Source organism: Cololabis saira, chromosome 21 (assembly GCF_033807715.1).
Source record: "Cololabis saira isolate AMF1-May2022 chromosome 21, fColSai1.1, whole genome shotgun sequence".
NCBI lineage: Eukaryota > Metazoa > Chordata > Actinopteri > Beloniformes > Belonidae > Cololabis > Cololabis saira.
The window spans coordinates 34,399,773-34,471,861 of NC_084607.1; the positions used below are offsets into that span (position 1 = coordinate 34,399,773).

General features: G+C 44.0%; 2 protein-coding genes across 5 annotated transcripts in view; both read left to right on the forward strand.

Annotated features, from left to right (window-relative positions):
- The first annotated feature begins 19,930 nt into the window (after window positions 1-19,930).
- On the forward strand, window positions 19,931-37,295 carry aoc2 (amine oxidase copper containing 2). The gene is made up of 5 exons (XM_061712325.1): window positions 19,931-21,534; window positions 29,346-29,464; window positions 32,903-33,069; window positions 36,610-36,742; window positions 36,823-37,295. The coding sequence occupies exons 1-5, from the start codon at window positions 19,962-19,964 to the stop codon at window positions 37,105-37,107; spliced, it is 2,277 nt and encodes a 758-aa protein (XP_061568309.1). The 5' UTR covers window positions 19,931-19,961; the 3' UTR covers window positions 37,108-37,295.
- A 24,726-nt stretch (window positions 37,296-62,021) lies between these two features.
- LOC133421863 (potassium voltage-gated channel subfamily C member 1-like) overlaps window positions 62,022-72,089 on the forward strand; it is a 102,419-nt gene continuing 92,351 nt past the window's right edge. For all 4 annotated transcript variants that reach the window (XM_061711652.1, XM_061711650.1, XM_061711651.1 and 1 more), the window contains exon 1: window positions 62,022-62,580. In XM_061711652.1, coding sequence (XP_061567636.1) covers window positions 62,038-62,580 — 543 coding nt within the window. In that variant the 5' untranslated portion in view covers window positions 62,022-62,037. The remainder of the gene's footprint in view (window positions 62,581-72,089) is intronic.

Genomic DNA, 72,089 nt, shown 5'->3' on the forward strand with positions numbered 1-72,089 from the left:
TCTGGTGAGAACCCGGGCAGCAGCGTTCTGGATCAGCTGCAGCTGTCTGATTTACCTTTTAGACAGACATGTGAAGACACTGATGCTGTAATCAATTAAACTAAAGATAAAAGCATGGGTGAGTTCTGCAAAGTCATGCTGAGACATTAGTCCTTTGATCCTGGAGATGTTCTTCAGGTGATAGAAGGCCGACTTTGCAATGGTTTGAATGTCTCTGAAAGTTCAGCTCTGAGTCCACGACTACACCAATTTCAGGCCTTATCAGTGGTTTGTATCTGTAATACCCGAGGCTGTGTGCTGACTCTTAAATGTGCTTCTTTTGGTCCAAAAACAACTACTTCAGTTTTGGTTTTGTTGAACTGAAAAGACGAAGTGACCCCGTCAGGGAACGAAAGGCTGATTTATGGTTCTGCGTTACACCAACGCAGAGCCTACGGCGTAGGGTACGCGTCGATTTAACGCAGAACCGTAAATCAGGCTTTAAGATCCGTTTACACCGTGTAACTGAATGAGAGCGTTGAGCTGCGTGACATCGGACGCTCTGTCCACACTGAAACCGTTAAACTCGCGGCCAGTTTAGTCCAATAGAAAAAAAATAAAGCAATGGAATTTATTTATAAAGAAATTTTTCAAGTGAAAGTGTTTTTTTATTGTCTTTCAAAAATGGTTGGCTAATTTCAAAGGACATGTTAATGTTACCATTATCTAGGCTCAGCTAAACATTAAAATGTAACTGTTCAATCAACTGTGATCTGCGTTGTTTAGCACATGAAGGACAAAAGGCTTGCTGATCCATTTGGAGTTTATTCTGAATAAAACAATACCAGTCAGTACTGATTATCATCAAGACCAGTAACACATCAAGTAAGAAAACTGAAAGAAATGTCCCCATCTTGGCATTTTGGACGTGGAGCGCTTGCACAGAAACTGTAGAGGTTACCTCCTAAATAAAATAGTTACAAGCACCCAGTCAGAGGACTAATCATCAGCCTTCTGTGTGAGAAGCAGTTTGCTAGACCTCATTAGCACACACGGGTAGAAAACCTGCCCAGCACATATTTCACAAGTATACGGGTCAATTATTCCACTGATCCATGACAATGAGGAAAAAAAAGAAATGCATTTAAAAAGAAAACCTACATTCCTATTTAATGTCAAACACACTTCTGCCATTTAAGGCAAAAATTAAACAAAACTAAGAGACCTTGGTTGTAGATCCAGATCCAGTCACCATGCAGCCAGTCATTGTGTGAAAATAAACTCAAAATATCCTACAAAACTTCATAAGACAGCACAAAGTGTATGTTCTAGTTTAAGTGGTTAAAAAACTGTGTTTGCTTCGCAACTAAGGCTCGGACTCCATTGTCCCACAAACTTTTTCCACTTCCCTTTGTTAGCTGGCACCAAACCCACAATTACCATGGGTGTGGCCAAGCTGTCACTCAGTGGCCAAACTGCCAAAACAAATCAATGAACTAGAACCAAAAATATGGGAAGTGGTGAAATCATAAATATTCCTTTAATAAAAACAAACGCTCTTTTGGCTCCTACAATCTCAATTACTCTGGTAACAGGTCACAAGGATCTACAAGCTCTGGACCTAGTAAATGCTCTACTCCCAACCTCTGCTGTCCCCACAGCTGTAACTCTGCATCTGCCAATGTCAGTTTAATCAATTTAATTTGAAAATGTCCTGTTTCAACTATGTCCAGCAGGGAATCAGGTTCTGAAGGACAAGATACCTATCCAGCCACATCAAGCTGTCTCCCATCTCCAGACACATCCAACTGATGAACGTCCTCCAATCTAACCCAGCTGGAAGCTTCTGAAGGTAAAACGGACACCCACACATGAGTTCAGTACTCAGTTGATTCCACCGTGACATCCCAAAGTGTCTCAACCGGTTGCTATTGTTGAACCAGACAGTGATGAAACATCCACCTCACCCATGGGAGATGGCGTCACATGGGTATAGAGGATTCACAGTCATGATCAAGTCGTGATGGACCACTTTCTCCTGGCCAGTACTGCCATGCGACCTCTGGGTTGGTGACCAGAGCCAAATAAAGGCAGCAGGAAGTCTCAGCACCCTACCCAAAATGAGAGTTTTATGGACCGTACAGTTGTACGTCAACGTGAGACATTTCAAAGTGTCAGGGGCATCTACACCTGGCCCTAGGAGGAAGACCACAGATCATGTTGCCTAAAGTTCTGTTCATGGTCTCACAGGAGCCATTGCCCATTGCATGGTAGGGTGTTGTATGTTGTTTTCAGACACCTGCCGCATTCAGCAACCAAAACACTCTCAAAGTTCACCATTCGATCACAGTGCAGCCTTTAGGGAAAACCATTGATGCAAAAATACAAATGTGCCACAGCTGATGAGCCATTGATTCTGCAGATTGATTCAGACGTAAAAAGTGACAACAAGCACGAGATCCACAGAGCTATCAGCTGAGTGCTGTCCAAAAATCAGTGCAAACCAGCTGAAGAGGCTCTAATGTTCTTGTGTTTTCTACGGCAGCCTTGGTTTCAGGCTCTGGGGACTTAATCACGACACGTCTGCAACATCTCACATACTCTGCTCCATCCTTACTACGTCCTATCCAATGAAGCCTCTGTCTGGCAAGGTACAGTACAATGTTCACTATTGACCCTGATGGCCAGAACCATCATGCACACCTCTCAATACCGATGATCTTCTGCGCTGCTTTCACCTCTGGAGCCTTTCCTTGTCCACAGCAGTGCAGCTGCCGTACCAGACTGCCATACAGTACGTCAGCAGGCTCAAGTGCAGCAGCTGCTGAGCCTTTTGGTGATGGCGGTGATGTTCTCAGACCCAGAGATGCTGTCAGAGATGAGGAGGCCAAGAAACCGGAAGGAGTGGACCCTTTCCACTCTCTGGCCGTTGATGTAGAGGGGGGCTGGGTCGGTGTTCTGTTTCCTGAAGTTGACAATGATCTCCTTCGTTTTCCCGGTGTTCAGAGTGAGGTTGTTCTCTGAGCATCAGGCTGTCAACTTCAGGACCTCCTCTCTGTAGGCTCCTCGTCCCCCTTTGAGATGAGTCCGACCACCGTAGTGTAGTCAGCAAACTTCACTATGAGGTTGTTGTTGTGGGTCGGACTGCAGTCATTGGTGTAGAGGTTGTACAGGAGGGGGCTCAGCACACAGCCCTGTGGAGAGCCGGTGCTCAGCATGCGGGTGGAGGACAGGTGGGGGCCGAGTCTCACAGCCTGGGGTTGGTTGGTGAGAACGTTTTTAATCCAGGCACATGTGAGAGGGGGAAGGCCGATGGTGGTCAGTTTTGTGATGAGAATGTCTGGGATTATGGTGTTAAATGCAGAGCTGTATTCCACGAAGAGCATCCGGACGTAGCTCTGCTGTTGCTCCAGGTGGGTCAGAGCAGAGTGTAGAGCTACGGCGATGGCGTCCTCAGTGGATCTATTTGTCCGATAAGCGAACTGGAATGGGTCAAAGTCTGGGGGGAGGTGGTTCTTAATATGGTGAAGAATTAGTCTCTCGAGGCACTTGGTGATTACCGGGGTGAGGGCCACTGGGCGGTAATCGTTCAGGCTGGTGGCGGGAGACTTTTTCGGCACCGGGATTATGGTAGTTGATTTCAGGCAGGACGGGACGACTGCCTGGGCCAGGGAGGCGTTGAAGATCCTGGTGAAGGTGGGGGTGAGCTGGTGGGGGTGTTGAAAGTCCTGGTGAAGGTGGGGGTGAGCTGGTGGGCGCACGCACTGAGCACCTTGACTGGAACTCCGTCTGGGCCGGCAGCTTTCTTGGTGTTCACTGTCAGGAGCACCCGTCTGACATCATGCTCCTGTACAGTGAGTGGAGTGGTGGAGTGATGGAGGAATCCTGGTGGGGGGGTGGGCGGGCTGCTGGAGCAGCTGAGTGCTGCTGTGGTGTCTCAAAGCGAGCAAAGAAGCCATTCAGCTCCTCTGTGCGTGGCGCACTCAGGTCTGCGGTTGACACATCACTGCCTGAAGTTAGTGATGTGTTGTATTCCTCGCCACACCTCCCGGGAGTTGTTACTGGACAGGTGGGACTTTATTCTCATCCTGTGGTCTGCTTTGGCTTTCTTAATTCCTTTGGACAGGTCAGCTTGAGTAGCTCTGTACAGAGCTCTGTCACCTGACCTGAAGGCGGCGTTGCGGGGCCATGAGGAGTGAGCGGACCTGGTTAGTCATCCAGGGTTTCTGGTTCGGAAAAACCCGGATGGTTTTGTCTACAGTCACATTTCCAATGCAGAACTTGATGTAGTCCAGTACCGTGTCTGTGAAAGTATCCAACTCCTGATGTTCAAATAAGTCCCACTCAGTCCGGTCGAAGCAGTCCTGGAGTTCTGGAAGTGCATGGCCAGGCCAGGTTGTGACTGTCTTTGTAGTGGGCCTGGCTCTGCGTCTGAGGGGGGTGTATGCTGGGGACAGCAGGAGGGAAAAATGGTCTGATTGTCCAAGATGGGGTAGGGGTGTGGCTCTGTAAGCACATTTAATGTTGGTATAAACGTGATCCAGAGTGTTCCCTCCCCTGGTGGGGCATTCAACATCTTGGTAAAAATTTGGCAGCACAGTCTTTAGATTGGCCTTGTTAAAGTCTCCTGCAATAATGTGAACACCATCTGGATGGGCCCGCTGATGTTCGTTAATGGTGTTCAACAGGAGAGAGATCGCTGTGTTTACACAGGCATCAGGCGGGATGTAAACAGCCGTGATGATCACTACAGTGATAGTCTGGGGAGCAGTGATTAATGAATGGTTGTCCCGTTGTTGCACCATTCCTCATAGTAAACCTGTCCCGAACCTCTCAATAGTTTGGGAGCCACGCCTGGCTCTTTGACATGTGCTGTCCTCAAGGGGTTTCTTTCCCAAATAGAAGATAACTGTGCTCAAGACTTTGTCACACGGTTGTTTCACTATATGCTGTTCTTGTGACAGTGGCAATCTAAATGCTCAGATGACTGAACAGCTATGGAAAACTGGGCCAACAAAAGTGCATGCAGAGTCACCCCGGAGTCCCGATGGCCATGTGAGAACAGCTGCAACTTCAGACGATGTCAAAGTCCCAGCCATGTGGGACAAGCTAAACCGAGGAGCTTGTCACTCATTGGCGCTGCACCGACCCGGTGAGCAGAGTAACAAAGCGCGTCCTGCGCGCCATGTATGCACACAGCTGCAGAGAGCTTGCAAAGGCAATAGGTCGTGCCATTGGCCCATCAGTCAAGGAGGGTGGAAAGAAGGAGCAGGTTCAGGAGGCCAGGGAGGACCGGGGGGCAGAGTGGATCTACCACTCACTTCTGCTCTGGACCCAAACCACATATAGAGATGGAGCTCTGAAGATCTCTTCATTCTGCCTCCACTTTCCAGTTGTGCATTCACAGTAATCCCAGGGGGGTGGAATACACCCCCCAGTTCGCAAACCATTGCAACAATCCACAATCTGAAGACGTTTTTGAAGAGGGTTTTTTTCATTATACATATTATATAATGATTAAAGTGTTCCAGTATGACATTCATGCGGATGATTACGAACATTATCTGAATGTGTATTTTGCTGCAGGGCAGACTATTAACTTTTCTTCAAACATTCATGGACCTATTTTTGGTTTTCTTCATCTATTTCTTCATCTACTTCCTCTATTCATTCCCACACAGCTCAGTCTTATCTGATCATGATTAACTGATGGTGAATCTGAAAGGAAATATCATTTTAGTAGGTATTTATCAGGGAATGCAGGAGCTAAATTTAAGGAAGCATTATCATATTAGTCTTATAGGATGCTTTTATCCAAAGAGCATTACAAGCAGGTCATGGTAAACGTGGTAAGGTGTAACCTAAGTGCAGTTAAGAGTGTTCACATGTGTGATTCTTGAATATAGAGGGACAGATCAGGGCCCTCCCCACCCACACCTTCCACAAGCTCTGCTGTTGTTGTTTTTTTTCTGTGTACCAACAAAAAGAAAGACCACAATCAAGACTTTACTGGTGGCAACAGCAGCGGCTTCATCTCCATCATGAAGTGGTTCCTTAAACCTCTTCCCTCAGCAGCAGCAGAAAATGTAAAGTCTAAAACTAAAAAGCCCCAGGAATTGAGAGCAGGAAGCCTTTCTGCAGACAATGGCCTCCACTCCACCCCCTCATTTCCTCCGAGATCACCATCATAGTGAATCACGCAAATAAGGTTTGCATTGAATTGACTCCAACGGAATTCAAGCTTTGTAGAAAAGAAAAAGACAAGTTTCCAGGACGGATGAAAGCTTCCTGCTCTGATCTGATCTGGGACCATGGTCTCTGAGGACCGAGCTCTGATGTCTTGGCTGGTTCTTTTGTTTGTTTTAAGTTTTATAAGTGTAGATCCTGGTTCCTAGAGGTAATGGGACACACTGATACAAATATTGTGCTTTATCTACTTAATAAAAAAAAGTCAACTTTTTGCATGAGATTATTATATAGGTCAAGAAAGACTAGTCTTTGTATAAACTACTTAATTTTATGTATGTAAATAATACATTTTGCAAGTACAGTCAACTTAATTGTGTTAAGTTTACTTTATCAAAATTGAGTTGACTTAAAAAGAGAAAAAAGAGAAAAAATTAAGTTGGCTTTACTTGCAAAAAATAACTTTTACATGCAAATTAATTTTGTACATACTGAAAATTAAAGGAGCTTGAGACTCCTTTTAAGAAATGAGACTCTCTAGCGCCACCCTTCACCACGATGGCCGTTGGGGGTACTTCAGCCAACAGTGAAGCCGGCACGGGACAACGGGGAGAACGCTCATGCAGCGTCATGTGACGTCACATCCACAGCCCAGCGCGGGAAATTCGGGACCGAATTGCAGCACATTTTGCAGCACACAGTCTGTTCAAGGCAACGGAGAGATACACTAGAAGGCTCATTCTTTTGGGTTTGGAACGCTTCATCTGACATTATTACTAGAAAACTTAAAACGTATACACATTTTTTTCATAAATCTTGCCACAATCCGGCCTCAAGCTCCTTTAAGTAGTTTATACAAAGACTAATCTTTCTTGATCTACATAAAAATCTCATGCGAAAAAGTTGCCTTGATTTCTTTAGAGTAGATCAAGCCAGATATTTTTTATTGTGGTGTTCTACTTGAACAAATAAAGCATGTTTCATCTAAACGTTGGTCAATCTGCCCAATATATTAAAATTGTTAAAGGAAAAGTAAATACAACAAGATCATTGCTTGTTGTTTGTGTGTAAATGAAACATTGCCTGGGATTACATAAATACTGCTTGTTAAGGAAAAAATGCACAATGTCTTGTTTTTTGAACAAAGGCAGATTAAGTTCAAAACTAGATGTATTCACGTAAAGCAACAAACTTCATGTTTAATTGTTAATATCACAGATTTAAATGTTATATTTACATGCGCTTAGATTAATTTTTTTCAGTGCAAGAACAGTTTTTGTGTGGCCAAAGTATTACCATTTCGCTTATTTACAGACATAGCATGTCAGACTTGGTGCGATCATGTGTTTTTATCCGTCAGAGAACAGCAGTGCAGCGATGCTAAGATGAGAAGAGACTCATCACAACCACACACACTACAACATCCGGCTTAAGTGGACTTCATTCATTTCTGTATCTGTACTCTTGCGGCGTCTTTAGACAAAACAAAGAATATATTAATTGAAGAAAATATCTTTATTGTAAAGAATGAGAGTACAACCTTCAGCAGTCTTAAGTTTTTATGCATCAGAACAAAAACTCATCCATCCATCCATCCATCCATCCATCCATCCATCCATCCATCCATCCATCCATCCATCCATCCATCTGGGCAGCTCTCTGAAAGTCTTTTATCTTTCATCTTTCTGATGCAGATTGCTGACATGTTTGGGATTATTTCTGCCACATGTACCAATGTCAGCAGTCGTTACCCGTCTGAACGTGGATCCATCTGAACTTCAGATGGTTTAAAAATGGGATCTGCTGTGAAATGCACAATTACTGAATGACAAAACCACGACAGTCTAATGTTATATGTGTCTGCTCTAGTAGGTGTTAGTAAAGGAAACCTCCTAATGTTGTAATTTACAGGCTCCAATACAGAGACCTATAGATACATTGGTTTGTTGCTCTTCATCCTCTCCTTCAGCCACATTCATCCTCCTGTTTTCCATTTATGTACTGTTGATAGGAACATTTTATATTTGTGTGGGTTTTTTGTACGATAATAGTTGTATAAACAGCAATTAAACTGTTTTGTTTCATGCACAAACTGATATTTTAACATGAAGTGATTAAACTCAGTTTTTCCTTTGACCCCACATTCCTCCGTCTCCTCGGCACTCCCCAGTACATGTTGCGGAAAAAACACATTTATTTTTCTGTCTTCCTAATGATAGAAATGCAGTGGATACTCGCGGAACCATTTGGCACATTATTTGTGGTTGTATTTCAATGAAAATCACAGTCTACCGTCATAAACTCAGATTTACAACAAAGGATTAGAAAGAGTTTGGACTAAAATAATTCATATAACATTAAAAAAGAACCTCAGAGACTGCAAAACTTTACTTACTTTCACTTATAATCTTCGAAGAACCCAAGATGTCCCATGTTGTCTCATCGCCTTTGTTTCATTTTCTAATATAAACGTCCAACACATCCCCCACAAAGTTAATCCAGTAAAGTTTTAACTTCTTTGTGATGTCGCCATTCCTTCTTATTAACACCTAAAAGGCATGCAAGTGTTGATAACACCAGTCAAAGGTGTTAAGATGTTATTTTCTCCACTTTTTTCTACAAAAGTGTCCCGATGACACAGTAACTACTCCAAAATTAAGATTCAGACACCTTTCCCTCGTCAGATTCAAGCACTTCAAAGTCTATTTTCAAACTTTTCCAGCACTTTTATGGAGCTGTAGTGAAGTGCATGTTGAGAAGAATACGTTCACATGGAAAGCTATTTTCCCTCTTGATCACATTAAGAACAATGAGAAGCAAACGAAAACCAACACAGCGTCTTCTAGCAGCAGAAGCCTCAAATATGAAAGACAACATATTTTGTGTTATGAAATGTGTCATCTGGCTGTAATAAGACTTTATTTGCCATCAAACAGAAATTCTGGCAAACTTGATCCCTCTGAGAGATCCTCAGAAATCCATCTTTTAAGGTTTAAGATGAAGAAGAAGCAGCTTTAACAATTTTTGGTAAAATAATTACTTTGAATTGTTAGTAAAACCAAACAGCTGATAATGATGAGGGTTAGGGTGAACTGGTATGTTTCCCATTCCTAGAATAACTTCTATGATCTTTCATGTAGTTATAATGTTTTTGGACGTTATGAAATAATTTCTATCCCATGTGGTGAAGGATAAGTGGAAAGTAGCAAGTGGTGCACTGCAAAAACTCAAAATCTTACCAAGAATATTTGTCTTCTTTCTAGTTAAAATGTCACATTTTTAGTCAAAAAATCTCATTACACTTAAAACAAGAGTCATTACCAGAAAAATAACTTATTTGACAATTTTCACCTGTTTCAAGTAAATTTTCACTTGAAATAAGTAGAAAAAAAATCTGCCAGTGGAACAAGATTTATCTTCTCATTACAAGCAAAAAAGTCTTGTTCCACTGGCAGATTTTTCTACTTATTTTAAGTGAAAATCTACTTGAAATAGGTGAAAATTGTCAAATAACAAGTTATTTTTCTGGTAATGACTCTTGTTTTAAGTATAATGAGATTTGTTTGACTAAAAATGAGACATTTTAACTAGCAATAAGACAAATATTCTTGTTAAGATTTTGAGTTTTTGCAGTGTAGAGATCATGTCTGTGGTGGTTTGGTGAGATCTTGGCTCAGCTGCAGGGGGAGGTGGACCAGCTGCCATGTGTAGCCTGATAACATCTCCTCCATGTAAACAGTGACACCTGTGACCGGAGGGAGCTTATGACCAGAGCCCTCTACTAACTGTGTTCAGCTCTGAAAAGAGTTGTTTTCCTGAATAAACTGTTTAGGCATTACCGAGCGTTGCTGGAGAGAACCCTTGCTAGCTGTATCTGGCTAGACTTCAGGCTCTGCTGGGTTCCACCATGTGAGAAATGTTGCCGCAACAACTTGGAATTTAAAGGATGATGCATGAGAATAAAAGTTTGGAGTGTGAAGAGAATGTTTCAAAAGTCTGGTAAAAGATTACTTTTATGACCACAAGTGAAGGAGAGTTGGCTGCTTGCAAAAGCAAAAGCAAAATAATGAAATAATGAAATTCTGAATACACAAGTCTGCATATATAGCAATGTCCAACGAAACTAAAGTCAGGACTTCATTCTCTACTGGACCTCAGTGCTGGTTTTGACACTGTAGATAATCATTTTACTGCACAGGTTAGAGCATGTTGTTGGGATTAAAGGGACAGCTCTACTTTGGTTTAAATCATATCTATCTGACAGGTTTCAGTTTGTTCATGTACATGAGGTTTCTTCAGAACAGTCAAGGGTCTGTTATGGTGTTCCGCAGGGTTCAGTGCTAGGGCCAATCTTGTTCAGTTTATACATGCAGCCATTGGGAAGTATAATCCAGAATAACGGCATACACTTTCATTGCTATGCTGATGATACGCAGCTCTATTTGTCTATGAAGCCGGATGAAACAGAACCGTTAAACTTAAGGCATGTATTATTATCAAGGACTGGATGTCCACTAACTTTTTACTTCTAAATTCTGATAATATTGTTATTTGTCCCAAACATTTTAGGAAGGGATTAAATGGTGTTGCCATGGCCTCCAGTGCAACTGTGAGAAACCTTGGAGTTATTTTGATCAGGATTTGTCGTTTAAACCATATAACAATCAGGTTTGTAAAATAGCGTTTTTCCATCTCCGTAATATTGCAAAGATTAGGAAAATCCTCTCGCAGAGTGATGCAGAAAAACTAGTTCATGCGTTTGTATCTTCTAGACTGGATTACAGTAATGTGTTATTAGCAGGATGTCCAAGTAATTTGCTGAATAGACTCCAGCTGATTCAAAATGCAGCAGTGCGAGTGCTGACAGGAATCAACAGGAGAGACTACGTCTCTCCAGTGTTAGCGTCGCTCCATTGGTCCCTGTAAAATTCAGATTCAATCCAATTCAAAATTTTATTACTTGCGTATAAAGCCCAATACGGCTTAGCTCCGCAATATTTGCAAGACCTGATAGTGCCTTATGTTCCTGGCAGAGCTCTCCGCTCCCAGGGTGCAGGTTTACTCGTAGTTCCTAGAGTATCTAAATGTAGATTTGGACGGCGGGCGTTCTGCTATCAGGCACCACTACTATGGAACCAACTTCCAATCTGGGTTAAGGATGCTGACACCACCTCCACCTTTAAAACTAAACTTAAACCTTTCTGTTTAGTAAAGCCTTTAGTTAGTGTTCAGTAAACATCGGCAGGACGAAGAGCTCTCCAGTCTCCCGACGGCTCTGGTTGAACGGCCCGACAAACCATCTCCGATCGCGCTGTTTTCTTTACCAAGATCACAAGAAAAGTAGAGCAGTGATCTCTTCTCCATCCCGTGTTGCTGTCTTGTTTATTTATCTTTATTCCACCCGCTGGTTTATTAAACTACTACGAAATATTGAATCACTTTTCTAAGCGAGCGGACGCGAATGCGGGCTCAAACAACAAGTATACCCGCCCCTTTAATCTGATTGGCGAGTAAATCGACTAAATTGTCCCCCACGTGGGGGTGCGCTATGATTGGCTGAAACAAAGGAAGATATCTGATTGGTTGCAGATCCTTCCGTGTTTAAAAAGACGCATTTGTGGATTGAAGCAGGTCAGGGGAGTCTCAAAAGTCACCCGCAAATGCAGCGAAGCCCACAGACAAAAAAACGTTTGTAAATCAGGTTATATTTGTGTGAGCATCAAAAATACATTTGTGTATCTTGTCCTACGCACGTGTGAATTGTCATTTGTTACTTTGGTCCCAGCTCTCTGCAGGTCATTCACTAGTTCCCCGTGTGGTTCTGGGATTTTTAGTCACTGTTCTTGGGATCATTTTTACCCCACGGGGTGAGATCTTGGTGGAGCCCCAGATGGAGGGAGATTATCAGCGTCTTGTATGTCTTTCATTTTATAATAATTGCTCCCACAGTTGATTTCTTCACTCCAAGCTGCTGAACTATTGCAGATTCAGTCTTCCCAGCTGGTGCAGGTCTACAATTTAATTTCTCGTGTCCTTTGACAGCTCTTTGGTCTTGGCCATAGTGGAGTTTGGAGTGTGACTGTTTGAGGTTGTGGACAGGTGTCTTTTATACTGGTAACCAGTTAAAACAGGTGCATTAATACAGGTAACGAGTGGAAGACAGAGGAGCCTCTTAAAGAAGAAGTTACAGGTCTGTGAAAGCCAGAAATCCTGCTTGTTTGTAGGTGAACAAATACTTATTTTACCATGGAATTTGACAATTCATTCAGTAAACATCCTACAATGTGATTTCCTGGATTCTTTCCCCCCATTTTGTCTCTCATGGTTGAAGTGTACCTAAGATGAAAATTACAGGCCTCTCTCATCTTTTTAAGTGGGATAACCTGTACAATTGACAGCTGACTCAATATTTTTCGCCCAACTGTATATGTATTGTATTGTTGACAAAGGTTTCCATGGTTTAACATGGTTTGTAATGTCCTCTCAAAGATCACAGATGTCCAACTTGAACACTTTACATTAACATATTCCTGCAGAATGCTGGACTGGTTTCAAAGTATTCCGCTCTGTAGGACAAATATGCAAATATTTTTCAATCTTTCTATGAGGGAATTTGTTTTTTAAATTTCAGTGAATTTCTCACTAATTTATAGACAAAGTAGAGATATTTTCTCCATCTTTGTACCTCAAAGCCTTTGGACCATATCATTATAATCTCCTTTTTGAAAAAAAAAACAAAAAAAACAATTAGTTTTCTTTCACCTCCTTATTACTGCTCTTTTTTTCAAAAGTGTTGCTTTTTCTAAAATGTAAAATTGAGGTACATTTACATTTGAAATTCCAGTGGTTAGAAAAACATTTTATATATTGGCTTCATTCTGTCTAAGAAACAGGATTTAAATTAAATCTGTTTTGGTTTTTGCATTTTCCACATCTCCAACCATGTTGCAGTTTGATTTGTGACACTTAAATACTCCCTGCTGTGCATTGCCTTTAAAACTCATATTGTTTCCCAGAATTGTTATTGTGATGGAACAGGAATGAGATGTAAACTGGTGGCCATAAATCAGCTGAGAGCAACATGACTGAAGTGAAGTGGACAAAGACCAGATGCTGCAGCTCATGTCGATAAGGACTGGACGCAGCGGGGGGGGGGGCTTGTGTGGAGCGCTGGAGCTTCTTACAGGGTGGGGGATCAACAGGGTATGTGCTGCAGATAACACCACCTGGCTCGTGTGTTCATGCTCATTGTCATGGCTTGGGGTTTGTTCCTTTTTCACTTTGTTAGTTTATCTTTTCTGTATTTAGCTTCACAAACAGTTCCTGTTTTTCTCCAAGTTCACTTTTCCGTCTTGAATGAATCCAGCATCGCCAGCTTTCCCGCAGAGAGAAAGTTCAGGAAGTCAACTCTGTTAGGAGAGACTTTTACTACAATATGAATGACCTTCTGGCTTAAATTCAAAACTAAGAACGAGGCAAATCTACTGGCCAGCCTGAGAATTATAATCACTTATTTCACAAATGGATGTTTGATATATATACAGTACAGACCAAAGGTTTGGACACACCGTCTCATTCAAACAAATGGGGAAGTGTGTCCAAACTTTTATCCCTGATTTTTTTTTACCACCCCGTGCTCCTACCTAAGTTAGTCCTGGGCATTGCACTGCAAAAACTCAAAATCTTAACAAGAATATTTGTCTTATTTCTTGTTAAAATGCCAAATTTTTTGTCAAAAAAATCTCATCACACTTAAAACAAGACTAATCACTGGAAAAAACAACAATTTTCACCTGTTTCAAGTAGATTTTCACTTAAAATAAGTAGAAAAATCTGCCAGTGGAACAAGATTTTTTTGCTTGTAATAAGAAGATAAATCTTATCCCACTGGTAGATTTTTCTACTTATTTCAAGTGAAAATTTACTTGAAACAGGTGAAAATGGTCAAATAACAAGTTATTTTTCTGGTAATGACTCTTGTTTTAAGTGTAATGAGATTTTTTGACTAAAAATGAGACATTTTAACTAGAAATAAGACAAATATTCCTGGTAAGATTTTGAGTTTTTGCAGTGTGCTCCCCTCTACCAACCCCGGGAGGCCCCGCACTGAGCTCAAGTCTCCTCCTGACTCGAGGAGTGAGCAGGCTGCTTCTTTTCACCAGACAGGGAGATGATATATATATATTTTTAACTTTAACCACAAATCACAGAACCACTCATGTGCGAATGCTGTTCCGAGACTTCAGTTCAGCACTCAGCACCATCATTCAGCAGCATCTGGTAGACAAGCTGGGACCCCTGGGTTTCAGCACCCCCTCGTGCAGCTGGACCTCCTCACTGAAAGACCATAGTCGGTGTGGGTTGGACAAATCATCTCCAGTGTCATCGCCCTACGGGCTCCCCATGAGGGTTGTGTGCTGAGCTCCCTGCTGTTCACACTGATGACACCTGACGGTGTCCCCAGGGCTGCTAGTGGTCGACTTCGTCTGGGATGACAACAACCCGGACTACAGAATAGAGAGAATGTGCATGACGTCACAGATGCGACTTCACAGCGCGTTACGCTCACTGAGTGTCGGAAAGACTGAGTGGCAGAAAGACTGAGTGTCAGAAAGACTGAGTGTCAGAAAGACTGAGTGTCAGAAAGACTGAGTGTCAGAAAGACTGAGTGGCAGAAAGACTGAGTGTCAGAAAGACTGAGTGGCAGCGTAAACTTTCAGTTTGAGCAACTGGAAAATATCTAAAATGGGAAAGAGCTGTTGTGCGATCGACTGTACTCATAGATTTAGCAAGAAATCAGAGTTATCGTTTTACAGACTGCTAAAAAATAAGCTTAAGAGAGACAAATGGATCGCTGCAATTCACAGAAACAACTGGATTCCAGACACCGAAAACGTGGATTTGTGGTTCCCATTTTGTATCAGGTAATGTTGGATTTTTGGGTAGATAACGTTAAACGGTCAAATCATAAAGTTCGGTGTCCTCATCACTTTCATTTCTACAACAAATCCTGCCTTGAAGTCGGACCAAGCATCAAGACTTTTGTAAGCCTTCAAGCTTTGCTTCGTGTATTTCCCCGGTGTAGAAATTAAGTACATATAAATATCAGGAAACTGGATTGGTGGCCAAATATTAATGTCCATGGACCACTGGTTCTTGGGGTAACTGTACCAAATATTAATGTCCATGGACCACTGGTTCTTGATAACTGTACCAAATATTAATGTCCATGGACCACTGGTTCTTGGTAACTGTACCAAATATTAACATCCATGGACCACTGGTTCTTGGGGTAACTGTACCAAATATTAATGTCCATGGACCACTGGTTCTTGGTAACTGTACGGGTCACTGTCAAGTCCAACTGCCTTTAATTTAAGCCCCTAATCAGCTGTTATCCCGTCTTCTCCACTAGTTGCAGCTGTTTTTGCCATTCAGTGCGAATAAAGGGGCGTGGTCCAGTGGGAAAGTGACGTCAATGCAAACCCTCTATAGAGGTGGAGCAGTTGGTGGATTGGTGCCGAGGCAACAACCTGATCCTGCCCCATTAAAACTAAAGAGATGATCGTCGACTTCAGGAGGAAGCAGCGCACCCACGGCCCACTCTTCATTGACAACATGGCTGTGGAGGCGGTCAGTACCCTCCCTGGTCCAGGGAGCACAGCGGCACCTGCACTTCCTGTGTAGGACGAGAGGAGCCCGCCGGCCCCCAACCACCCTCACTGCGGTGTGCAGAGAGCAGCCTCACCAGCCGCAGGCCCTCTGACTGGGAGGACACTGCAAAAACTCAAAATCTTAACAAGAATATTTGTCTTATTTCTAGTTAAAATGTCTCATTTTTAGTAAAAAAAAATCTCATTACACTTAAAACAAGACTCATCACTGGAAAAAACAACAATTTTCACCTGTTTCAAGTAGATTTTCACTTAAAATAAGTAGAAAAATCTGCCAGTGGAACAAGATTTTTTTGCTTGTAATGAGAAGATAAAACTTGTCCCACTGGCAGATTTTTCTACTTATTTCAAGAGAAAATTTCAATTCAATTCAATTCAATTCAATTCATTTTATTTGTTAGACAGGACCTGTACATATTAATAAATAAATAAATAAATAAATTAATGGACACAAGTGTAAATATACGGTTGTAGCCAGAGGCTAATTTCCACCATTTGTCCCCGCTGCAAAGTAACGCCAGACACAGAATCGGACATCAGCAGACAAAGTAGACAAGATATGACATTCATACCAACAAAAACTTTAAAAAATGTACTTGAAACAGGTGAAAATTGTCAAATAACAAGTTATTTTTCTGGTAATGACACTTGTTTTAAGTGTAATGGGATTTTTTTGACTAAAAATGAGACATTTTAATTAGAAATGAGACAAATATTCCTGGTAAGATTTTGCAGTGAATGTGAGGAGGGCGGCAAGGCAGCAGAGAACATCATCCGGACGTCTTTACCTTGTATCCAGGACATTGCACCAAAACGCTGCCTCCCTCCCGCGATCCAGAGACATGATTGGAGGCTCCTCGCAGTCCCACCACGGTCTGTTCTTCCTGCTGGCCTGTGGAGAGGAGTCCAGTAGCACCCGGTGCAGGACAACCAGGTTCTGTACCATCTTTTTCCATCAGGCCATCAGACTGCTGACTAAAATAAATCATGAATTCATGTATTGCACCTTCATGTTGCTATAAAGTCATATTGCTACATATCTACACTGCAAAAACTCAAAATCTTAACAAGAATGTTTGTCTTATTTCCAGTTAAAATGTCTCATTTTTAGTAAAAAAAAATCTCATTACACTTAAAACAAGACTCATCACTGGAAAAAACAACAATTTTCACCTGTTTCAAGTAGATTTTAACTTAAAATAAGTAGAAAAATCCAGTGGAACAAGATTTCTTTGCTTGTATGAGAAGATAAATCTTGAAACAGGTGAAAATTGTCAAATAAAAATTTATTTTTCTGTTTATGACTTGTTTTAAATGTAATGAGATTTTTTGACTAAAACTGAGACATTTTAACTAAAAATAAGACAAATATTCCTGGTAAGATTTTGAGTTTTTGCAGTGTAGACGCTCACACTGTGATTTTCTTTCTTTACCCTATTGCACTCAGAATACATCTGTATTTCCTGTATAATGTAATTTATTTTTAAAAGTATATATAGTTGTAGTTGTATATATATCTTCTGTACCACTGGTAACACTCAGGTCACTTTAACTACTGCACTTTACGGTATAGTTTTATTTAAGTAAAACCATGTTGTTGTTATTATCTTATTCTTCAGTTGTATAGGCGTGCATGTCCTGAGCATAGTTCATTGTAATTTCATTCTGTGTGCAGCAGTGCATTGTGGATGACAATAAAGTAGAAGTGTAAGTGTAAAGCATCAACGGGAGTGTTGCTGCAGTGAGGGTGGGGCGGGGGCCGGGTTCATCTCATGGGGGGAGCCTGGAATCCAAAGAATGGCACTGTTCTGGGTGAGTAAGTGGGGTCATCTTAAATAATATATTACTCACTGCAGAACTCTGCTGGTGGTTGAAATAAAGCAGTGGAGTGTGGAACAGGCAGCTAGTGATGATGTTCAGCCGTCACCAGCTGTCCTCTCGGCTCTGTCTCCGTCTTTAACACACACGGCCACAACATGCAGTACAACAGTAAACATGTTTCTCTAACGGGTGTCAACTCTAAAGTTTAGGACTTGCAGAACACGAACAACAATGAAAAGATTTTCTGCATCAGTCAGTGGAGTTAAACTATGGAACAGAATGGATTCAGAATTAAAACAATGTCCAAACATTAACCATTTTAGCGACCTTTAAGGCCCGATATAAAACTATTGGGTGAATGGGTAGATTAGTTTATATTTATGTACAGAAATGGGTAGCTAATTATAATTATATGTGCATGTGTATATGTATGTATGTATGTATGTATGTATGTATGTATGTATGTATGTATGTATGTATGTATGTATGTATGTATGTATGTATGTATGTATGTATGTGTGTATGTGTGTATGTATGTATGTATGTATGTATGTATGTATGTATGTATGTATGTATGTATGTATGTATGTATGTATGTATGTATGTATGTATGTATGTATGTATGTATGTATGTATGTATGTATGTATGTATGTATGTATGTATGTATGTATGTATGTATGTATGTATGTATGTATGTGTGTATGTATGTATGTATGTATGTATGTATGTATGTATGTATGTATGTGTGTATGTGTGTATGTATGTATGTATGTATGTATGTATGTATGTATGTATGTATGTATGTATGTATGTATGTATGTATGTATGTATGTATGTGTGTATGTGTGTATGTGTGTATGTGTGTATGTGTGTATGGGTATGTTGTATATATATGTGTGTGTGTGTGTGTGTGTGTGTGTGTGTGTGTGTGTGTGTGTGTGTGTGTGTGTGTGTGTGTGTGTGTGTGTGTGTGTGTGTGTGTGTGTGTGTGTGTGTGTGTGTATGTATGGGTGTATGTGTATGTATATGTATATATATGTGTGTGTGTGTGTGTGAATACGTGTATAAATAGATATATACATACAGGACAGGAATATTGTGATACATTTCTTTATTTTCTGTAATGCAATTAAAAAAACTAAAATGTCATACATTCTGATCATGGTTTACAGTTTAAGATTAAGATTCACAGAATATTCTAATTTTTTGAGATAGGATATTTGAGTTTTCTTAAGCTGTAAGCCATGATCAGCAATATTAAAATAATAAAAGGCGTGCAATATTTCAGTTGATTTGTAATGAATCCAGAATGTATGACATTTTTGTTTTTGTAATTGCATTACAGAAAATCACAATGTTCTAATTTTCTGAGACAGTCCTGTAGAGCAGATGGAGTTAATATAGAGATAGTATGGTGTAAATAAGTATATTTATATAAATATTTATATGGGCATGTGTGTACAAATATATAGAAATACTCAACTATGTACAGGTAAGTGTGTGAGTACAGTGTGTGAGTATTTATAAATACGTGTTAATAAAGGATTAGTGAATGGGGGGTAGGATTAAATAAGTTTACACTTCTTCCTACTCCTTTTTACACATGTAAATTAAGATATTAAGTGTTAAAGTATGAAATTCTTTGTTTTGTTTTCTTATCTTCTCTTTAATTGTTGTTTTTTACATGTACAAAAGCAAATCAAATCAAATCAAGAAAATGCTTTCCAGACTGGCGTGCAGAAACATTTCCTCCCCAAAGGTCATCGCTTGTATCGCGTGCTTTAGACATGGTGTTGACACTCGAGTGAATGTTGACCAATCATCCGTACGTTGCCAGAAGAAAAACAGAGAAACAGCCTGACGGAGTGTTTCTCCATCTCCCTCCACAACAACAAAACACAACAACAGAAAAGGTTTCTGCTTCCAGCGGAGGAAGTTCTCATGTTGTAGTGCCGTCTGGTTATTTGTTGGTAAACTTGTCGACAGCTCCAGGTTAGACAGAAGTGGAAACACATGACGTGATTAATCAGAAGCATGCGGATCTGTTTGGGTCCAGGATCCGTAAGACTTCTGGAGCTGAGCCCAGCCGAGCAATTGATAGAAATCTGCAGCTGAACATGCAGCTCTAACGAGTGGAGCCTGCAGAGCGGAGAGAAGGCTGCAGGGGCTGAACCAGACCTCCTCATTCCAGGGGGGAGGGGGTTTCGGCAGGAACAGGGTCTGGGGCGGGATCAGGGTCTGGTGCTGCAGCAGGTTCTGCTTCACACTCACACTTGAGCCTGTCTCTCCAGCGAGGCGTCATGGTGGAGCGCAGCATGAACCCCCTCCTCAAATGGGCCCTGGTCCTCTTCGTGCTCGTCTCTGTTGTCCTCAACATCGTCCTGGTGGCCGTCCACTCCAGCAGGAGGCCCAAATGTTCCGCCCGGCGAGCCTCCCCGCCGCCGAACAAGCACGACCCGCGCAGCCGCGTGTTCGCCGACCTGAGCCGGGACGAGTACCTGCAGGTCCAGCGGTACCTCGTCGGGCAGAAAGACCTGGACATCTCCACCAGGCAGACCACTAGACCAGACCAGAACTTCCTGTTCCTCATTGACCTAGCACTTCCCAAAAAGGCAGAGGCGCTGGCTTTCTTGGATCAGAATGAGGCAGAACCGGAGCGCCAGGCCACGGCCGTGGTCTTCTTTGGAAGCACGGGATTCATCAAGGAGTACCTGGTCTGGCCATTACCGAACCCGTCTAAACACAAAGACGTGACCCAGGAGCGGTACCACATGGACCTGCGCACCAGCAAGCGGACGGTCACCGTCGGGGAGTACGCGCTCATGTTCCACTTCTTCGATACGGAGGTGTTTTCCAAGCTGGGGAAGCTCCTGCGCGAGAGCTTCGGCGTGGTTCCACCCGGAACCCTGAACGCCTTCGAGCAGATGCCGCGCGGGGTCCGCTCCGGGGACCGGAAGACCTGGGTGTCCTTCTTCAGGGACATGAGCGGCATGTACATCCACCCGGTGGGGTTGGAGGTGCTGCTGAACCACGAGAACGCCAACGCGTCCGGCTGGCGCGTGGAGCAGCTGCTCTACAACGGCCAGAACTTCAGCTCCGTGGAGCAACTGCGGCAGGACTACGAGGCCGGCAAGGTGGATAAGATCGTGTACAGCAAGCCCCGGGACTACGGCTCCCTGAAGCCCCGGACCCGGCCCCTCCAGGTGGGCCCGCAGCAGTTCTACATGGAAGGACGGCGCTTCAGCGTGCAGGACAACCACGTGGCCTACCTGGACTGGAGCTTCGCCTTCGGCCTCAGCGCGCTCACCGGCATGCGCGTGTTCGACGTGCGCTTCAGGGGGGAGCGGATCGTGTACGAGCTGAGCGTGCAAGAGGCCATGTCTGTGTACGGCTCCGTCACGCCGGGGATGATCCTCACCAAGTTCCTGGACTCCAGCATCGGCATCGGCCGCTTCGCGCATGAGCTGCTCCGCGGCGTGGACTGCCCGTACCAGGCCACGTACGTGGACACGTATCGCTACATCGACGTGCCGGCTCCGGTCCGCTTCCGGAACTCCATCTGCGTCTTTGAGCACAACATGGGCCAGCCGCTGAGGAGGCACTTCTCCGACTTCTTCCACCACAGTTACGGGGGCATGGCCAACAGCGCCCTGGTGATCCGCTCCATCACCGCCATCGGGAACTACGACTACATGTGGGACTTCATCTTCTACCAGAACGGTGCCGTGGAGGCCAAGGTTCACGCCACCGGCTACATCTCCTCCTCCTACCTGGTCCGTGGAGCGCGGAATCACGGCCACCAGGTGGCGCCAAACGTCCTGGGGAACATCCACACGCACTTCATCAACTTCAAGGTGGACCTGGACGTGGCGGGTAAGAGGTGGGGTATGGCAAGCCCGGGAGGTCCTAAAACATTACAAAAAAACTTCCTCCAACTTGAGCAAACTCAATTCTCATTTTATATATTTTTTTTTTAAGTTTTAACCCATGTACTGTCTTTGGGTCAAAATGACCTAATTCTCCTATCCTTCTTTCCTCCTGCTCTCTCCTTCCTTCTTCCCTTCCTCTTTTCTCCCTTCGCTTCCTTCCTTCCTTCCTTCCTTCCTTCCTTCCTTCCTTCCTTCCTTCCTTCCTTCCTTCCTTCCTTCCTTCCTTCCTTCCTTCCTTCTTTCCTCCCTTCCTTATTTTCTCCCTTCCTTTTCTCCCATCCTCTCTTCCTTATTTTCTTCCTTCCTTCCTTCCTTCCTTCCTTCCTTCCTTCCCTCCTTCCTTATTTTCCCCTTTCCTTTTCTCCCATCCTCTCTTCCTTATTTTCTCCCTTCCTTCCTTCCTTCCTTCCTTCCTTCCTTCCTTCCTTTCTTCCTTTCTTCCTTCCTTCCTTCCTTCCTTCCTTCCTTCCTTCCTTCCTTCCTTCCTTCCTTCCTTCCTTCCTTCCTTCCTTCCTTCCTTCCTTCCTTCCTTCCTTCCTCCCTTCCTTCTTTTCTCCCTTCCTTTTCTCCCATCCTCCCTTCCTTATTTTCTCCCTTCCTTCCATCCTTCTTTTCACCCTTCCTTCTTTCTTTCCTTCTTTTCATTCTTCCTTCCTTCCTTCTTTCTTCCCTTATTCTCTTCCTCCTTCCTCCTTCCTTGACCCAAAGACAGCACAAGGGTTAAAGCCACTAAAAGAAAACTTCAGCCACCAGTCAGAACTAACCAGTTCATACCAGGGGGGACACCAGTTGAGTATATCTGAAGATCAAACCATGTTACACGAGTTCAGATATCATCAACTCTCTTTATTTATTTTTTTGTATAAGAAATCCGATTCGTGTCCAATTAAATTTGCATCTGTTAAAATGCTTTTCGGTGTGACGACATTAGAGAAGCATTTAAAACAAAGGTTCCTCTTTCTGCCTCTCCGTCAGTAGATCACTACCTTCCATAAAACTGCAGCATCAAATCAACGTCAGCGTACTACAAACAAATAATGAAGTCACACATAATGCAAACAAGTGACCAAGAGAGGATTTATACAATAGATACAATGCCTATATGTCAATGCTCCTTATGTTATTGACTATAAAACTCTTTCTAAGCCTACTTTCATTTAGCTAATTTATAGATAATTTGCTTTTTGTGTTTTAAGATTTGGTCATAAAAAACTACACCACTGAGGTGTAGGCTGCAGTGTTTATGAATGATATTTTTGTTACTTTAACAGAATTTTGGACTCATATTTTGACCTTGATGATGTACATTTACATCTGCCTTTATTGATAAAACTCCTAAAGTGACATGAGTCAGATATAATGAGGCTACAGATAAAGAGAAACCATCATTACTCATATCTCTTTACGAGGTTAAACTGTTTGAGTGTAAGAGAGGTTAAAATCAGAACTACGGCTGTGAGTGAATGAATGAATGTGAAGAGACGAGTGTTTCCAGCTACCTACGCCATCAACCGTATGTTAAAATTCAGTCTTTATTTATCTGGAAAAGGGCACTTGTAGTGTAGTGTTTGTTGTTTTGTTTATTGTGTTTTTTAATCTCTGGAAAATGGACCAATGTGATGAGTATTGTGGTCTTCGATCATACAATTTAGGTTTTAGCTCGCTTTGTAAATGTGCTGTGAAAGACAAGTGTTTAAGAAACAATCAAACAAAGTTTGAGTTGGGTCGCTTTTAGTTGGGTTGTTTTGCAGCTTTATGATATTCCATGTTCTTAAATAAAACTTCTCGATGTAACGTATGAGTTAACATCACAAATCGTCCTGCACCTGCAGGGATGCACTTTTCAATATAGCACCGATAGTTTCATCTGTGCGCGCTCTTGCAAAGGGTTGGGGCTGAAGCAAAATGGCCTGGCGTTACCTATGGTTCATACCTAATCTCCTCCAGTATGACGGCATCCATGACCCCAGTAAACCTCTCATGTACATTCAGGGATATTTCTGGCTTTTTGTGGAGAACAGTTTATTTATTTGAGTAAAACTAAGCACCAACATTCTAACTTCTGGGATGAAGCCAGGAAATAAGAAAACAGTTCCTCTACTGACCACCAGGGTCTAGATCCAGACCTGCAGGTCCTCTACTGACCACTAGAGTCTGGATCTAGACCTGCAGGTCCTCTACTGACCACTAGAGTCTGGATCCAGACCTGCAGTTCCTCTAGTGACCACCAGGGTCTGGATCCAGACCTGCAGTTCCTCTACTGACCACCAGGGTCTGGATCCAGACCTGCAGTTCCTCTAGTGACCACCAGGGTCTGGATCCAGACCTGCAGGTCCTCTACTGACCACTAGGGTCCAAACCTGCAGTTGTCTCCAGAGTCAGATTTCACATCCATGACGGCTGCACTGGGCTGGATGTGTTTCTACCCCATCAGGTAAAATAATATAAAGTAAGAAATTCAATCATAATAACAGGCGCGGCCATTTGAGTGACAGCTAGCCAATAGCTGGCGGTCATCACTTCTTTATCAGTCACGTCTTAAGCTCTTTAGGCAATTTATTGACTTTGAGTTGTGAACAAAGACCTTAAAGAACACAGTCATTTATTACGCTAATAATAATGATAATAACACATTTTATTCATAGATGCCTTTCAACGTCGCTGTAGGAAAAAGATGCAACAACAAAATGAAACAATTTAACGTCATTAAATGCTAAAACAATAAAATAAGGAACATAAACTACAAAGAACAAGACATTTAAAAAAAAAAAAGAATCTTCAGGTGTGAAAGTCTGAAGAGTGTCAATATTGTGATGTGGGACAGAATTCCAGAGCTGAATATCAGAGCAGAAGGATCTGAAGTCCATGGTGACCATACGAGCAGATGGAGCCGTGACCTGGATGGAAGAGGATGACAGGAGACTCCTAGTTGGTGTTTTGATGTGTAAAGGCTGAATTATGGTTCTGCGTCAAATTTACGCCGTGCCTACACCGTCATCGTCGCCGTCGCCGTCGTGAACCCTTCGGACTTCTCCGTCACTCCATTTCGCAGCTGTGCAGTACCCCCCGTGACCGCTAGTTCGCGATCTTTTCCTGAATGGTTTATCCGACTTTTCCGGTCACAGTGAATGAAAGAGATGACAACTATTGTGCAAAAAAACAAAACAAAAAAAAATCACACATACACGAAGAAAAGAGCACTGAAAGTTCACGACTGCTTCAAACCGGAAACCGGAAAATGCGTTGCTACCAAGTGAACCAATCACAGCCCTCTCGGTCTGCGTTTGGTCTACGTCGCCTCAACACGTAGTTACAATTTTTGGGAGGTGCACGTCAGCGACGGAGTGGGACATGTATCCTACGGCGTAGGCACGGCGTCGTTTTGACGCAGAACCATAACTCAGCCTTAAAGGGGACATATTATGGCATTTAATGTATATTTTAAAAAGGCCTTGAATGTCTTAAAAACAATCTAAAGCTTGTTTTTTCTACATACATCAGAAATTCAGCCTGTGAGCCATGTCACTAGTTTTACCGCTTCTAACCCCTTTTTCTGTGCTCCATTCTAAGGGAAGGGGGGGGTATGATAATGAGGCTCTGTGCTGATTGGCTCCCTGAATGACGTGTAGCAGGGGAGGAGCATAAGCCTGGCATTCAGTTACACAGATCTTAAAGCCTGATTTACGGTTCTGCGTTAATTCGACGCGTACCCTACGCCGTAGGCTCTGCGTTGGTGAAACGCAGAACCATAAATCAGCCTTTAGTCACCTCGGATTCACACAGGAAGACTAACAACCACACACACACACACACACAAGCATACAAGTGTGGTATTTAAAAATAGAGCGGGAGCAAAACTTAGTTTGATTGTGATTTATTTAAGTTATTACATAAATCAAACCTAGCGAAATCTCCATCCTCTGTTTCTTCATTCATCCGAGCCTGATCAATGAGACCATGAGAACTGCGATGGGCAGAGCAGCTCTCTGGCCGCGCTCCTTCAACAGTAAATGACGGAGCCCGCTGCCCAAGCGGCAGCCGACGCATCGGCTCCCGCTCGGGCGGCGGTTCCTCCAGGAGGAACCACCGCCCGGTCTTCGGAGCAGAGCAGCTCCACGGGAGCAGCATCTCCTTCTCCGCTCCAGGCGCCCCGCCACGGAGCCTACGCCGTAGGCTCTGCGTTGGTGTAACGCGGAACCATAAATCAGCCTTTTGCTTGGAAGATCTGAAATGAACAGAAGAAAAAAAAAAAAAAAGTCAGTGAGCGGCCCCGGAGCTCCGAGCTAAGCTAAATACTTAGCCCATGCAAAGATCATACTTGTAGACAAATATAAATAACATAAAAAAATAACGTTCTTACCGCTGACTCGTGTGCAGTTGCCGGGTCCGTGCTGTTGGTATTGATCCTATTATAAGGGTGAGTGTCGATGCAAAACCTCATCTTAACTGTCCCCCGCTGTGGAAACAGCCACCGCTGCTGAACAATGGCTGGAGCTCCAGCTGGCGTAGAGAGCTGGTTGTGGGCGTGGTTTCAGCAGCGGGGGCCGACCTATGGAAATGAGCGCCTAGGGTGACGTCACCCTAGGCGCAGATTCTCATCGGCTCAAAAAAAGTCACGTGACACTGGAAGACTCAGTCAGGCGGGGGGGGCAGACCCTGCAGAATTCCATGGTATTTTATCTCCCCTGTGCTGGCAGGTTGAGGGGAGACCACTTTATATATGTTAAAACAAGAAAAAACATGTTTTTCATAATAGGTCCCCTTTAAGAAGTCAGACAGGTAGTAGGGGGCGGGACCATGGACTGTCTTCAAAGAAAGTAGGAATATCTTATCAACCAGTTGAGGGAAGTCACTTATTATGAATATATGTCATATTAATTTTACTAACAATCACAGTGACTGGTTGTGGTTTGATCTGGAAGGGTCTGAGGATGAAGCTTAGCTAAAAGCAGCAGCTTATGCTAACCAAGTGTCAGCTAAACGGCATAGTCTTTTCTTTTTTCTTTTTTTTTAATATTTTTATCCCCGATTTTTTACCCATTTTATCACCCAGTGCTCCTCCCTAAGTCAGACCTGAGCACTGAGCTCAGGTCTCCTCCTTAACCTGAAGAGTGAGCAGGCCGCTTTTTTTCACCAGACAGGGCGGGGCTTCTCTGGCCGGATGTAGTGCGTGGAAGGATCAGCTCCAACAGAGTGGATGCGCTGAAGGATCCTAAAGCCAGCACCAACAATATTAGGACCTTTCAAGGAGAACCGGCAGTCAGCTAGCCGTTACCCACAATGCCAGTACCTCCAGGAAGAGAGAGCTCAGGTCTCAGTGGGACTTCATGTGTCCTCATTTCAGATGTTGCTTCAGTTGTGACACTTGAAAAGATGATTTTTGGACTGATTTGATCAGAATGAATTTAATTAATTAATTACCATCAGAAGTTAGCATAAGCTAAGTCAGCCAAGCTTAAATGACTAACAGTAATTGACATAAGGTAGTTCAACAGGCTCGACTAGACTATGGTAGGTCAATTGGCTAGACTAGACTATTTGGACCTCTGAGTAGACTACACTTTGGTGGGACATCCAACTGGACTAGACTCTAGTTGGACCATTGAGTAGATTAGATGTTGTTTGGCCAACCATCTAGACTAGACTCTAGTTGGACCACTGAGTAGATTAGATGTTGTTGGGCCAAACATCTAGACTAGACTCTAGTTGGACCACAGAATAGACTAGATGTGTTTGGGCCAACCAACTGGACTAGACTCTAGTTGGACCACTGAGTAGACTAGATGTTGGTGGGACAACCAACTGGACTAGACTCTAGTTGGACCACAAAGTAGTAGACTAGATGTTGGTGGGACAACCAACTGGACTAGACTCTAGTTGGACCACTGAGTAGACTAGATGTTGTTGGGACAACCAACTGGACTAGACTGTAGTTGGACCACAGAGTAGACTAGATGTTGGTGGGACAACCAACTGGACTAGACTCTAGTTGGACCACTGAGTAGACTAGACTTTGGGGGGGTCCATGATTACTGTGTTTCTCCTGAACACCACCATAACAGGACTAACTTGTGTGTAAAAATGTGGTCGTTTTATCACCGACCTACAGACAATAGAACTTTATGAGAAAATGAATGTTGTTGTGAGAATAAAGTAATAAGGAAGAAATAGTCATCATGCTCTTTTTGTGTAAATGTGACTCTGATTCAGTTTTTAGTGCTGGTTATGGTCTCTGTGGTTAGTCATCAGAAGCAGCTGCTTGAGTTCGGAGGATGGATGATGAATTGTTCAGCAGCTGGAGGTTCATCTCTAGCTGTGGTTGGACGATTTAAGCGGGGGGGTTTGTGCAGATAACTAATTTATGTACAACTTGTTCTCGCTTGAGAACTCTCTCAGCAAACAGAACTGCCAGTCTTCCTTCTGAAATTGCAGCTGCTTACAAGTCCGCATTTATGGACACCAGAAGCTGTAAGAGAACCTGGGAGAGGCAAAGAACTGGATTATAAAACTGATGATGTCCTCAGAATCGTGATGAAACTCCTCAGTTACCTTACTGCTAACATCTTCTAGAAGTCTGTGCTTTAACTCTTTACAGACGAGACCATGAACAGATTTTCATCATTTCTTTAACATGAAGAATGTAAAAGTAAATAGATAAATAAATCATTTTGGCATTTCTAAGTACCCCTTTAATGCTTCCATAGGATTTATGAGGGTCTACTACTACTAATCATTATCATTAATTAACCGATCAAAGGATTATAAAACCGTGTCCAAGCCATTTGGAGTTCAATGTTCTACAGTCATTGAAAACCAAAGTTCAGTTCTCCTGCACAGTTCTGAAATTTTCTGACAACAGATGTCACCAGGTTTCTGAAAGACGACTCTGAAGCCCAGTTGTGGGGACTCAACCTCATCCTGGCTTACCTGACTCCACCCAACCTCAGTTAATCCAAAAACTATTGTATGGAGCATAACAACGTTAATACTAGTATGAATCTATCTATCTAGGGTTAGGGTTAAGTCTTTACCTACAGCTCAGATGTAAAGTTCTAAGTAGCTTAAACAATGGCAGCAGGTTGTCCACCATAGCCAAACTTTCAATCCAATCACCACACCCAGAGTGCTCTCTAAATTAATGGTTTGAAATCATTTTACCTGATGAGACGCATAATAATTGCCCCCGTATAGTTGAAGTGAAAGTGATTCAATTCTTTGGGCTAGGATCATTTACTCAGATGTGGTTCCAAACATATTAAAACTACAGCTTTAAATGTTCTTGACCTGTCGAGGAATTTATCAAAACCAGTTCAGAAGTCCGCTTGTGAGTAGTGAGTTTTTATTCAGCCGGCGGTGAGCGGATCTAGACAGACCAGAGTCTGGTTGATATGCCGACCCAGAGTGGCTCGACCACAAGACTTTTATACCATAAATTCAAGGCGCAAAAGGCAGGGAATACACAAGCCAAGTGACAGACGAAAAGTAATTTACAGTTGGATGTGATCTGTGGCCAAATGTCCCCATCGGGCATTTGGCATGACTGTCACTAAGTTCCAAATAACCCCATGGGGTGCTCTAGTGTTCCAAGTCTGTTTGAGGCAACTTCCAAGGTGTCGTCTTCTGCAGGGGGGGTAGGAAGCTGATATTCAGGTCGACCACGGTGCTGTTACAATGCCTCATCAGTTCTTGACCTGAAATGTGCAGTAAACTGCTTGAAATAATTGTAAATGTTAGAAATGTGTTGTTTCTCTACAGGAGTGAAGAATGTGTTCCAGACCAAGGACATGAAGTTTGTCAACACGTCAGTGCCGTGGATACCAGGTCATTACGCCATGGTTCCTGAGCTGGTGGAGAAGCAGCTCCAAACAGAACAGGTCTGCCTTCATCTTTGTTCACGTTCATAGATGTTTTTATGAGCTTTGATGTCAAGAGTGAAGCAGAGATCAATTTAATATCACTGATTAATAACCATAAACTGAAGGAAAACCAGGTTTTGGATCAGAAGAAAATCAGTTGAGTTTTCTTCCAGTATGAAATCCTCTGAAAACAACCCTGAAGCAGACAAGGAACCAGACTGGTCCTCAATCTGAAGAAGGATGGATGTGATGGATGGATGTGACAAAAATTAAAACTAAATAGCCAATACCCATGGATTACACCCTGGGACCTGATTACTCAGCAGGGCCTTCCTTGGGCTAGTCCAGGGGTCGGCAACCCAAAATGTTGAAAGAGCCATATTGGACCAAAAACGCAAAAAACAAATATGTCTGGAGCCGCAAAAAATGAAAAGTCTTGTATAAGCCTTAGAATGAAGGCAACACATGCTGCATGTATCTATATTAGTTATAACTGGGGGAAGATTTTTTTTTTCATTATGCACTTCGAGAAAAAAGTAGAAATGTCGAGAAAAAAGTTGAAATTTCGAGAAAAAGGTTGAAATGTCCAGATTATTGTTGAAGTGCAATCTTTAGAAAAAAGTTGAAATGTCGAGAAAAAAGTCGAAATGTCGAGATTAATGTTGAAGTACAATTTCAAGAAAAAAGTAAAAATTTTGAAATGTCGAGTTTAAAAAGGAAAGGAAAAAGGAAGAAAAAAAAGAAAGAAGAAAAAGAGAGAGAAAAAGAGAAAAAAAAGGAAAAAAAGAAGAAGAAAAGAAAAAAAGTAGAAAAAAAAGGAAAAAAAAAGGTCAAACATTTTTGAAAAAGCTCCAGGAGCCACTAGGACGGCGCTAAAGAGCCGCATGCGGCTCTAGAGCCACGGGTTGCCCACCCCTGGGCTAGCTGCTAGGATGTTTAGTAGTAATGGCTGAATCACCCCTTGAAGCACCTGAACATCCTCTTCATAACACAGTGATTCAGCAACAGAATGTCTTCAGTCAGAGGATTTTTCAGATCTGCTGCAACACAAACCACCACAGGAGGTCCTTCCAGCCCACAGCTATAAACCTCTACAACAGCTCTTTGATGGGACTTAAATGACTGCTGCAACAATTGATTTCTCTTTGGGGATATAAAGTCAATATACATTATATAATACTTGCTTAGGGGTCATGTTCTGGGTCTCTGGAAAGTGTCTAGAAACAATTTCTGTTGTAATAGTTGTATATAACTAAAATTGTTTGAATTGAGTTTTGACTTAACAGAGATGCCCAGACTTCCTTCACCCCAGACACTTCCTCCAGCTCTTCCTCCAGCTCTTCCTCCATCTCTTCCTCCAGCTCTTCCTCCAGCTCTTCCTCCATCTCTTCCTCTAGCTCTTCCTCCAGCTCTTCCTCCATCTCTTCCTCCAGCTCTTCCTCCATCTCTTCCTCCAGCTCTTCCTCCAGCTCTTCCTCCATCTCTTCCTCCAACTCTTCCTCCAGCTCTTCCTCCAGCTCTTCCTCCAGCTCCTCCTCCATCTCTTCCTCCAGCTCTTCCTCCAGCTCTTCCTCCAGCTCTTCCGAGGGGAGTCCGAGGCGTTCCCAGGCCAGCCGAGAGACATAGTCTCTCCAGCGTGTCCTGGGTCTTCCCCGGGGTCTCCTCCCGGTGGGACATGTCTGGAACACCTCCCTAGGGAGGAGGGACATGCCTGGAACACCTCCCTAGGGAGGAGGGACATGCCTGGAACACCTCCCTAGGGAGGAGGGACATGCCTGGAACTCCTCCCTAGGGAGGAGGGACATGCCTGGAACACCTCCCTAGGGAGGAGGGACATGCCTGGAACACCTCCCTAGGGAGGAGGGACATGCCTGGAACACCTCCTTAGGGAGGCGGGACATGCCTGGAACACCTCCCTAGGGAGGAGGGACATGCCTGGAACTCCTCCCTAGGGGGGAGGGACATGTCTGGAACACCTCCCTAGGGAGGAGGGACATGCCTGGAACACCTCCCTAGGGAGGAGGGACATGCCTGGAACACCTCCCTAGGGAGGAGGGACATGCCTGGAACACCTCCCTAGGGAGGAGGGACATGCCTGCAACACCTCCCTAGGGAGGCGGGACATGCCTGGAACACCTCCCTAGGGAGGCGTCCAGGAGGATCCGGTACAGATGCCCAAGCCACCTCAGCTGACTCCTCTCAATGTGAAGGAGCAGCGGCTCGACTCCGAGCTCCTCCCGGGTGACCGAACTCCTCACCCTATCTCTAAGGGAGCGTCCAACCACCCTGCGGAGGAAACTCATCTCTAAGGGAGCGTCCAGCCACCCTGCGGAGGAAACTCATCTCTAAGGGAGCGTCCAGCCACCCTGCAGAGGAAACTCATCTCTAAGGGAGTGTCCAGCCACCCTGCGGAGGAAACTCATCTCTAAGGGAGCGTCCAGCCACCCTGCAGAGGAAACTCATCTCTTAGGGAGTGTCCAGCCACCCTGTGGAGGAAACTCATCTCGGCCGCTTGTATCCACGATCTCATCCTTTCGGTCACTACCCAAAGTTCATCTCTGTTGAGACTGCTGCCCCCGCGACCCAGGAACGGATAAGCGGCGGACAATGGATGGATGGATGGATGACTTGAACCTAAGGTGCACAATATGATGTATTAGTACAGACGGATCCACATCCAAACCAATTAACTTGTTTTGGTTACCTTAACCGGACTCCAATTTTGCTCGACCAGGGCAGTGACAGACTCTGTGTATCAAACTGCCTGATCACAGTGGGACCGTGACCAGGTGAAGTCCTAAACCTTACCACGTAAAGCGTTAACACCCAACCAAACAACTTAACTTGAACCCAAACAAAGCCAAACTTGATACTTAAACAAAACCAATAATTGTTCTTCCAAATTGTAGCTCCATAAAGAACTCTCACAGAAGTAAAAATACGTTCACACAGTAGATAATATAGGTACTGAGATCTGATGACGACGTCCAGCGGTCAGTGCTTGGCCTTTGCCTGCCTATTTCAACTGCCCAGCCGACAGATGAGGCAGCTGAAATCATTGAATTCATCTTTGTCCTTTTTACCCTAACCCTAACCCTAACCCTTAAATCCTCATCCAAAACCATAACAGGACAGCGAAGAGCTTGAAGAGTAAAAATGTTAAACGAAAGATGTTTTCCTGCATAACAAAACATTTCAGCTGTTGACAACTTTTCATGAAACTATTGATTTTCATTCCTCCGGGGTTATTTCCTGTCATGATGAGATGAGGGCTGAATCCAGCTGTGGGGAACTGTGGCAGTATGTGTTAACCAACTGTTGACATGTTTTAAGCCACCAGCTGAACATAATGCAGGTGTTGATCCTCAACTCTCCATGACTGTAGTTCCACCACCAAGGTCTGAATCTGACTTTAGGACTTCTGTCTGGTGTAACTTCTCCCCCCCACCCTCACAGGAAGCTGCCCTGCGTTACGACACCAAGACACCGCGTTATCTTCACATCGCCAGTCAAGCCAACAACACCTATGGCCACCAGCGCTCCTACAGACTTCAGGTGTACAGCTTTGCAGGAGACCACCTCCCAGAGAGCCAGCCTGAGGAGAGGGCCATGTCCTGGGCCCGGTACGTTCTGGTAATGACCCTGTCAATAACCCATGGGCCAGGTAGGACCCCAGTTGGTTTATGAATTCCTGGTCCAGGCAGAACCCCCATGAGTTTATGATCTACTGGTTCAGGTAAGACCCAAGTGGGGTAATGATTTTTCTGAAACTTGGTATAAGAAATATTTTCCTGACAATAATATTGCGTCTATAGAGGGAATGCGCATGACGTCACAGATGCGACTTCACAGCGGGTTTCGCCCACTGAGTGGCAGAAAGACTGAGTGGCAGAAAGACTGAGTGGCAGCGTAAACTTTCAGTTTGAACAACTGGAAAACTTCTAAAATGGGAAAGAGCTGTTGTGCGATCGACTGTACTCAAAGATTTAGCAAGAAATCAGAGTTATTGTTTTACAGACTGCCGAAAAATAAGCTTAAGAGAGACAAATGGATCGCTGCAATTTGCAGAAACAACTGGATTTCAGGCAGTGAAACGTGGATTTGCGGTTCCCATTTTTTTATCAGGTAATGTTGGATTTTTGGGTAGCTAACGTTAAACGGTCAAATCATGAAGTTCGGTGTCCTCATCACTTTAATTTCTACAACAAATCCTGCCTTGAAGTTGGACCAAGCGTCAAGACTTTTGTAAGCCTTCAAGCTTTGCTTTGTGTATTTCCCCGGCGTAGAAATTAAGTAAATATCAGGAAACTGGATTTGTGGCCAAATATTAATGTCCATGAACCACTGGTTCTTGGTAACTGTATCAAATATTAATGTCCATGGACCACTGGTTCTTGGGGTAACTGTACCAAATATTAATGTCCATGGACCACTGGTTCTTGGGGTAACTGTACCAAATATTAATGTCCATGAACCACTGGTTCTTGGTAACTGTACCAAATATTAATGTCCATGGACCACTGGTTCTTGGTAACTGTACCAAATATTAATGTCCATGGACCACTGGTTCTTGGTAACTGTACCAAATATTAATGTCCATGGACCACTGGTTCTTGGTAACTGTACCAAATATTAATGTCCATGGACCACTGGTTCTTGGTAACTGTACCAAATATTAATGTCCATGGACCACTGGTTCTTGGTAACTGTACCAAATATTAATGTCCATGGACCACTGGTTCTTGGTAACTGTACGGGTCACTCTCAAGTCCAACTGCCTTTAACTTAAGCTAATAATCGGCTGTTATCCCGTCTTCTCCACTAGTTGCAGCTGTTTTTGCTGATGTTTTGCCACTCAGTGTGAGTAAAGGCTGAATTATGCTTCTGCGTCAAAACGACGCCGTGTCTACGGCGTGTGGTTTTTGTACACGCAGAGGACACGCCGTCACATGCGCCGTCAGTGACGTGCACCTCCCGAAAATTGTAACTACGCGTCGAGGAGACGCCGACCACACGCAGACCGAGAGGGCTGTGATTGGTTCGTTTGAAAGCGAAGCATTTCCGGTTTCCGGTTTGAAGCAGTAGTGAACTTCCAGGGCTTTTTTCTTCGTTTATGTGTGATTTTTTTTGTTTTTGTTTTTTGCACAATAGTTGTCCTTATTTCTTTGATTTACTGTGACCAGAAAAAGTCGGATAAACCATTCAGAAAAAGATCGCTAACTAGTGGCCGCGGGGGGTACTGCACCGCGACCAAATGGAGAGACGGAGAAGTCTGAACGGTTCGTGACGGCGTCACGGCTGCGCCGTGTGCTCTGCGTGTGTGTGACGCAGAAGCATACTGACACCTTAAGGGGGCTGGTCCAGTGGGGAAGTGACGTCAATGCATACTCTCTATAGTTTTAATCGTTGCGACAAAGCAACCAAAGGTGGCAGGTTTGCTGTCAGAATTCTGACTTTTTTTCTCAGAATTGTATTTTTTACTTACTCAAGTGATCGTTTCTACTAATCCCCCAAATACCAAGTATCAGGAAAAGTCTACTTCAACTGACCTGATTTAAGCAAATGTTCCACATAAATATACAGCACCTGGTGTTTTTTTGTTCTTAAACGACCACTGCACTGTGGCTGCTGTTAGAAAAAATAGATTTTATAAAGGAAATCCAATCATTATAAAGAGGGATTCAAAAGACTTTTAGGAGCAAGGATTTGATTTTATTAACATCGTTACAATTGGAGTACAGTAAAATTGATGCCAGATGTGGAAACGGTTTGGTCATAATTCTATGAGAGCTTTGGTAACATTGTAAATCAATTTACCTCTGAACTTTCATCTGTCATTAATTAGATTAGATTAGATTATCCTTTATTTCTCCCTCAATGGGAAACTATGTATGTACTGTATGTATATAATGTATGTATTATGGGCAAAAGCAAGATCAGCTGGTCTTGGTGATGATTGGTTCACATTTAGAAAGAAACAAATGCACCTCATTAGTAAAAAAGACAGAGTTAGAATATCATTTATCAATCATTTCTAATAGCTCAAATGCCCCCAAATGGTTTGGAAAGTCATCAAATCAGTATCAGCGAGTGAAAAATCTCGTTTTTTTTCCCAGTTACATTGTAAGTGATTCATCTATGGTTGTGGATAAAAATGAAATACAGTTTCGATTTCATATTTTCAGGTTCTGTAGCCAAATTCCTGCTTCACAAGACAGTATTGCTTCAGTATCACCGCTTGATGCTTTGGAAAACACATAAAGCTCTCACATTTCAGGACATGAAAAGGACATGGTCCAGATTTTATTGACCCATGTTTTATTTTTTAATTGCTGCTGACTTTACAGCAGAACCCTTCACCTACATTTTTAATCTCACTTTATTAGATAATGACATTTTTTTGATTTGGAAATCAGCTGTCACGGTTTGTTTCAGTTCCGGTTCTATCTTGAAACCCGTGTCTTTGTGTTTCAGTTTTGTCTTGACTTCCCTGGTTCCATGTGCCCTGATTGTTCTCACCCGTGTTTCGTCAACCTTTCTGTATATCTGGTCTGGTCTTTCCCTTGCTCCCCGCTGGTCCGTACTGTTTCTACCCTCCTTGTGTCCTGTCAGGTTTTTGTGTTTTTTGATCCTGTTGAAATTCTCTTTTTTTGTAATCCTGCTTTGCAGCACTTTTGGTTTTGTTTTGATTAATAAATCACCCTTTTCGGAACTCCTGCCTCCTGCTCTCCTGCATTTAGGTCCTATCAACAGCACAATGTGACATCAGCATTCCTACTTCCTCCTTTTAATTTAAGTAACTACCAGCCAATCTCCAAACTCTCTGTACCTGTCAACTTTACGAGTTTTTAGATTCATTTACTTTTTTTTTAATCACCACATCATCAGGATTCAGGAAAAAAATTGAACTATCACAGCAGCATTAAAAGTGGCGCTTGCTGCCTTTGATAGAAAACAACATCGCCCTTCTTTTTATTGATCTGTCGAAAGCATTTGATTATGTGGACTCTCTAACAATAAAACAGAGGCTTTTAAATATAGCTCTCAATTCAATTCAATTCAATTTGAATTCAATTCAAAGAACAGTTATGTTCTGAATTCCCTGTAAAACCCCTCACATGTTCCCTTTCCACCAATCAAAGCTCATGCTCTCTGTTTTCCAGGTATAAGGTGGCCATCACCAAGCACAAGGACTCCGAGCAGACCAGCAGCAGTCTGTACAGTCAGAATGACATATGGAGTCCAGTGGTGGACTTCAGCAAGTACATCGAGGACAACGAGAGCATTGAAAATGAAGTACGCTCACAGGAAAGCTGCACGTAGAGACCATGAATAGTGTATGTACACATGTTTACTGTTAACTGATGTGTTTCCAGGACCTGGTTGCCTGGGTAACCGCTGGTTTCCTTCACATCCCCCATGCTGAGGACATCCCTAACACGGTGACGGTGGGGAACGGGGGCGGGGTGCTGCTGCGACCTCATAACTACTTTGACGAGGACCCGTCCATCCACTCACCAGACTCCGTGTACGTGCGTCCCGGGGCCGAGGACAGCTGTGAGACCAACAGGATGGCCTGCTTGGCTGATGAGACCTGCAGTCCGGTTCTGGAGCCCTTCACCTACGACGGCTTCCATGGAGTCATGAAGTTTGAGGACTGATCACGGCTGAGGACTGGTATCAAGACCGTCACCGTCTCCAAGGGGTTCTTGTGTTTGGAGAGGCTGGTTGGTCTGGAACTTCTCCCACTCATTATGAATTTGTAAATGGTAATAAGCTTCACCTGAGCCTTCCCTATGAACAATGTTTACACTGCAAAAACTCAAAATCTTAACAAGGATATTTGTCTTATTTCTACAAAAATGTCTCATTTTTAGTCAAACAAATCTCATTACACTTAAAACAAGTGTCATTACTGGAAAAATAACTTGTTATTTGACTATTTTCACCTGTTTCAAGTAGATTTTCACTGAAAATAAGTAGAAAAAATCGGCCAGTGGAACAAGATTTTTTTGCTTGTAATGAAAAGATAAAAAAGTCGAAATGTCGAGAAAAATGTTGAAATGTCAAGATTAATGTTGAAGTACAATCTTAAGAAAAAAGTCGAAATGTTGAGAAAAAAGTCGAAATGTTGAGAAAAAAGTCGAAATTTGGAGAAAAAAGTCAAAACTTCGTGAAAAAAGTCGAAATGTTGAGAAAAAAGTCGAAATTTGGAGAAAAAAGTCGAAATTTCATGAAAAAAGTCGAAATGTTGAGAAAAAAGTCAAAATTTTGAGAAAAAATTTGAAATGTCGAGATTTTTTTGCTTGTAATGAGAAGATAAATCTTGTCCCACTGGCAGATTTTTCTACTTATTTCAAGTGAAAATTTACTTGAAACAGGTGAAAATTGTCAAATAACAAGCTATTTTTCTGGTAATGACTCTTGTTTTAAGTGTGAAGAGATTTTTTGACTAAAAATGAGACATTTTAACTAGAAATAAGACAAATCTTCTTGGTAAGATTTTGAGTTTTTGCAGTGTAAGTCTTGACTGCATTCAGTATTTTTTAAAGTTTTTAAATCTGCAAAAATAAAACCACAGTTCCTAAAAGGTCAAATTAAAATTAAATAACAGACTGCAGTGACTTTCAACCTGTTTTTATGCACGACAGAAGATAGAAAATATATCAGATGTGTAAAGTGAGAAAATGTACCATCTAAAGAAAGGACTAAATCAGCTAGTTTTGAAGTTGATGGCCGAAATACAACTGGACAGACTGGTTTTACCACAACAGTCCATAAACGTCTGGAGCTGAGAAAACCAGCAGGTGGAAAGCTGTCCCTTCTGCTCATATTTCATATTTCAAGATTCTCCAGATGTTTCCAGGTCTGGACTTGATCTCTTCTACTCTGAAGCCTTCAATTTATAATGGATTCAGTATGTGCTTTGGCATTGTCTTGCAGACAGATGCAAGACCTTCCTGGAAGAAGATGTCTGGATATGTTGCTGTAAAACCTATATTTACCATTTAGTATGTCTGTCTCCTTTCCAGATGTACCTATTGTAACTTCCATAGCAGGCATAAATGTATCTCCATACCATCATAGATGGAGAGTCTACTCTCCAAGAGCCTTTGAGACAGGACACTGTGGACACTTCTCTCTGCTCCGAATCTCTTTCATGTCTGAGTTTGGAGCAAAACCCAAGGAGTCCGTGATGCTCCAGTTTAGTGCAGTGTGCTGTGACTGCACACTTCCACTTCTCTGTATTCTGACAATGAAGAAGAAGGTCCAGGTTGTGAGTCCGGGCTTCTCTCTCCTGCAGACTGACAACCCTCAGTCTGGAGTCCACCTGAAAACATCCCCTCTCATTTTCTGCTGCTTGTCTCCTCCGTCCCTAAAGCTGAAGTCACAACTTTTGTAGAAGACAAGTTGAAAGATATGTCCTGTATGCTGTTTCCATCTTCAAAACTCATAAGATCATTAAAATCTGCTAACCTGCTAAAGAAAGGCATAAATAAAGTCAGATAAGACACAGATGTGGTCATTGAGTTTTATTCCTGTCAGAATAAGGATCAGGTACTCAGAAAGATGTCCCGAACTATAGCAATGTCCTTAAAAGCACTGTCCTTAAAAAAGAGGGATCATGACATCTCCTTAGGACAGGGGTCGGCAACCCAAAATGTTGAAAGAGCCATATTGGACCAAAAACACAAAAAACAAATATGTCTGGAACGGCAAAAAATGAAAAGTCTTGTATCAGCCTTAGAATGAAGACAACACATGCTGCATGTTTCTATATTAGCTATACTGGGGGAAGATTTTTTTTTTCATTATGCACTTCGAGAAAAAAGTCGAAATCTCGAGAAAAAAGTCGAAATGTCGAGAAAAAAGTTGAAATTTGGAGAAAAAAGTCAAAATGTCGAGATTAATGTTGAAGTACAATCTTGAGAAAAAAGTCGAAATGTTGAGAAAAAAGTCAACATTTCGAAAAAAAAGTTGAAATGTCGAGATTAATGTTGAAGTACAATCTCGAGAAAAAAGTCGAAATGTCGAGATTAAAAGGGAAAGGAAAAAGGAAGAAAAAAAAGAGAAAAAAGGAAAAAGGAAAAAAGAAAAAAAGGAGAAAAAAGGAAATATAAGAAAAAAAAAGAGAAAAAGGGGAAAAAAAGAGAAAAAAAAGAAGACAAAGACAGCAGGCCCCGCCTGCAAGATTTTTTTTTTTTTTGGCACCACTTGGTTCATATTAGGTATCAAGCATTGCAAAAGTTGCAAGTGAATCTCCAAATGTATTGTAGGTAAAATGGTTGGTCATCAACAGCCGTCTATCAACGTCATACGTCATCATTGATCAGTTGTCAACAGAGCACAGTAATCCTACAGCATAAACATGAGCGTGAGTTATGAACACAAAAGTGGAGCGATAAAATGCAAAGAAAAAGAAAAAAGGGAGCGAGAAAAAGCCAAATCACCTGACCGTTCTCAAAGACACATCCCAGGAAAGGGGCTGAGGTCATGTGAAACATATAGTTTGGTTTTTTGGGGCTCTAGTGGCCCTTTATTCAAGTTGCAGACAGGAAGGGGGTAGAGAGAGAGAGAATGGGGATGATGTGCAGCAAAGGTGTGCCGGCCGGGACTTGAATCTGCGACCTCTGCAGCAGGACTGTAGCCTCAGTATATGAGCCGCTTGCTTAACCCATTGCACCACCGAGCGGCCCGTAAAACATGTAGTTTATTGTCTGGGAGACGTTGTGGAAGTTACTCTATGCAACTGATGTTCCTCTAAGGTCTGGGGAAAAATGAGTATGTCATCCAAGTAATCAAAATAAATCTATTCAGAAAGTCACAGAGTACATCATTTACTGAGTATGCTTCCCCTTAGCAGTGATTTGGTGAGGATTTAGCTCCCTCTGTGGGAGCAATGGCAGACTGCAGATGTTGGGGCGACAGGCTGAGCTCCAACTCACAACAGTATGGGTTCTCCAATCGATGTGGGGATTGGGATCTTTAATTCAGGGGTCTCCAAGGACAACAGAAGTGGATAATGCAGGGAAAACAGTAAAACGAATCAACTGGCTATGGTTGCCAGAGAGGGACAGCTGCAGGGGTTCAACTTGATATTGAGACAGGGAACTGGCTCGGGCATTTTCAGGAGTTTTACGGCCAATTGGCTGACAAAATCTTGGTCTAGGAAATTTCCTTCAGCTCCAGAATTCAGGGCAGAGCCCGGGTGAGTGCAAGAACCAAGACAGAGTGGTGGGGAGAAGAGTCTTTGATAAGGGGGTGTTAAATAGGCGGTACCCCTATGAGTACTGGCGAGCACAGACTTTTACCTGGAGAAGGGCCAGGACGTTGGATGACAGGGATTTCTAGATCTTATCCCTCCAGCTTTCTGAGATCACCATCAATAGGAACGGCTACAAAGGAACAGAACAAGCCAGAGAGACCGTAGTGGGTTAACCCATCCTTTATGTCCTGGTTTAGTACTTTAATGAAAACATCCTTCCAGCCTGAATCAGCTGCCAAGATCCTGATTCCACAGAGTAATCTGCCGCACTCATCTGCCCTTGTTCTAAGGCAGCGGTCAGCAACCCAAAATGTTGAAAGAGCCGTGTTGGACCAAAAACACAAAAAACAAATATGTCTGGAGCCGCAAAAAATGAAAAGTCTTGTATCAGCCTTAGAATGAAGGCAACACATGCTGCATGTTTCTATATTAGTTATAACTGGGGGAAGATTTTTTTTTTCATTATGCACTTCGAGAAAAAAGTCGAACTGTCGAGAAAAAAATTGAAATTTGGAGAAAAAAGTCAAAATTTTGAGAAAAAAAGTCAAAATGTCGAGAAAAAAGTCGAAATGTTGAGAAAAAAGTTGAAATGTTGAGAAAAAAGTCGAAATGTCGAGATTAATGTTGAAGTACAATCTTGAGAAAAAAGTTGAAATGTCGAGAAAAAAGTGGAAATGTCGAGAAAAAAGTTGAAATTTCGAGAAAAAAGTCGAAATGTCGAGATTACGTAATGCTGAGGTACAATCTCGAGGAAAAAGTCAAAATTTCGAGAAAAAAGTTGAAATGTCGAGAAAAAAGTCAAAATGTCGAGATTAAACAGGAAAGGAAAAAGGAAGGAAAAAAAGAAAAAGGAAAAAAAGAAGAAAAGTTGAAAAAAAAGGAGAAAAAAAGAAAAAAATGATAAAAAAGGAAAAAATGAGGAAAAAAATAGAAAAAAAGAAGAAAAAAAAAGGCAAAAAAGAAAAAAAGGTCAAACATTTTTGAAAAAGCTCCAGGAGCCACTAGGGCGGCGCTAAAGAGCCGCATGTGGCTCTAGAGCCGCGGGTTGCCGACCCCTGTTCTAAGGTCACTGAATGTCTGAAAAATTCCCTTTGACTGGTCACGCTGCTCAAAGACCTCCTAAAAGGTCCTGCAAATGTATGAAAAGACAGATCCCCAGGCCTGTTTGCTTAAATAAGCCTCAGCCAAGCTGAAACCCTTTGATATTGTTGTCTCATCTGAGACATAAGTTAGCAGTTCTTAACAGAACACGAGAGAGCGTTGAGACAGGAGTTCACCACGGGTGGTTCCCAGTTCTCGTTGGACGGACTACCACAGACAGAACTGGAGACTCCAGTTGTGGAATGGGGACTGGGGGCGAGGACAAGGCCTGGGAGCAAGAATCAGAAGAAACAGAAGACAGACTAAAGTTTTAACCTCAGAACCTCAGAATCACTTTATTGGCCAAGTTTGAACATGCCCGACAAGGAATTTGACTCTGGTTATTTCGCTCACTGTACCCAGATTTAAAAAGTAGCAAACAATAAATAAATAAAGAGGAGTTCAGACAGACTGTGTCCTGGGTGTGAGGGGTCTGGTCCTGGTCCTGGTCCTGGTCCTGGTCCTGGTCCTGGTCCTGGTCCTGGTCCTGGTCCTGGTCCTGGTCCTGGTCCTGGTCCTGGTCCCGGTCCTGGTCCTGGTCCTGGTCCTGGTCCTTGGTGTGAGGGGTCTGGTCCTGGTCCTGGTCCCGGTCCTGGTCCTGGTCCTGGTCCCGGTCCTGGTCCCGGTCCTGGTCCTGGTCCTGGTCCTGGGTGTGAGGGGTCTGCAGAGATGCTACCTGCCCGTTTCTACACTCTGCTCTGACCCACCTGGAGCAACAGCAGAGCTACGTCCGGATGCTATTCGTGGACTACAGCTCTGCATTTAACACAATAATCCCAGACATTCTCATCACAAAACTGACCACCATCGGCCTTCCCCCTCTCACATGTGCCTGGATCAAAAACCTTCTCACCAACCGACCCCAGAATGTGAGACTCGGCCCCCACCTGTCCTCCACCCGCATGCTGAGCACCGGCTCTCCACAGGGCTGTGTGCTGAGCCCCCTCCTGTACAGCCTCTACACCACTGACTGCAGTCCAACCCACAACAACAGCCTCATAGTGAAGTTTGCTGACGACACTACGGTGGTCGGACTCATCTCAAAGGGGGACGAGGAGCCTACAGAGAGGAGGTCCTGAAGTTGACAACCTGATGCTCAGAAAACAACCTCACTCTGAACACCGGGAAAACCAAGGAGATCATCGTTAACTTCAGGAAACAGAACACCGACCCAGCCCCCCTCTACATCAACGGCCAGAGAGTGGAAAGGGTCCACTCCTTCCGGTTTCTTTGCCCTTTCATCTCCAACAGCATCTCCTGGTCTGAGAGCATCACTGCCATCACAAAAAAGGCTCAGCAGCGGCTGCACTTCCTGAGAGTCCTCAGGAGATACAAGCTGGACTCCAGCCTGCTGCTGACCTTCTACCGCTCATCCATCCAGAGCCTGCTGTACTGCATCACAGTCTGGTACGGCAGCTGCACCGCTGCGGACAGGGAAAGGCTGCAGAGGTGAAAGCAGCGCAGAAGATCATCGGCTCCCCCCCCTGACGGACATTTACACCTCCCGCTGCCTCAGCAGAGCCACTAACATCATTAAAGACAGCTCCCACCCCGGCTCTGACCTGTTTGACCTGCTGCCTTCAGGAAGACGCTACAGAGTCATCAGGTCCAAAACTAACAGACTAAAAAACAGCTTTTTCCCTAAAGCCATAACCGCCCTGAACAAAATGTGAATGTCTTCATGTGCAATTACTGTTTTTACCGTGCAATACTTTTTCCCGGCCTATCTGTGCAATATTCCACCACATGTGTAGTTATATGTTATTATCTGTAGATAGGATCTCAGGTCTTGAGTTCACTATTCAAAATGCACCTTAACCTTTTTATATTTTATATTATTTATATTTCTTATTGTTTGCACTGTCTTGCACTGGAGAGGTGATACTGCTTTTAATCTCACTGTACCCATGTATAATGACAATAAAAGTATTCTAGTATTCTAGAGTATTCTATTCTATTCCTTGTCCTGGACCGGTACAGGTCCTGGATCCCTGATGATCCCTGATCCCTGATCCCTGATCCCTGATCCAGGACCTGATCCCTGATCCCTGATCCCTGGTCTCAGCTACCTTGTGTTGCGGCTTGCTGCTGGTTTAGTGAGAGCTGGATCACTTGGTCATGCTTTCTGGTTTTGCTAGATCCATGGTGGCCAAAGATACAAATCCTTGCGTCTCTCAACAGTTGATTAGAATCACATTTGAAACTATCCCCTTTTTTGTTTCTGATTTTAAAAGATCCTGTTTAAAGTTATTTCTGACCGTTCAGCAGATCTGCGTAGATACAAGCTAGATATTTGGGTTGTGGAAAAGGTGAAACATTCCCTCCAGTTGTTATTATCCCACACATTCCTTCATGAAGAAATAGTCCATCCACCATCATTTGTCACATTTTGAATATCTGTAAAGAATAAAAGCACAAAGCTCTTAGAATGAGATGATTTCAACGTCGGATATACTCATTAAATATTACACTGAGTCGTTAATCATTTCCTGTACATGACCCAGTTTCTACCAGGTTTTAGCATCAGTCTGATGTCCTGACGTGTGTCTCTACAGGACTCTGGTCTCCAGAGGCGTTTATAGTCCACCATGACTGCAGGGTGTCAATGTCCCAGGCTTTCATCCTCCACCACCACAGTCGTGCTTCCATGTTGTTTATAGATGAGAGGTTTTCTCATGCAAACCCCTCCCAACAATCCGGTCCAGTCTTCTTATAATTGACATCTTTAACGTCTAACGTGCTCAGTGAAGCCTGCAGGCTACGAGAGGAAGCTCCTGTGTTTCTGATCTTGAGGTTAATTTGCGGATGTCCACTCCCGGGAAGACCTAGAACTGTCTTGTAAATCATTTTCCACCGTCCAGACGGCTTGGAAATGGTTTTAGAACTCTGCAGAAATAGCTGCTTCTCTATGACCACTGCTGATATCTTTCCTCATTGCCTACTTTCCCTCTCAATCTGCGTATAAGCAGACTGGATTTGTTTCATTTGCACTTTTTCTGTATTCTTTGTATGTATGTATATCAGTACTCGAGTTGTAAAAAAAATCAGGGGGGATGGTGGATTTTATCATATGGGGACAGATAATTTGTGCTGATTACAAATAATATAATATATTACAAATAATAGCAGTGACCAAAACACCTGCAGAAATACTGCAGGAATGACATAGCAGCAGTTAAATGCAGCCTTCTGTAAGCTTTAAATATCCACTGGGCTTACATCAAATACATCAAAACACAACAATAAAAAACACTTTTCTGAACTTATCAATATGACTCTGTCCTTCACAGGATAAGTAACATGGATCACTGCAAAAACTCACAATCTTAACAAGAAGATTTGTCTTATTTCTAGTTAAAATGTCTCATTTTAGTAAAAAAATCTCATTACACTTAAAACAAGACTCATCACTGGAAAAAACAACAATTTCCACCTGTTTCAAGTAGATTTTCACTTGAAATAAGTAGAAAAATCTGCCAGTGGAACAAATTTTTTTTGCTTGTAATGAGAAGATAAATCTTCCCCTCATCCCCCCTCAACTCCAGTACTGGTTCCACTCACGCCCGCATCCGCAGTGTTTATATCCACTCCCGCCCCCTCCCGCAAAACTTTGAGAATTCATGCCGCACAATAGCAGAGATGCATTGATTTAGTGTCTTCTCCCGTCCCGCAAGAGAAATGTCTCAGACAAATCTATCTGATTTAATGTTCAAATGATCATTGTGGAGTTTGATGGATAATTGACAGTTCATAGGCACCTGACTGAAAATTTGATGCAAATCCATCATTGTCATCATCACACAAGCTATTTCACCTTTCGTACACACATCAATTATGTGATTGAGGTTATAGCAACGAGAGTAGCTGTGAGTGGCTCAAATAACACTAATAAATAATATAAAATAAACAAAGTTAACAAATGAAACAAATTCATTTAACAAATGAATCACTTGGCCATTACATTGCTGTGGAGGAAGAGAATGTTGCTGCTGACTAAGGTTCCAATCCAGTCTTATTTCTAGTTAAAATGTCAAATTTTAGTAAAAAAAATCTCATTACACTTAAAACAAGACTCATCACTGTAAAAAACAACAATTTTCACCTGTTTCAAGTATTTTCACTTAAAATAAGTAGAAAAATCTGCCAGTGGAACAAGATTGTTTTGCTTGTAATAAGAAGATAAATCTTGTCCTACTGGCAGATTTCCCTTTTTTCTGGTAATGACTCTAAATGTTGAAATAGCAGTAAAACCACATTTATTGATGAAATGACATAAGGGATGAAAAGGGGGGATGGCAGTTTTACAGGGGGGATGATTTGGACCATTTTTATTTCAGGGGGGATTCCATCCCCCCTCATCCCCCCTCAACTCCAGTACTCATACTATATACATATACATATATATATATATATATATATATATATATATATATATATATATATATATATATATATATATATATATATATATATATACACATACATGGAGTTGCCACCAGGAGGCGCCTCAACCCTGCACCAAGCATTCCCAGCGAGGAGGCTGCACTGCAGAGGTGTGATCTTTCATTGGTTCTTCACTGGTGTTATGAAACGACTGAAGGACAGAGGATAGTTGTAAACGGTTACTGGTCTTTTTGACTGACTAACGGATCAACGAGCAAACCTCTGACAGGCACAGTATTTCTGGCCTGAAGACATATTCAAAGGTTATTTTATGTTATCCATGTGGCTGATATCTTTTGTTGTGAGGGTTACGTCCCTCTGCACCCCACACCGCCATCGCTGTGACGATGCAAAGTCTTTGGGTTCATTGTGTAAATTGCCTTGAAGGCATAGTAAGCACTTACAGTTTGTGAACACAGCATTTCAAACATGGCCCCACCTCTTTCTGTGGTCCAGGGGGTGGTGGTGGTGGTGGTGGTGCAATGAAGCAGTTAATCACAGCACAAAGCAATAAATCTGAGAATTAAATGTAATTCACAAGCTGGACCGAGTCAAGTCAAGTCAATGATGAGTCAGGGTGCAGGATCTCCGTCAACAACGTCCCTGTGCCAGGTCTTGCTGAGGAGAACAACCTCGTCCCAAATATAAATAACCCTATTCATTACGGGAGTGCATCCTCACAATCTGCCTCATCATCTAGTACTGTAATACCACCAGCAGCAGTCTCATCTAGTACTGTAATACCACCAGCAGTCTCATCTAGTACTGTAATACCACCAGCAGTCTCATCTAGTACTGTAACACAACCACCAGAATAATCTAGTACTGTAACACAACCACCAGAATAATCATCTAGTACTGTAACACAACCACCAGAATAATCTAGTACTGTAACACAACCACCAGAATAATCATCTAGTACTGTAACACAACCACCAGAATAATCATCTAGTACTGTAATACCACCAGCAGTCTCATCTAGTACTGTAACACAATCACCAGAATAATCATCTAGTACTGTAACACAACCACCAGAATAATCATCTAGTACCGTAACACAACCACCAGAATAATCATCTAGTACCGTAACACAACCACCAGAATAATCATCTAGTACTGTAACACAACCACCAGAATAATCATCTAAATCAAATTGAAACTTTATTTATATCGCACTTTTCATACATGAGTAACACAAGGTGCTTTACATAATAAAATCAACATTTAACATAGAAAAACTCACACACTCATGGTTAAAAACACACATCTGGTTATTTTCACAAACATTCTCACTTTAATACCCACACAGCACCGCCTCAGCTGCTCAACGTGCATTTAGATACTGGATCTCATCAGCAACAGACCCCAGGAAGTCAGTATCATCTCCTCCATCGTCGTCCCGAACACATGAACACCCCAGGGTTGTGTCCTCGGCCCCCTCATCTCCCCCATCGTCGTCCCGAACACAGGAACACCCCAGGGTTGTGTCCTCGGCCCCCTCATCTCCCCCATCGTCGTCCCGAACACAGGAACACCCCAGGGTTGTGTCCTCGGCCCCCTCATCTCCTCCATCGTCGTCCCGAATACAGGAACGCCCCAGGGTTGTGTCCTCGGCCCCATCATCTCCTCCATCGTCGTCCTGAACACAGGAACGCCCCAGGGTTGTGTCCTCGGCCCCATCATCTCCTCCATCGTCGTCCTGAACACAGGAACACCCCAGCGTTGTGTCCTCGGCCCCCTCATCTCCTCCACCGTCGTCCCGAACACAGGAACACCCCAGGGTTGTGTCCTCGGCCCCCTCATCTCCCCCATCGTCGTCCCGAACACAGGAACACCCCAGGGTTGTGTCCTCGGCCCCCTCATCTCGTCCATCGTCGTCCTGAACACAGGAACACCCCAGGGTTGTGTCCTCGGCCCCCTCATTTCCCCCATCATCGTCCTGAACACAGGAACACCCCAGGGTTGTGTCCTCGGCCCCCTCATCTCCTCCACTGTCGTCCCGAACACAGGAACACCCCAGGATTGTGTCCTCGGTCCCCTGCTCTCCTCCATCGTCGTCCCGAACACAGGAACACCCCAGGATTGTGTCCTCGGTCCCCTGCTCTCCTCCATCGTCGTCCTGAACACAGGAACACCCCAGGGTTGTGTCCTCGGCCCCCTCATCTCCTCCATCGTCGTCCTGAACACAGGAACACCCCAGGGTTGTGTCCTCGGCCCCCTCATCGCCTCCATCGTCGTCCCGAACACAGGAACACCCCAGGGTTGTGTCCTCGGCCCCCTCATCTCCCCCATCGTCGTCCCGAACACAGGAACACCCCAGGGTTGTGTCCTCGGCCCCCTCATCTCCTCCATCGTCGTCCCGAATACAGGAACGCCCCAGGGTTGTGTCCTCGGCCCCATCATCTCCTCCATCGTCGTCCTGAACACAGGAACGCCCCAGGGTTGTGTCCTCGGCCCCATCATCTCCTCCATCGTCGTCCTGAACACAGGAACACCCCAGCGTTGTGTCCTCGGCCCCCTCATCTCCTCCACCGTCGTCCCGAACACAGGAACACCCCAGGGTTGTGTCCTCGGCCCCCTCATCTCCCCCATCGTCGTCCCGAACACAGGAACACCCCAGGGTTGTGTCCTCGGCCCCCTCATCTCGTCCATCGTCGTCCTGAACACAGGAACACCCCAGGGTTGTGTCCTCGGCCCCCTCATTTCCCCCATCATCGTCCTGAACACAGGAACACCCCAGGGTTGTGTCCTCGGCCCCCTCATCTCCTCCACTGTCGTCCCGAACACAGGAACACCCCAGGATTGTGTCCTCGGTCCCCTGCTCTCCTCCATCGTCGTCCCGAACACAGGAACACCCCAGGATTGTGTCCTCGGTCCCCTGCTCTCCTCCATCGTCGTCCTGAACACAGGAACACCCCAGGGTTGTGTCCTCGGCCCCCTCATCTCCTCCATCGTCGTCCTGAACACAGGAACACCCCAGGGTTGTGTCCTCGGCCCCCTCATCGCCTCCATCGTCGTCCCGAACACAGGAACACCCCAGGGTTGTGTCCTCGGCCCCCTCATCTCCTTCCTCCTCGAACATGACTTTGTCTCCATTCACACCAGCAACACCATCATCACATTTGCTGATGACACCCTCATATAAGGCCTGATAAAGTCCAATGGTCAGTCAGCCTACAGGGAGCAGGTCCAGCATCTGAAGCTATGGACCTGGACCTGAATACAGCCAAGACCAAGGAAATGATCATGGATCTCAGGAGAACCACATGGTCTAAGCACTCTGATATCCAAATCCAAGGAGAGGAAACTGAGAGGAGGTGGAGAGGGTGGAGAACTTCAAGTTCTTCAGGAACCAAATCTCAGCTGACTTCACCGTGTCCACGAACATCCCTCACCAGGTAGAAAGCTGAATCAGGTTGTTAAACCCCCCCCCCCCCCCCCCCCCCCCCCCTTCCCTGAATGGATAACGTAAAACTTAATAATCTGAGCTTCAGATCTTTTTTAGATTCCTTTTCACAGCACCTCTGATCTTTTTTCTGTATTCTTAATTTGTCAAGCTTCACATATGAATGTTTATACTGTGAGCGTGAATGGCAGATAAAGTCCTTTATCAGTGGGGGTACATTTGTCTCTACGTCAGGAACACCAGTTTACACATTGTACACTGGTTCGATTGGTTCAATCAAACCACATTTTATCATGCTTCCATCATGCATGTGCTCCTTCAGACCAGACCAGACTTTTTAAAAACGGTGAGCCCCACACAACTCCCTCTCCTTTTTAGCCATGTCCTCTTGGTCCACTCGTGTCCCTTTTGGGCTCCTCTTGAAGTTTGACTTAGGAGACATTTCCTAAACTTCCTTGTTGGTGCAGGCAGTGCACTCCACCCTACACCCACCTGCCAGTTTATTAGTGGGCCTAGTAAGGAGGTGAGTGTACATGCTTTATCCCATCTTCGTGCTCATTTGTGTGTTTGAGGACCAAGCACTGCCATCTCTGAATTCAATGCACAGCTCTCACACTTGCTGCTGTTCAAACGACTCCATCCATCTGTAGCTCCACCTCTGATGACCAAGACAGGAGGTTGAGCTTCTACTGAAACCCCTCTCTCCACAGGTAGCTCCGCCTCTCATCAATATGTTACCAACTGAATATCATTTTTCTTATAATAACTGATTGGCAAAGTCATCAGATCAGAGAAACGTCTGCATTTTTAATGAACAAATGTGCAAAATATGTCTTATTTTTTTGCCAATTCTTGCCATTGACCCGGCCTTTGTACGTTTTGACCCTATAGAAACATAATTCTCGTCAGTTGTGTGAAATAAGACCTGGAAACAGGTATTGTGGCATAGAATTGTGAAATTGGTTTAATTCACTGTACAAATTGTTACAGATTATTTTTGTAATACTGTATTTGACCCGGTCTTTGTACATTTTGACCGTATAGAAACGTAATTCTTGCCATTGTAAGAATGAGATGTACCTGCTGTACTCTACTGCCCTTTCTTTTCAACAACCTGTGCTTTTTATTATTTTACCTCTTTTCTTATCATTTAATTTCATTTTATTTGTTATTAACTGTTTAATTGTGTCTTGCAGCTTTTAATATTGATGTAAAGCACTTTGAATGACCTTGTGTTGAATTGTGCTGTACAAATAAATCGCCTTGCCTTGTCTTGCCTTATTTCCATGTTGATACTTGTACATTTACGTTGGGTAGACATAACTTTATAAAATAAGATACAACAGTCTTAAAGAAATATACATATATTGTGGTGAGGCACCACTTCCTGGGTGCAGTGATCACCTGCAGCAGCGCTGTTGCCAGGTAACACACAAGTTTGATATATAATGGATCATAATCAGAGAGAAGCTGAAGGTGTTTGCTGCACTCACGTTCCATCAGTGATCCCACAAACCTGGAGAAACAGGCCGAGCAGAAACTCTCTCCGAGTCACCACCACGGAGGGATTTTCAGCTGTACCGCATCCTGCACTCTGGTCTGAAGATGTTCAATGAAATATTAAAATAAAAACAGACCTGGTGGGTAGCTGTCCGCCGAGTAAATTATTTTAACTTTAACTTGGTACTTCACCAAGGTATAGCGCCCTTATGCATCTGTTTGTAAGATTATTACTTCTATTTCTAAGTAGTTGAGCCTACAAAAGGTGAATGTACAGGACTGTCTCAGAAAATTAGAATACTGTGATAAAGTTCTTTATTTTCTGTAATGCAATTAAATAAACAAAAATGTCATACATTCTGGATTCATTACAAATCAACTGAAATATTGCAAGCCTTTTATTATTTTAATATTGCTGATTATCGCTTACAGTTTAAGATTAAGATTCCCAGAATATTCTAATCTTTTGAGATAGGATATTTGAGTTTTCTTAAGCTGTAAGCCATGATCAGCAATATTAAAATAATAAAAGGCTTGCAATATTTCAGTTGATTTGCAATGAATCCAGAATGTATGACATTTTTGCATTACAGAAAATAAAGGACTTTATCACAATATTCTAATTTTCTGAGACAGTCCTGTATAAGTCACTTATGTGAATAAGAACATTTTAGAGTTAGTACCTATGTTTGAATACACAGATAAAAACGTCCATTATTGTTGTACCCACCTGATGATAATGAAAACGCTTGTTACTGATATTAAAACCCACCATATAATAAACAGAATATCCATTTTTAATGTTTAGACACAACCAATAATGACTAGAACATTCTTTACTGACATTTAAACTCACTAGATAATAACTAGAAGAAGAGGGGGTTTGGTTTCTGTGAGGTCCTGTCCACTGGCAGACCAGTACGGGTCTGGTTTTAGAACAGGTTAATCTATTGGATCGCTGTGTTAGCTGGTCTCATCATGCCTCGTGCCAGTATGGGCCCGTATGGCACTAAGTTATGTTAAAAATGGCACAAATGAGCTAATCATCAGAAGGTTTTCCATGCTGTCTGCAGGGCTCTCATGCAAATGAGTTTGACTTGGAGCTGCAAGTAAGATTTGAAAGCCGTGTTTGTGATTCAGTCACCAGTCAGATTCTGGACCTTCCTGGTCTGGTTATGAGCTCCATCAGCAGATCTCCTCCTGGCTGTAACAGGAGCAGTCAGTGTTCAGCTGGAAGCCATTCCTCACCTCATATCTTCTTATCTTCTTTCCAACCCTACAATCTTTTCTTTTTCACTTGATAAACTCGAGTGATCTTTTGGGCCACTTTAAGGAAGAGGAGAGAGAGGGAATAAAGTGGTCAATGGGCAGGCACATGAAAGCCCAAGGCAGAGAAAGAGCTGAAAAAAGAACAAGTGGAGGAAGGAGGGAAGAAAGGGGAGGGGGGGACTGCAGTACTTTGGAGCCTGCAGTTCTGTGGTTTGACCTTTAGATGTCGCTATGCTCCAGTTTGCAGAGAACAGCTCGAGAATCGGGTGCAGGATCTGCACCGAGCAGAGATGAGGGACATACTCCTCCTGCAACACTGCAGGTTCACGTTCTTGTTCCTTCGGACTCTGCACGTATCGAAGGAAACATTCATTTGTTAAAAAGAGAGAAATCTGAAGCTTATAAGTCTGTGAGTAAGGATCTGAGCTGCACCAAAGCTTCAGGTGGCAAGACTTAAAATATAAAAGCACTGGAGGAGACGGAGGATCTCCACACACACCCTAAAAGCTTGGCGTTTTGCACCGAAATATGTTCAGAATTCACAAACAGAATTAATATCCCATGAAAGGTAGTTTCTGTCTTCTCAGGTGTTCAAGGTGAAATGATCGGAAACATGAGAAACACACACACACACACACACACACACACACACACACACACACACACACACACACACACACACACACACACACACACACACACACTGATACATATGTGAGAACAGTTTGTGGCCGACACACCTAGTGGCCAGGCCAAGTGTTTGGTCGTGGACTGGAACAGGAAGACCTCCAGCAGGGCCAGATCCTGGTCCTGGGTACACGACAGCGACGCCAGCAAACACAAACAAGTCCTGGCTCCTCCCTCCTCCTTCCTCCCTCCTCCTTCTCGCCTCCTAACACCTTATAACGTCTAACTGGTCCCTCATAATCTGTAATTCCTCTGTACTAACTCCTCTCCCCTGCGTCCTCCCTCCCTCCCTCCCTCCCTCCCTGCCTCATACTTAGTACATACGCAGAGCTGCAACTCCTATCAACAAAGGACATCCAGAATCCCTGCAGTGGAGCAGCAGCGCTGGGGAATGACTGATTTACAGTGAAAGAGTGTTGATTCACGGCGTTATTAGTATTTTAAGTATCATTATTGTAATAATAATTATGATTATTACTGATCTGCAGCCATCTGGGTTGTTTTGAATGGTATGGCATAAAAGCCCGCCTCTGCTCTGCTGTGATTGGTTTAGTACATCCTGTACTGGTGAAGATGGCTGTGAATGGAGGAGTCCCAGATCCAGAGAGGGAAAGGATATGGCCGGGCAGTGTAGTGTGAACATTGGCATGGTTGCGCAGGTCCTCCTCTTGCCCGTGGGAGCTGGATGACAGTTTCACATGAGCGCGGCCGTGTGCTTGTGTGGGCTACGTCTGCTGGAGTGGAAGCTCTGCGGGGTTATTATGTACATCGATGTGCTGCAGTGCTTTCACCAGGGAGATCACTCTGAATTCTAATAAAAGAGCCGAAGAGAAAGAACATAAAACCCGGAGAAAGCTTTGTGGTTAATGAACTGGTGTGATTGAAGCCCTGTCCTCCCTGCCAGGCGTCGTCCTGACGGACAGGTGAGGCAGGGGGATGCGGCAGGTTCGGTCGCTACTTCTGACCGAGGCTGCAGCGCTGGCGCTGGAGCTCCGATGGTGTTGGAACGGATTCAGAGTGCTGCAGGCTGCTCTCAACGGGCCGACACAGCACATTAGCTCTGCAGCACCGAGGGGGAGGGAGAAGGAGGGAGGGCCAGCACTGAGGAGGATGGGAGGGGTGGGGGGGCGGTGGGGTGGGGTGGGGGACCAGAGAACATCCTGAGTGAGGGAAAGAGGGAGAAAACAGGAGAACACTAATGATGTGAGGGTCTGCAGTATTTCTGCTTTCCTGTAGAATCAGCAAATACTCACTCAGCCCCCTCCATGCTGAAAATACTCCATCAGACCCCCCCCTTCATCCACTCAGAGATGGAGAGACTACGTTGCACACAGAGAGAGAGAGAGAGAAGGGGGGGCACCATCCTTTCTGCTTCAATTAATCCGAGTGTTTTAGCAGATTGAAAGAGTTGAGGAACAGACCAGAGCAATGCAGAGAAGACAGAGGAAGAGGAGGCAGAGGAGAGGAAGAGGAATAAAAGGAGTGTTTCAGCAGAAAGGCTCAAATGATCCTCATTACGCTGTAGTGACATTTCTAAAGTGTGTGTTTACTGAAACATTTTTCACCTTCCCCACCAAAAAATCCCTGCTAACTGACGAGCACGTAAGCAGCCACGTCACTGAAGCAGGTTCACCCTCCTGCAGCCACCAAGTTGTACACGTTATAGGACGAACGACTCAGTGAATCCAGCCTCACATCAGCAGCAGCTCAGGACATGTCACCTTGCTTCATCCAACAGCTTGCACACCCCCTTCAGCGATTGTAGCTCTTGGTAGATATTTCCTGCGTGACTTCATCACAGTGTCATGGTTGTGGGAGAATTCTGGTCCATTGTTCTTTCAGCTCTCTGCAGGTTCCACCACAGCTTTGCTATCAGGTTCAGGTCTGGACTTTGACCAGGTCTTACCAGAACCTTGATTCTTTCTGATGTAGCTCTGTTGCATTGTTTGGGATCATTATCCATTGTTGTGCACCATATGTCCTGCATACTTGACCAGTGGTAATGGTTTGTACCTGTGTGTAGTATGTCACCATGGATGTGATTATAGTACACTACAATGAGAAGCCAGTCATGACTTCTTTGACCACTCCGATTGGCTTATGTGTAGTGATGCATTGCATTATGGGATACAGACTGATCAGTCAAAGCCACAATTTATACTACTAGGACATAATGATTTTATTAAAAATGTAGAACATAGAATGCACCAAATGTACAGTTTGCAGTATGCAAGAGTAGCCCAGATGATTGGCTCCTCTCAGGATAATCTCCAGTGTGAAACTGACTATTTTGGCTCATGTACTGTATCCCGTAATGCAATGTGCTGCTACAATCAAAACCAAACACATTGGTTATGTGAACAGCTATAGATTGTGCCAAAGCGACCTGTTACTACGGTGGCAAACTACATAATAACAATGACTGTTAGACTGGTACATTACACATGATGGTGAAAGTGGTTATCGTAAAACAATGGCTGGTGAATCACAGCAGGAAAAAATTGTTCATTTCTTATTCCATTCATGATGGTGGACTGTTTATGATTCACCGCTGTAGAATCGCACCACACATAACCACTACCACTAACCACAACCCACTGCCCACAGCCCAATACCAATACCAATACCACTAACCACTACCACTAACTACTAACACCAAACATAACCACTACCACTAACCACTACCCACTACCAATACCACTAACACCAAGCAGTAACCCCTAACTGAAACTAGTAACTACTAACACCACACATAACCACTACCACTAACCACAACCCACTACCCACTGCCCACAGCCCAATACCACTAACCACTACCACTAACTACTAACACCAAACATAACCACTACCACTAACCACTACCCACTACCAATACCACTAACACCAACCAGTAACCAGTAACACCAAAATGTAACCAGTAACCACTAACACTAACCACTACCACCAACCCCACCAAATGTTTGGCTTAAGGTTTTTCTCCCACTAGGGGAGTTTTTACCTGCCATTGTTTATGTAATAACTGCTCGGGGTCATGTTCTGGGTATGGGTCTCTGGAAAGCGTCTAGAGACAACTCTGTTGTATTAGACGCTATATAAATAAAATTGAATTGAATTGAATTGAACCAGTTAACACTTACACCAACCAGTAACCAGTAACCACTAACACTAAACACTACCACCAACCAGTTACCACTAACACTACCACTAACACCAACCACTACCACCAACCAGTAACCACTAACACTACCACTAATACCAACCAGTAACCACTAACAACAACTAGTAACCATTACCACTAACACCACACATAACCACTACCACCAACCACTACGACCAACAACTACCACTAACCACTACCACTAACCACTAATAAAAAACAGCAACCAGTAACCACCAGTAACCAGTAACCAGTAACCACCATGGTGAAGTGATGAGGATGAGGAGCACCTTCAGCCACAGACTTGTCGCCCCCCGCCAGAGCACCAAGCGTTTTGGGCAGTCATTTGTGGCTGTGGCCATTAGGCTCCACAACCAGGCGTTGCCAACGGACCACCGCAGACAGGGGCAGGGGATATGAGGACTTGTGTTTTTGCACACTTGCACTTTTTGCACACTACTTGCTCTTGCACATGTACTGGACTTTTATTCTCTTAAACTGTTTTTATTACCAACTAATCTACTCTGTTTTTTAACTTAACTCTTTTTAACTTATTTTAACTCTTCTTAAACTGTTCTGTTGCTGGCTGACAAACCGAATCTCCCTACGGGGACAATAAAGGTTTTCATTCATTCATTCATAACACCAATTACTACCACTAATACCAACCACTAACAGTAACAGTAACCACTAACACCAAACACTACCACTAACCACTAACACCAACCACTACCACTAACAACTCCCAATAAACACTAACACCAAAATACTACCACTAACCACTAACACCAACCACTACCACTAACAACTCCCAATAAACACTAACACCAAAATACTACCACTACCACTAACACCAACCACTACCATCAACCACTACCACTAACACCAACCACTACCAGTAACCACTACCACTAACACCAACCACTACCATCAACCACTACCACTAACACCAACCACTAGCACCAACCACTAACCAATAACACCAACCACTACCATCAACCACTACCACTAACACCAACCACTACCATCAACCACTACCACTAACACCAACCACTAGCACCAACCACTACCACTAACACCAACCACTACCATCAACCACTACCGCTAACACCAACCACTAGCACCAACCACTACCACTAACACCAACCACTACCATCAACCACTACCACTAACACCAACCACTACCAGTAACCACTACCACTAACCACTAACACCAACCACTACCATCAACCACTAACACCAACCACTACCATCAACCACTACCACTAACACCAACCACTACCAGTAACCACTACCACTAACCACTAACACCAACCACTACCATCAACCACTAACACCAACCACTACCATCAACCACTACCACTAACACCAACCACTACCAGTAACCACTACCACTAACCACTAACACCAACCACTACCATCAACCACTACCACTAACACCAACCACTACCAGTAACCACTACCACTAACCACTAACGCCAACCACTACCATCAACCACTACCACTAACACCAACCACTACCAGTAACCACTACCACCAACCACTAACACCAACCACTACCATGAACACCAACCACTACCACTAACACCAACCACTACCACTAACAACTACCAATAACCACTAAGACCGACCACTACCACCAACCACTATCACCAACAACTACCAATAACCACTACCACCAACCACTACCATTAACACCAACCACTACCAGTAACCACTACCACAACCACTAACACCAACCACTACCACCAACCACTACCACTAACACCAACCACTACCATCAACCACTACCACTAACACCAACCACTACCAGTAACCACTACCACAACCACTAACACCAAACACTACTACCAACCACTACCACTAACACCAACCACTACCATCAACCACTAACCAATAACACCAACCACTACCATCAACCACTACCACTAACACCAACCACTACCATCAACCACTACCACTAACACCAACCACTACCATCAACCACTACCACTAACACCAACCACTACCATCAACCACTACCACTAACACCAACCACTAGCACCAACCACTACCACTAACACCAACCACTACCATCAACCACTACCACTAACACCAACCACTACCAGTAACCACTACCACTAACCACTAACACCAACCACTACCATCAACCACTAACACCAACCACTACCATCAACCACTACCACTAACACCAACCACTACCATCAACCACTACCACTAACACCAACCACTACCAGTAACCACTACCACTAACCACTAACACCAACCACTACCATCAACCACTACCACTAACACCAACCACTACCATCAACCACTACCACTAACACCAACCACTACCAGTAACCACTACCACTAACCACTAACGCCAACCACTACCATCAACCACTACCACTAACACCAACCACTACCAGTAACCACTACCCACAACCACTAACACCAACCACTACCATTAACACCAACCACTACCACTAACCACTACCACCAACCACTACCACCAACCACTAACACCAACCACTACCACTAACAACTCCCACTAAACACTAACACCAAAATACTACCACTACCACTAACACCAACCACTACCAGTAACCACTACCCACAACCACTAACACCAACCACTACCATTAACACCAACCACTACCAGTAACCACTACCAATAACCACTAAGACCGACCACTACCACCAACCACTATCACCAACAACTACCAGTAACCACTACCACTAACCATTAACACCAACCACTACCACTAACAACTACCAATAACCACTAAGACCGACCACTACCACCAACCACTATCACCAACAACTACCAATAACCACTACCACTAACACCAACCACTACCATTAACACCAACCACTATCATTAACACCAACCACTACCAGTAACCACTACCACAACCACTAACACCAACCACTACCACTAACAACTACCAATAACCACTAAGACCGACCACTACCACCAACCACTATCACCAACAACTACCAATAACCACTACCACTAACACCAACCACTACCATTAACACCAACCACTACCAGTAACCACTACCACAACCACTAACACCAACCACTACCACTAACAACTACCAATAACCACTAAGACCGACCACTACCATCAACCACTACCACTAACACCAACCACTACCAGTAACCACTACCACTAACCACTAACACCAACCACTACCATCAACCACTAACACCAACCACTACCATCAACCACTACCACTAACACCAACCACTACCAGTAACCACTACCACTAACCACTAACGCCAACCACTACCATCAACCACTACCACTAACACCAACCACTACCAGTAACCACTACCACCAACCACTAACACCAACCACTACCATGAACACCAACCACTACCACTAACACCAACCACTACCATCAACCACTACCACTAACACCAACCACTACCAGTAACCACTACCACTAACCACTAACACCAACCACTACCATCAACCACTACCACTAACACCAACCACTACCAGTAACCACTACCACTAACCACTAACGCCAACCACTACCATCAACCACTACCACTAACACCAACCACTACCAGTAACCACTACCACCAACCACTAACACCAACCACTACCATGAACACCAACCACTACCACTAACACCAACCACTACCACTAACAACTACCAATAACCACTAAGACCGACCACTACCACCAACCACTATCACCAACAACTACCAATAACCACTACCACCAACCACTACCATTAACACCAACCACTACCAGTAACCACTACCACAACCACTAACACCAACCACTACCACCAACCACTACCACTAACACCAACCACTACCATCAACCACTACCACTAACACCAACCACTACCAGTAACCACTACCACAACCACTAACACCAACCACTACTACCAACCACTACCACTAACACCAACCACTACCATCAACCACTAACCAATAACACCAACCACTACCATCAACCACTACCACTAACACCAACCACTACCATCAACCACTACCACTAACACCAACCACTACCATCAACCACTACCACTAACACCAACCACTACCATCAACCACTACCACTAACACCAACCACTAGCACCAACCACTACCACTAACACCAACCACTACCATCAACCACTACCACTAACACCAACCACTACCAGTAACCACTACCACTAACCACTAACACCAACCACTACCATCAACCACTAACACCAACCACTACCATCAACCACTACCACTAACACCAACCACTACCATCAACCACTACCACTAACACCAACCACTACCAGTAACCACTACCACTAACCACTAACACCAACCACTACCATCAACCACTACCACTAACACCAACCACTACCATCAACCACTACCACTAACACCAACCACTACCAGTAACCACTACCACTAACCACTAACGCCAACCACTACCATCAACCACTACCACTAACACCAACCACTACCAGTAACCACTACCCACAACCACTAACACCAACCACTACCATTAACACCAACCACTACCACTAACCACTACCACCAACCACTACCACCAACCACTAACACCAACCACTACAACTAACAACTCCCACTAAACACTAACACCAAAATACTACCACTACCACTAACACCAACCACTACCAGTAACCACTACCCACAACCACTAACACCAACCACTACCATTAACACCAACCACTACCAGTAACCACTACCAATAACCACTAAGACCGACCACTACCACCAACCACTATCACCAACAACTACCAGTAACCACTACCACTAACCATTAACACCAACCACTACCACTAACAACTACCAATAACCACTAAGACCGACCACTACCACCAACCACTATCACCAACAACTACCAATAACCACTACCACTAACACCAACCACTACCATTAACACCAACCACTATCATTAACACCAACCACTACCAGTAACCACTACCACAACCACTAACACCAACCACTACCACTAACAACTACCAATAACCACTAAGACCGACCACTACCACCAACCACTATCACCAACAACTACCAATAACCACTACCACTAACACCAACCACTACCATTAACACCAACCACTACCAGTAACCACTACCACAACCACTAACACCAACCACTACCACTAACAACTACCAATAACCACTAAGACCGACCACTACCACCAACCACTAACATTTACCACTAACACCAACCACTACCACTAACAACTACCAATAACCACTAACACCAACCACTACCACTAACTAACAATAACCACCAACCACTACCAATAACCACTATCACCAACCATTAACACCAACCACTAACAACTACCAATAACCACTACCACTAACCACTAATAAAAACCAGTAACCACTTCTCACTAGGTTCATCTACTAATGCACCAGTAATCACTACTAATAAACTTCCCTCCTTTCCCTAAACTCCTCCTCTCCACCACTAACTCCTCCCTCCTACAGCCCCTTTCCTGACTGCTCCATTCTTACTCGTTACCCCCCCTCCCTACACACACACACACACACACACACACACACACACACACACACACACACACACACACACACACACACACACACACACACACACACACACACACACACACACACACACACACACACACACCCCTCAGCATCCTGGCCCCGCCCCCCCGCCTCCTGCCTCCCAGCCGGCTCCAGTGCGGGACCGCAGCATCATTCCTGCTCCGGGACTGGAGGATGCTCCAGCGCAGCCATGACCTGCTCGGCGTCAGATAGCGAGAAGATCGTCATCAACTGCGGGGGGGTCCGGCACCAGACCTACCGCAGCACCCTGAAGACGCTGCCGGGGACGCGGCTCTCCTGGCTCACGGAGCCGGACGCGCACAGCAACTTCGACTATGACCCCCAATCGGACGAGTTCTTTTTCGACCGGCACCCGGCCACGTTCGCCTTCATCCTCAACTACTACCGCACCGGGAGGCTGCACTGCCCCGGGGATGTCTGCGGGCCGCTGTTCGAGGAGGAGCTGGCGTTCTGGGGCATCGACGAGACGGACGTGGAGGCGTGCTGCTGGATGAACTACCGCCAGCACAGGGACGCGGAGGAGGCGCTGGACAGCTTCGACACCCCCGAGCCCGACAACCCCGACGACGACCCGGCCCTGACCGGGGGCGCGGACGGGGACCTGAACCGGCTGTGCGTGCAGGAGGACGGCCGCAGGGCCACGTGGTGGGAGGTGTGGCAGCCCTTCATGTGGGCGCTTTTTGAGGACCCCTACTCCTCCAAGTACGCGCGGGTGAGTGTGCCGCGTAATGCGCAAGGGCAGCCTTTTCTATGCGCCCGTTTTGCGCGCGCCGGCGTGCGTAAATGTCCCCTGTAAGGGATGGAGAAGGAGGACACGGAGTCTGCTGGGGTTCCATACCGCAGAGCCCCAATGAGGTCTCTAACACTTCTGTTCCCCATCTCACCGTCTTGTTCCTCTTCTTTCTCCCCCATCCTTCGGTCTCCACTCACATCTTCTGCTCCCCATCTCACCATCTTGTTCCTCTTCTTTCTCCCCATCCATCGGTCTCTGTTCACACTCTTCTGCTCCCCATCTCACCGTCTTGTTCCTCTTCTTTCTCCCCATCCTTCGGTCTCCGTTCACACTCTTCTGCTCCCCATCTCACCGTCTTGTTCCTCTTCTTTCTCCCCATCCTTCGGTCTCCACTCACATCTTCTGCTCCCCATCTCACCGTCTTGTTCCTCTTCTCCCCCATCCTTCGGTCTCCATCTTCCTCCATCCCCCTACCCCCCCCTCCTCTCTGTCCCCAACCTTCACTTTCTATCCTACTCTCATCACCCTCCTCTCTCTCCATCCTCCTATTCCTCTAATTATAAGCCCATGAGGTTTAATCTGCTCTGGCGGACAGTCTCGATGGCTCGGAGAATCTCCTTAGAATGATAATAATTTATGACTTTTAATGAATCCTTCAGTAATGATAATAAGTTTGTGTGGGTTCATCCGACTCTCACTGATCTCTCGCTGCTTAAAAGTCTTAAGATGAATCCATCTCAGTGTGTATAAACTGACGATGAAAGAAAGAAACTGATCAGAGCAGTTCTGGAGTCAGTTTCCATGGAGAGGTTATTGTGACTGAAAATGAAAATGCACTAAAACTTTGTCTCAAGCTGCAGCTCTTTCAAGGCCAATGTAACTCCAAGTCAAATGTCTTTACCACTGAAAGTACAAGAAGGCATTCCTGCCCTCGTTGGTGTGAAATTTGTGCTTAGGGAGTAAAAACGGCCCAAATGGGCCCGGTGTAGGTCACCTGGTGGAGCAGGTGCAGCGTATTCAGGGGCTGTTGTCCTTGTGGAGGTCGTCCAGGTTCAGGTCTTATTTCTGTCTGTTCACATAGAAAACTGAGGTCTGAACAGTTTTCTGTCTGAACACTGTTCTGGAGCCGTCAATTTACAGCTCAGAGAAAACATTTCTGGTTGAGTCTGTTCCAACAGTTCTATGTCTTCATGTTCCCTTGTTACAAGGACATGCCATGTTTTCTACACCCGGGACACTCAGCGTCCTGCACCACCACCACCACAACCACCCTCCTCGACTGTCTGCATACTTTATGGACAAAGATTTTTTAAATAACCATAAAGGAGGTGAAATAGAAATAAAAGCTAAACACCAACACAAGGACCTAAATGTTTAACAAACCCCTTAAACTGAAACTCCAGGACACCAAGGCCACATCTACTGCAGAGTCCAGGTGTTCCCGTGTTCAGGGTTCAGGTGTTCAAATGTTCAAGTGTTCAAATGTTCAGGTGTTCAGGTATTTAGGGTTCAGGTGTTCAAATGTTCAAGTGTTCAAGTGTTCAGGTGTCCAGGTGTTCAGAGTTCAGGTGTTCCGGTGTTTAGGGTTCAGGTGTTCAGGTGTTCAAGTGTTCAAGTGTTCAGAGTTCAGGTATTCAGGGTTCAGGTGTTTAGGGGTTCGGGGTTTAGGTGTTCAGGTATTCAGGGTTCAGGTGTTCAGGTGTTTAGGGTTCAGGTGTTCAGCGTTCAGGTTTTGAGGGTTCAGGTGTTCAGAGTTCAGGTGTTCAAGGTTCATGTGTTCAGGGGTTCCGGTGCTTAGGGGTCATGTGTTCAATGGTTCAGGTATTCAGGGTTCAGCTGTTTAGGGTTCAAGTGTTTAGGGTTCAAGTTTTCAGGGTTCAGGTGTTTAGGGTTCAAGTGTTCAGGTGTTTAGGGTTCAGGTGTTCAGGGTTCAGGTGTTCAGGTGTTTAGGGTTCAGGTGTTTAGGGTTCAGGTGTTCAGGGTTCAGGTGTTTAGGGTTCAGGTGTTCAGGGTTCAGGTGTTTAGGGTTCAGGTGTTCAGGGTTCAGGTGTTTAGGGTTCAGGTGTTCAGGGTTCAGGTGTTTAGGGTTCAGGTGTTCAGGGTTCAGGTGTTCAGGTGTTTAGGGTTCAGGTGTTTAGGGTTCAGGTGTTCAGGGTTCAGGTGTTTAGGGTTCAGGTGTTCAGGGTTCAGGTGTTTAGGGTTCAGGTGTTCAGGTGTTTAGGGTTCAGGTGTTCAGGTGTTTAGGGTTCAGGTGTTCAGGGTTCAAGTGTTTAGGGTTCAAATGTTCAGGGTTCAGGTGTTTAGGGTTCAAGTGTTCAGGGTTCAAGTGTTCAGGGTTCAAGTGTTCAGGGTTCAAGTGTTCAGGGTTCAGGTGTTTAGGGCTCAAGTGTTAAGGTGTTCAGGGTTCAGGTGTTCAGGGTTCAGGTGTTCAGGTGTTTAGGGTTCAGGGTTCAGGTGTTCAGGTGTTCAGGTGTTCAGGTGTTTAGGGTTCAGGGTTCAGGTGTTCAGGTGTTCAGGTGTTTAGGGTTCAGGTGTTCAGGTGTTCAGGTGTTTAGGGTTCAGGTGTTCAGGTTTTCAGGGTTCAGGTGTTCAGGTGTTCAGGGTTCAGGGTTCAGGGGTTCAATGTTCAAGTGTTTAGGGTTCAGGTGTTCAGGTGTTTAGGGTTCAGGTGTTCAGGGTTCAGGTGTTCAGGATTCAGGTGTTCAGGGTTCAAGTGTTAATGGTTCATGTGTTCAGGTATTCAGTGTTCAGGTGTTCAGGTGTTTAGGGTTCAGGTGTTCAGGTGTTTAGGGTTCAGGGTTCAAGTGTTCAGTGTTCAGGTATTCAGGTATGTAGGGTTAGTGTCAGTGACACAGGTTTATTTTCACCCCCATTTTCTGTTAAGATTCTGGTTTTCTCGTATTTCCTGAGGGTTTCGTTAGTTGTACTTACCTAGTCTAATTTTCTGGAATCCTTTGCGTTACATTTCTGGTTGTGTTACTTCATGTTTTAGTTCGAGACCTTATAGTTTTACGTCCTTTTGGCTTTCATCGTCCAAGTTCAAGTGTTCAAATGTTCAGGTGTTCAGGTATTTAGGGTTCAGGTGTTCAAATGTTCAAGTGTTCAAGTGTTCAGGTGTCCAGGTGTTCAGAGTTCAGGTGTTCCGGTGTTTAGGGTTCAGGTGTTCAGGTGTTCAAGTGTTCAAGTGTTCAGAGTTCAGGTATTCAGGGTTCAGGTGTTTAGGGGTTCGGGGTTTAGGTGTTCAGGTATTCAGGGTTCAGGTGTTCAGGTGTTTAGGGTTCAGGTGTTCAGCGTTCAGGTTTTGAGGGTTCAGGTGTTCAGAGTTCAGGTGTTCAAGGTTCATGTGTTCAGGGGTTCCGGTGCTTAGGGGTCATGTGTTCAATGGTTCAGGTATTCAGGGTTCAGCTGTTTAGGGTTCAAGTGTTTAGGGTTCAAGTTTTCAGGGTTCAGGTGTTTAGGGTTCAAGTGTTCAGGTGTTTAGGGTTCAGGTGTTCAGGGTTCAGGTGTTCAGGTGTTTAGGGTTCAGGTGTTTAGGGTTCAGGTGTTCAGGGTTCAGGTGTTTAGGGTTCAGGTGTTCAGGGTTCAGGTGTTTAGGGTTCAGGTGTTCAGGGTTCAGGTGTTTAGGGTTCAGGTGTTCAGGGTTCAGGTGTTTAGGGTTCAGGTGTTCAGGGTTCAGGTGTTCAGGTGTTTAGGGTTCAGGTGTTTAGGGTTCAGGTGTTCAGGGTTCAGGTGTTTAGGGTTCAGGTGTTCAGGGTTCAGGTGTTTAGGGTTCAGGTGTTCAGGTGTTTAGGGTTCAGGTGTTCAGGTGTTTAGGGTTCAGGTGTTCAGGGTTCAAGTGTTTAGGGTTCAAATGTTCAGGGTTCAGGTGTTTAGGGTTCAAGTGTTCAGGGTTCAAGTGTTCAGGGTTCAAGTGTTCAGGGTTCAAGTGTTCAGGGTTCAGGTGTTTAGGGCTCAAGTGTTAAGGTGTTCAGGGTTCAGGTGTTCAGGGTTCAGGTGTTCAGGTGTTTAGGGTTCAGGGTTCAGGTGTTCAGGTGTTCAGGTGTTCAGGTGTTTAGGGTTCAGGGTTCAGGTGTTCAGGTGTTCAGGTGTTTAGGGTTCAGGTGTTCAGGTGTTCAGGTGTTTAGGGTTCAGGTGTTCAGGTTTTCAGGGTTCAGGTGTTCAGGTGTTCAGGGTTCAGGGTTCAGGGGTTCAATGTTCAAGTGTTTAGGGTTCAGGTGTTCAGGTGTTTAGGGTTCAGGTGTTCAGGGTTCAGGTGTTCAGGATTCAGGTGTTCAGGGTTCAAGTGTTAATGGTTCATGTGTTCAGGTATTCAGTGTTCAGGTGTTCAGGTGTTTAGGGTTCAGGTGTTCAGGTGTTTAGGGTTCAGGGTTCAAGTGTTCAGTGTTCAGGTATTCAGGTATGTAGGGTTAGTGTCAGTGACACAGGTTTATTTTCACCCCCATTTTCTGTTAAGATTCTGGTTTTCTCGTATTTCCTGAGGGTTTCGTTAGTTGTACTTACCTAGTCTAATTTTCTGGAATCCTTTGCGTTACATTTCTGGTTGTGTTACTTCATGTTTTAGTTCGAGACCTTATAGTTTTACGTCCTTTTGGCTTTCATCGTCCTCTGAATGTGGGCGCTCCACACACCTCATCATCCGCACTTTGATGCGAGTCAGACGTCCTTGAGAATGCGACGGAGGTGAGTGACGTAAACACTCTCATCCCCACTTTAAAGCTGCCTGATCCTTTTCCGAATTCCCAGCATGCTTTGGAAAGCGACCGCATCCATCAATCAATCAATCAATCAAACTTTATTTGTAAAGCACTTTTCATACAACGTGTGCAACACAAAGTGTTTTAAAGAATTAAAAGAAAGGCATAGAAGCAATTAGAATAATAAACCCTCCCAACTTCCACCACAACAACACATTAACACAATCGCACACAAATACTGCAACACACACCAACAGTATCGATAACAGAGCAGGAATAGAGAACATCAAACGAAATGTATAAAACCCATAAATGTATACTTAAAGAAATAAACATGTTAACTCTAATATGTTTTCTTCAAGAATAACAAGTGGCACTCTGAGCTTTTGTAGCGACAACTGACTTTTACTGAGCTGACTGACGTCATCGTGGTGCAAATACACCGTAGCTCTGAGGAGTCAGTGCGCTGGTGGAAATACAGGACTGTCTCAGAAAATTAGAATATTGTGATAAAGTTCTTTATTTTCTGTAATGCAATTAAAAAACAAAAATGTCATACATTCTGGATTCATTACAAATCAGCTGAAATATTGCAAGCCTTTTATTATTTTAATATTGCTGATTATGGTTTACAGTTTAAGATTAAGATTCCCAGAATATTCTAATTTCTTGAGATAGGATATTTGAGTTTTCTCAAGCTGTAAGCCATGATCAGCAATATTAAAATAATAAAAGGCTTGCAATATTTCAGTTGATTTGTAATGAATCCAGAATGTATGACATTTTTGTTTTTTGTAATTGCATTACAGAAAATCACAATATTCTAATTTTCTGAGACAGTCCTGTACATCTATTTTTTCATCTGCTAATTGCTTGCTTTCATCCATCCATCCATCCATCCATCCATCCATCCATCCATCCATCCATCCATCCATCCATCCATCCATCCATCCATCCATCCATCCATCCATCCATCCATCCATCCATCCATCCATCCATCCATCCATCCATCCATCCCTCCATCCATCCATCCATCCATATCCACTTACCTGGACAGGTAACCAGTCCATTACAGGACACTTGAAGAAATTTTAATGAAAATGAGAAAGTTTCACAATTTACATTTTGTGTGTTATCAAAGTTGAAAAGCTGTGAGGTTCAGCGCCACTTGTCCTTTTTTTCTGCGCTCTTTTTGCTCAACAGAAACTAAATAAATCAACAAGTACAAATGGCTAAGATATCAGAGGATTTAAGTTGAAAGATACTGAATAAGACTTTTAAATAAAGAACATTAATTGTTCTCCATCTGTCTCTATATCTAAAACCTCCTTGGTCCACCCTTGCATACTCTCATCTTTATTGTCCCTGATGACATCAAACAAGACACAAATGCATCGATGCTGGTGAGAAAGTTGGAGCATAAAGCATGTTTGAAACATTGCATGTGCAGGGCTATTTTATCTGCAATTTAAGTTTATACTTTTAACAATCATGTGTTCACCTCATATGTGCATATTTTCCTTTCACTGTCAAGCAATCAAACTCACCTCTTGCACATCACCGACCTGCAGAACCAATCTCCTGCTGTTCCTGTTTTCATGCAGCTACGCTTCATCTGATGTGAGAGAGGTTGAATGTTGATCATGCTGTATCATTTGTGTCTCACAATAAACCAGATTCAGAGTTTACATTTTATCTATACTGCAGAGGTGAAATGTTGCTGGTGTACTGAATTCATTTTGCACAGACTGTATATAAATACTTAAGCTGACAGTCTGATGTAACCTGAGAAAAGAGGACATTACCTTTGCCAACTTTAGCCCGACATCTGCCACAATAGACAGAAAATACAGAAGACCGCAAACTGTTTACTGAACTGACCAACCCATCTCAGAAAAAGTGGGGTGTAAACGCAGCGTTAGTGACTGATAGGTAGATTGATAGATACAGTAGTTAATTTATTCCTTAAGTGAATGGTTTTTATTGTTGTCTCAACTGCTATATCAATGAGTTTTAAGACAGAGTGGTCATCTTTACACAGTTACAATGGTTGTAGTCTTAGCCTTAAACCCTAACAGGCTAGTGTTGGAAGTATGTAGCAACTGGTCGCTGGTGAAAGGTTTCTGAGACATGCTGGTCTTTTATAATGTACTCATTTAGCTACAGTACTTGAAAATCCATCCATTAAATCTGAGTCGTTCCATTGGTGTGGTGTGGTGCATGCAGATACTGCATCATGATTAAAAATGGCCTGAATGATCTGTTATCTGTCCCTGGATCCGGACGCATTGGAATCAATATAAAAAGAAAAATACTGTTCGATAAAATCACTGCAAATGTTTTTTTTACCAATAAAACACTTGTTTTGGCGAGATACAAGTCTCTTGGTGCAGCCGAAGAGTGGAGGGGTCCCACTTTGGTGGCGTCAGGATTTCATCTCCGCTTTTTGCAGATGATGTGGTTCTGTACGTGTCATCGAGTCATGATCTTCAGCTCCCTCTGGAGTGTTTCACAGCTGAGGGTGAAGCAGCAGGGATGAGACTCAGCACCTCTGTCGTCTCAGAAAAAGCTGGAGTGTCTTTCCCAGGTCTGGAGTGAGGTGCTGCCTCGAGTGGAAGGGTTTAAGTATGTTAGGGTCTTGTTCATGAGTGAGGGAAGACTGGAGAAGAAGATCTAAAGCTGGTTCAGTGCAGCGTCTGCAGTAATTGGACTTGTCTGCACTAACCAGGTTAGTGGCTCGATCCCTAGTCCCATCACTTGTTGAAGTGTCCTTGGGCAGGACACTGAACCCCCCTTTGCCCCCGTGTGTACATTGAGATGCTGCATACAGTGACTGTGTGTTTGGGTGAATGGGTACACAAAAAACACTCTGTCAAGTGCTTTGTAGAACCTGAATTCGGTTAAAATGGGTCTTCATGAGTGCAGGTGTAGAGCATGTGAGAGATGAGTCCCTCGGCCTCTTAAGCAGACCTAAGAACCAGCTGAAGTTGATGTAATAATTGCTCGGGGGTCATGTTCTGGGTCTCTGGAAAGCGCCTAGAGACAACAAATAAATAAAATTGAATTGAATTGAATTGAAGTACCTTAAATGCACCACACAGAGGGGTGAAAGCATTGCTTAAGTGGTCACCTCATTTGTGGATTCAGTGTGGTCACATGGACATTTACTGTGGTGAAACAGAAATAACATGATGTCATAGGTGCGTTTCCACCAGCAGGAGTTCAGGATAAACCTCACAGACAGCACAGGAACCTCTAACCGGGCCAAGCGCCTCCTCAGCCCCTTCAGCTGGCCGGTCTCCATGATGCTGTAGTAGCCAACACAAGAACCTTTGGCTGAGCAACGACACAGCCCACCACGAGGCGGCAGGAATGTGCATTTCTTTGCTGTTAGCAAACAGACAGCACCACAAAAGAAAAAGAGAAGAAGAAACAAGTAATCAATTGAGGTTACTTGCGTTTTAGTTTGGTTTTTTAGTCCCCCTGCCGGACCTTTATATTGGCGTAATATAGCAACAAGACCTGAACTAATTCGTCTGTCCTTTTATATTTTCTTCTTTCCATCTTCATCAAATCTTTCTGGTCCCAATGGCTTAAATCAGTTGTCTTCCCATGGTTTATTTGAAACGTGAGAGTGCTGAACACAATTTAGAAATAGCGATTAACATAGACCAAGTAGTTCCTGGTGACCAGTCTAAGTTCTTATCCTACTACAGGAACCTTTTTTGCCCCTCAAAGGTTCCTGACTGCCACTTTTTGGGAAGGCTGGTCCTGGTGATGGAGACACGCCTCGACGATCCGGCCCAAAACATACAGTATATCCTAAACTGCTTGGAGTGGAAACGCACCTCAAGTGATTGTTCTGTCAGGTTCCGGCTTGGAACTACTTTGAAAGCTGTTTTCCCTTCAGCTTCAGTAAAATATTTAAACTTCAGATGTTCAGTAAATTAGCCATCTATAAAGACATTTGTCAAGTCTCTATGATCACACCAAGAGGATCGACTTCAATCATATTCAGTATAACTGCAGTATACAGACATGCAGATGTTGATTCCAGGGCAGACTCCTCTTTAGTGTCTCCTTACAAACACTGCAGACCCTCCGCCGTGACTCTGACCCCTCTGTCTGCAGACCCTCCTCCTATGTTTGTGGCACAGGTTTAGGTCACGCTGCCTTCTCTTAGCTAAGCCTTCTTCTCAGACTCTTTCAGTCAAATCAGAACAAGCATTCTCTTTATGATATGAAAGACTATGCTCTATTAGGTCTTTATTTACAGCTCTGATGTCAGTGCAGATCGAAGCCCTGAGTTACAAATGTGATTGACAGATTGCCATTGGCTTTGTCAGCTGTCAATCAAAATGCATTGTACGCATTTATACAGAAATGTGAGGTGTAATATACTTTTATCTAATGGGACAGATAAAAATCAAACAAAAAGCATCAACTGCGGACAGTTGTCATGGCTGTGAAATATAACTACTGAGGTCAAATCTGTTTTTGTACCAGACAGTAAATATGTGCATTTCTGCTGTGACGTTTGACATTTTAACATGGAGGGTCAATGGAGATGAACCCACCTTTGGATCCAGACCTTAGTGGTCAGTAGAGGAACTACAGGTCTCGATCAGACCCTGGTGGTCACTAAAGGAACGGCTGGTTACTAATATCCGCCTCACCTTCTACCCAGGAGTTGTGATGCTTGATGAAGTGATGCTTGGCCGGCCTTAATGCCCTAACTGAGTATGAGGAGTGTTCTTTCACGTGTTGGCGGACAGAAAAAGACCAGGAGATTTA

What these genes read in the sequence shown, in the direction of transcription:
- aoc2 (XM_061712325.1), top strand. Translation starts at nt 19,962, where the DNA reads ATGGTGGAGCGCAGCATGAACCCCCTCCTCAAATGGGCCCTGGTCCTC. An exon ending in GGTGGACCTGGACGTGGCGG is followed by an intron (nt 21,535 to 29,345) that starts GTAAGAGGTGGG and finishes GTTTCTCTACAG; the next exon opens with GAGTGAAGAATGTGTTCCAG. An exon ending in AGGGCCATGTCCTGGGCCCG is followed by an intron (nt 33,070 to 36,609) that starts GTACGTTCTGGT and finishes TCTGTTTTCCAG; the next exon opens with GTATAAGGTGGCCATCACCA.